The sequence below is a fragment of the Symphalangus syndactylus genome, chromosome 12, assembly GCF_028878055.3.
Source record: "Symphalangus syndactylus isolate Jambi chromosome 12, NHGRI_mSymSyn1-v2.1_pri, whole genome shotgun sequence".
NCBI classification, from domain to species: domain Eukaryota; kingdom Metazoa; phylum Chordata; class Mammalia; order Primates; family Hylobatidae; genus Symphalangus; species Symphalangus syndactylus.
The window spans coordinates 40,373,831-40,445,919 of NC_072441.2; the positions used below are offsets into that span (position 1 = coordinate 40,373,831).

General features: G+C 38.7%; 1 protein-coding gene and 2 pseudogenes across 1 annotated transcript; 2 read left to right on the plus strand and 1 right to left on the minus strand.

Moving 5' to 3' along the window:
* Positions 1–426: 426 nt before the first annotated feature.
* CLCA4 (chloride channel accessory 4) lies at positions 427–34,700 on the plus strand. Its single transcript, XM_063624310.1, has 14 exons — positions 427–585; positions 14,010–14,150; positions 14,289–14,436; positions 17,751–17,859; positions 19,365–19,542; positions 19,895–20,113; positions 21,520–21,747; positions 25,183–25,360; positions 26,717–26,823; positions 28,664–28,879; positions 29,458–29,725; positions 32,026–32,196; positions 33,488–33,721; positions 34,078–34,700. Exons 1-14 carry the CDS (start codon positions 427–429, stop codon positions 34,515–34,517), a joined length of 2,796 nt encoding a protein of 931 aa, XP_063480380.1. The 3' UTR covers positions 34,518–34,700.
* LOC134734621 (cell division cycle-associated protein 4-like) lies at positions 5,934–6,808 on the minus strand (annotated as a pseudogene).
* Positions 7,305–8,028, plus strand: LOC134733714 (large ribosomal subunit protein uL1-like; annotated as a pseudogene).
* Positions 34,701–72,089: the final 37,389 nt, after the last annotated feature.

The window sequence follows — 72,089 nt, forward strand, 5'->3', positions numbered from 1 at the left end:
TGGGTACAGTATACACTGCTCGGGTGGTTAGGTGCACCAAAATCTCAGAAATTATAATTAAAGAATTTATTCATGTAACCAAACCCCACCTGTTACCCAAAAACCTATTTAAAAAAAAAAATCCCTGTTGTCAAGGAGCCCTTAGATTATCAACAATGACAACAATAAAGAAAACGTGTTCCAACAGGAAAATGTGCAATGCATTTTATAAACTGATCTGATTTTGACTCTTAGTCACTTTTACGTAACATATAATTAAACAATCAGATGAATTAGTCATGTATTTCCCCCACGTAATGTACCTTTACAGTCAACATCCCATAATCAGCCACTACTGGTAAGTTTTAGGAACGTATATAAAGAGAAAGAAAAGAAAAGCCTCTTGAACAAACCAACATTTGGGACAGGAATAACTAGAGAGGAACAATGGGGTTTTTCAGAGGTTTTATTTTCCTCTTAGCTCTGTGCCTGCTGCACCAGTCAAATACTTCCTTCATTAGGCTGAATAATAATGGCTTTGAAGATATTATCATTGTTATAGATCCTAGTGTGCCAGAAGATGAAAAAATAATTGAACAAATAGAGGTAAGAACAAAATGGAATATCTTTCATTAATTTTTACTTTTTTTACTATTATTTTTAATTGACATATAATTGTACATATTTATGGCATACAAAGTAATATTTCTATACATGTATACAATTTGTAAAGATCAAATCAGGGTAATTAGCATATTCAGCAACTCAAACATTTATCTTTGCATTGTGTTGGGAACATTATAATTATTCTTTTCTAGCTATTTTGAAATACACAAAAGATTATCAGTAACTTTAATTTTCCTATTGTACTATCAAATACTAGGACTTATTCTGTCTACATAACTGTGCTTTTGTACACATTAACAAACTTCTCTTCATTTCCCTTCTCTCCCCTATCCTTTGCAGCCTCTGATAAGTATCATTCTACTCTCTATCTCCATAAGATACCCTGGTTTAGTTCCTACATATGCATAAGAACATGTGGTATTTATCTCTCTGTGCCTGGCTTATTTCACTTAACATAATGTCCTCCACGCTCATCCATGCCGCCACAAATGAAGCAATTTCATTTTTTTCAGTGACTAAATAGTATTCATTTGTGTTTATATACCACACTTTATCCATTCATCTGTTGATGGACACTTGGGTTGACTTCACGTCTTGGCCATCATGAATAGTGCTACAGTAAACATGGAAGTGCAGACTGATGTCTTTTCCCTTGGGTATATACCCAGTAGTGGAATTGCTGAATCATGTGGTCATTCTATTTTTAGATTTTTAAAGAACCTCCATACTGTTTTCCATAATGGCTGTATTAATTTACATTTCCACCAATGGTATATAATAGGTCTCTTTCTGCACATCCTTGTCAGCACTTTGTTTTGTCTTTTTGATAATAACCATTCCCACTGGGCTGAGATGGTGTCTCATTCTGGTTTTGATTTGCATTTCCCTGATGATTAGTGATGTTGACCACTTTTTCATATACTTGTTGGACATTTGTTTGTCTTCTTTTGAGAAATGTCTATTCAGATCATATGCCCATTTTAAAATATTATTATTATGATTACTTTGTCTTTGAGGTTTTTGAGTTTCTTGTATATTCTGGGTAATAATCCATTGTTGGATGAATAGTTTGCAAATATTTTTCCCAAGAATTGGGATGTCGGCTAGGCACGGTGGCTCTCATGCCTTTAATCTCAACACTTTGGGAGGTCGAGGAGGGCAGATTATGAGGTCAGGATTTCGAGACCAGGCTGGCCAACATGTTGAAACTCCGTCTTTACTAAAAATACAAAAAATTAGCTGGGTGTAGTGGCACATGCCTGTAATCCCAGCTGCTCAGGAGGCTGAGGCAGGAGAATTGCTTGAACCTGGGAGGCAGAGGTTGCAGTGAGCCGAGATCACGCCATTGCACTCCAGCCTGGGCAACAGAGCAAGACTCCCTCTCTGAAAAAAAAAAAAAAAAAAAAAAAAGAATTGGGATGTCTTCTGTTTGAATTATGGAGAAGAAAACAAAGTTAATAGTTAATAATTATTATGGAAACTTCTGAGTCCTTCAGGAAGTTAAAAGCAGTGTGGTGCAGTGAGGACAATACGGTAATAGGAAGAGGGAGATGAAGGTTTTAGACAGGGTTCTACACTGTCTCACCACAAGACAGAAGACAACGCACAGGGCTCCCTGACACTGAGTTCCTTGATCTGTAAGTTAGCAGTTGGACTCATTTGTTTTTTAAAGAATTCTTTATTGAATGTTTATGACATGCTGAAGAGCAGTAAAATTTTTTTAAAGCCTCTGGCACCATGCAGTTTATCTTCTTTTCAGTGATACAGTTAATAAGTAAATGGATCACAGGTCAGATGGTAGTAGGTTGCTGTGGAGTAAAACAAATCAGGAAGGGGGAAATGGAGTGTTAGGTGGGACTGGATTGGGGGAGAATGTGGGTTGCTATTTCATGTAGGGAACTCAGAGAAGGCCTCACTGATGATGTGTCAGCAGAGACGTGAGATGAGCGAGAAAAGAGCCCATTGAAAACTAGGGGAGAAAAACAGCATGGAGGTGAGAATTCGTTTGATGTAACCAAGGAAACAGCTATGAATGAGCAGGAGGAAGCATAGAGTGAGCTGAAGTTAGAGAGGGAGCAGGGCCTAGACCACTGGAAAGACTTTGACTTTGACTCTGTGATGAAAATCCATAGGAGGATTCTGAGCAGAGATGGGTGTGTTCTCATGCATGTTCAAGAATCACTCTGACTGCAAGATTGAGGACTGTAAAGAATTTCCACTTGTCACCTATCCTCTATAAACTCTGTGGCAGCTTACTGGGGTAGAAGGACCCCAGGTAGGAAACTCTTGCAGGTGGGCAGTGATGGTGACTAGGAACAGGGAGGTTGTGGTAAAGATTGTTAAAGTCATATGATGGTTAAGATGTATAGGGGATAGGTGAGGGTAGGAAGGAAATATAATAAGAGTGAAGGAAGAATTCAAGAGTTTTGCTTGAACACTTGGATGAAACTATCATCAACTGAGAAGGGGAAGACTGTAAGTGGAGAAAATTTGGCATTTGGAAAATCAAGAGTTAGTTGGTTGGGGCTTTTGGAATTTATGTTACTTCTGAAAACATCCATGTAGATGGAGGCAGGAATCTGAATTCATGATGAAGAATGAAAATTTGGGTGTAGATAACTAGGCAAGTACAGATGGAGGAGAGAAAGGCTCCAGGACTAAATCAAGGACCCTGATTTCTGTTTCTTTCAAATATAACATTCTATGTAATATAGAGTTTGGTGGTGTAGCCACGTAAATTATTTTCCCTCTCCCTGATATCAACATATACTAATTCCTTATATTTAATTTCTCCACTACTGTGTTCTGCTGCTCATGGTTGGACCCTTCTGCATGTTTTAATTACCCAGCAGAAGGTGATAGGCATGAACTAAGTTGTAATCAAGTGATTTTGTGGCTGCCATTTGTCATTCACTCTCTATAAACTCTGTTACATCACAGAGATATTTGCTTAAAGGTACGTTTTAAATTTCATGAGAAGATAAAAACTCATTTTACTAAAGATGTTTAAAGACCAGTTAATGCAGCTAATTCTGAATGATAGGTTTTTAGTGTCCAGAGGACAGTAAATCAGTATCAAACTATTCTTCACTCAGAATTCACTATTTGAAAAAATTACTTGGATGGGCAAAAATTTTGTAAACATGGTCCTCTGTAAGTACAAGCAGAAATTCAATTGTTTACAGACATGCCCAGATTTTACAATGTTTCCTGACATTTCTCCCAGCCCTTCACAAAATCTTCACATTTAATATCTTCAAGAAACCCTGTGAAATACTATAATCCACATTTTACAGAAGAAAAAACTAAGGGTCTGAAAAAATAAATGATTTTTCTAAGATCATATTAAGTATCACAGTCAGAGGTAAGAATCGCTTCAACCGAGGAGGCAGAGGTTGCAGTGAGCCAAGATCATGCCACTGCATTCCAGCCTGGGTGACAGAGCAAGACTCTGTCTCAAAAAAATTAAAATAAAATAAAATAAAGTGCCTTTCATCCTTATATTTCCTCATGAGATAATAAGGTCTAGGGAGGGACTATTTCTTTTTTTTTTTTTTTTTTTTGAGACAGAGTCTCGCTCTGTCCCCCAGGCTGGAGTGCAGTGGTGCGATCTTGGCTCACTGCAAGCTCAGCCTCCCGGGTTCACGTCATTCTCCTGCCTCAGCCTCCCGAGTAGCTGGGATTACAGGTGCCTACCACCACACCCGGATAATTTTTTTGTATTTTTAGTAGAGACGGGGTTTCACCATGTTAGCCAGGATGGTCTCAATCTCCTGACCTCGTGATCCGCCCGCCTCAGCCTCCCAAAGTGCTGGGATTACAGTCGTGAGCCACCACACCCGGCCTTTTTTTTTTAATGTTTAAGAAAATGCAGTTTTTATCCAAAATGAGTTTGTGTACCAAATATTAATAGTTTAGCTAATCATTGTTATATTCGTTCATTATGTTATTTTTATTTCAATTCTTGCTTTTAAAAAACCCAAAAGTTTAAAAATCCTTATGAAAATCCTTATGCCTTGTCTCTTTACCTTTTTTTGTTTTGTTTTGTTTTGCTGGATAATTTTTTAATAAAGTGAGGTTTACATCACTGATATTTAAGAATGGCTATATCCACAAAAGAAAACAAACCTTTTTGGCTAAGGGGTGAGGAAGTTAGAAAAAGCATGCGAAACAGGAAACACAAGTGGGGTGAGGCGGGGCAGGAGAGGAAGGTTGCAGGCACCCCAGCTCACTCCCTGCGGCAGCACCTATGACCCTACAGATTGGGGGCCATGAATGACAGGGATTCAGATTTCTTTCGTTCTAGACTTCAGCCTAACCTTAACCTTTTGTTCCAGCACCAATCTAACAGAGCAGCACAGGCATTTCTAATCCAGTAGCAGCGCTATTTCCTCACCCAGGGCACGTGCCTGGGCTGATGGGAGACCTTCAGGAACACCACCTGTCAGAAGGCAACACGGAGGGTCTCTGAGGTCCCTGAAGACCAACTGGTGCCCGTGATCTCCAAACAGACAAATATTTGACCTTTGCCCTCAATGACATTTACATATAAATATACATAAATAAAATCCTCCATAATTTATCAAGTCTAGGAAGATGTGGCTCCCACAGTAGATTTTCTAATGACAAAAAAAAGTGTAGTAGCTGTGTGCGGTTCTTGATTTTCACCCAGGTCTCACGGTAGCACAGAACATAATGCAGAAGTATTGCACGCACATTTAAAGTAAAACGTGACACATTCACACTGTTGACAAGGACCGTAGTGATGCTCACTGCAAAAAAAAACTCTTATTTAAACCTGAAAAAAATGAAACACACCAACTACAATTGTTTAGGCTATAAAAGTTCTAATGTCGCAGCAAAGGATATTTATAGAAAAAATATACTTTTAAGAAAATAGCTGAAAAAATCTAAACACATAAGGTATTAAAAGTTTAAAAATATATATCTTAAGAAAAAATATTGCCCAAAACACTTAAAACTGAATTGTAAAAAAATTACCTGTCTAAATGTAAAGGAAGTTGATGCAGCTGCGGCTCGCCGTCCTCTACAGTGGGGGACACAAAGAGACAGGAGGGGCCCAGGGCTGTAAGGACGTCAGGACCGGCCCAGAGAGGAGAAGTCTTCCATGAGAACAGCCATCTCTGCCTGGCCCCCCACAGCGGGGAAAGTGAGTGGGACGGGCCTGGGGTTGCAGATCCCGCTGGTGATGGTCTGTTCCGGGATTTCTCAGAATCAGCAGACAGAGCAGCAAGGCTGGGCTGCTGGCGGCAGGCGCGCCCTCTACGGGAGCCAGTGCTCACGCGTCAGACACAGCTGCCACGCGTCAGACACAGCTGCGAGCGCTCAGGGCTCCGGCTCAGGTCTCCACCAGGATCTCCACAATGTGGTCCAGCTCGCCCAGATCGGACTTGCAGCTGGAGCTGGGGCCCGGGGTGACCGGAGCCAAGCCCTCGAGCCCTTCACAGGGGCCCGGCCCGGCACCCCCATCATGCCTGTCAGTACTGTGTCCAGGTTGTAGTAGGGGCTGTCCACGCCTGAAAACAGCTCTTCCATGTAGCGGGGGATTTTACTCTCCAGCGTTTCATATATCTGATCGAGTGATTTGCGAAAGCTTCCTCTGTTTTCTTGAGGGCCATCCATCTCCCAGACGCTCCTCCCTCTGCGGGTGCCTCGGCATCTGTGCTGAGGTGACTGGGCAAAGTTCAGAAACTGGGCCCTGTGCGTGGCCGTCTCCCAAGCCAGAGGCAGGACGTGCCCCCTCCTGCTCCCACGCCGCGCGGCACAGAATCTCCATGAAGACCAAGCGGTCCAGCGGCGCCCACCCTGCAGCCTGGGGTGTGCGCCATGTCCCATCCTGCGTCATCTCCTCTTGGATCTGCTGGACCATGTTGGCAATGAGGATTGAGCGGCACAGGTTGGGCTCCACAAGCATGTGGCAAAGCTGCAGCTTCACCAGGGACGTGTCCAGGAGGGACTGCCGCTGCAGGCTGTACGAGGACACCGGTCTTCAAGCCTGCCAGGGCTCCCTCCACGTCTTCCTGGTGGCCAAGACATTTCCCCTTCAGTCCTCGTGCAAACATTGTGTCTTTGAGAGAACTGTTATCTGGGTCCTGCCGTCTCGTGCATCCCACACGAAGGCCACAGAAGAGGAGAGGCAGTAGAGATCCTCTATTCCAGCAAGCTGTCGAAGCCTTTGTCACGACGATCCTTTCTGACCCGCGAGGCCGCCCGCCGGGTCCTCTGCTCAGCCGACGCCACTGCCACTGCCGCTGCCGCCCGCTTCCCACCGCTGAGGAGGAGCGCCCGCCAGCGCGGGGCCTTTACCCTTTTAAAACAATCAACTCTGCTTAGGAAACTAGTCATAGTTTCACTTCCCATAAAAAGTTTGTGTGTCGGCCGGGCGTGGTGACTCACGTCTGTAATCCCAGCACTTTGGGGGGCTGAGGCGGGTGGATCACCTGAGGTCAGGAGTTCGAGACCAGCCTGGCCAACATGGCGAAACCCTGCCTCTACTAAAAAATGCAAAAATTAGCTGGGCCCAGTGGCAGGCGCCTGTAATTCCAGCTACTCGAGAGGTCGAGGCAGGAGAATCGCTTGAACCAGGGAGGCGGAGGTTGCAGTAGGCCAAGATTGAGCCATTGAACTCCAGCCTGTGAGAGACAGAGCAAGACTCTCAAAAAAAAAAAAAAAGTTGCTCTTTTCCGGTTAGTGTGGAGGGAGAAGCCATGAGCAGCAAAGTCTCTCGCGACACCCTGTACGAGGCGGTGCCGGAAGGCCTGCACGGGAACCAGCGCAAGCGCCGCAAGTTCCTGGAGACGGTGGAGTTGCAGATCAGCTTGAAGAACTACGACCCCCAGAAGGACAAGCGCTTCTAGGGCACCGTCAGGCTTAAGTCCACTCCCCGCCCCAAGTTCTCTGTGTGTGTCCTGGGGGACCAGCAGCACTGTGACGAGGCTAAGGCCGTGGATATCCCCCACATGGACATCGAGGCGCTGAAAAAACTCAACAAGAATAAAAAACTGGTCAAGAAGATGGCCAAGAAGTATGATGCGTTTTTGGCCTCAGAGTCTCTGATCAAGCAGATTCCACGAATCCTCGGCCCAGGTCTAAATAAGGCAGGAAAGTTCCCTTCCCTGCTCACACACAACGAAAACATGGTGGCCAAAGTGGATGAGGTGAAGTCCACAATCAAGTTCCAAATGAAGGTGTTATGTCTGGCTGTAGCTGTTGTTCACGTGAAGATGACAGACGATGAGCTTGTGTATAACATTCACCTGGCTGTCAACTTCTTGGTGTCATTGCTCAAGAAAAACTGGCAGAGTGTCCGGGCCTTATATATCAAGAGCGCCATGGGCAAGCCCCAGCGCCTATATTAAGGCACATTTGAATAAATTCTATTAACAGTTAAAAAAAAAAAAAGTTTGTGTCTATGTATGACCCATAGTGTCTTCTTTTCTTTTCTTTTTTAACTTTTATTTTGGGTTCAGGGGTACATGTGAAGGTTTGTTGCATAGGTAAACTCATGCCATGGGGGTTTGTTGTACAGATTACTTCATCACCCAGGTATTAAGCCTAGTACCCAATATTGTCCTTCTGTTCCTCTCCTTCCTCCCAACCTCCACCCCCATTCTCAAGTAGACCCCAGTGTCTGTTGTTCTCTTCTTTGTGTTCATGAGTTCTCATCATTTACCTCCCATTATAAGTGAGAACATGTAGTATTTGGGTTTCTATTCCCGTGTTAGTTTGCTAAGGATAATAGCCTACAGCTCCACCCATGTTCCCGCAAAAGACATGATCTCATTCTTTTTTATGGCTGTGTAGTATTCCATGGTGTATATGTACCACTGTTTTTGTTCGTTTGTTTGTTTGTTTTGAGACAGAGTCTCTGTCTGTCACCATGCCCAGCTAATTTTTGTATTTTTAGTAGAGATGGGGTTTCACCATGTTGCACAGGCTGGTCTCGAACTCCTGATCCGAAGTGATCTGCCCACCTTGGCCTTCCAAGGTGCTGGGATTACAGGTGTGAGCCACCATGCCTGGCCCTGTACCACACTTTTTAATCCAATCTGTTATTGATGGGCATTTAGGTTGATTCCATGTCTTTGCTATTGTGAATAGTGCTGCAACAAACATTCAAGTGCATGTGTGTCTTTCTGGTAGAATGATTTATATTCCTCTGAGTGTATATCCAGTAATGGGATTGCTGGGTTGCATGGTAGTTCTGCTTTTAGCTCTTTGAGGAATCACCATACTGCTTTCCACAGTGGTTGAACTAATTTACAGTCCCATCAACAATGTATAAGTGTTCCCTTTTCTCCTCAACCTCGCAAGCATCTGTTTTTTTTATTTTTTTTATTATTTTTACTTTTTAATAATAGCCATTCTAACTGGTATGAGATGATATCTCATGGTGGACTTTTTTTGTGTTTCTTTAATGATCAGTGATACTGAGCTTTTTTCCACATGCTTGTTGGCCACATGTCTATCTTCTTTTGAAATGCATCTGTTCATGTCCTTTGCCCACTTTTTAATGCAGTTGTTTGTTTTTCTCTTGTAAATTCATTTACATTCCTTATAAATGCTGGATATTAGACCTGTGTCAGACTCATCATTTGCAAATATTTTCTTCTATTCTGTAGGTTGTCTGTTTACTCTGTTGATAGTTTCTTTTGCTGTGCACAAGCTCTTAAGTTTAATTAGATTCCACTTGTCAATTTTTGCTTTTGTTGCAATTGTTTTAGGCATCTTTGTTATAAAATCTTTGCCTATGTCCAGGATGTATTGCCTAGGCTGTCTTCTAGAGTTTTTATAGTTTTCAGTTTTACATTTAAGTCTTTAATCTTAATCTTGAGTTGATTTTTATATATGGTGTAAGGAAGGGATCCAGCTTCAATCTTCTGCATATGGCTAGCCAGTTATCCCAGCACCATTGATTTAATAGGGAATCTTTTCCCCATTGCTTGTTTTTGTCAGCTTTGTTGAAGATTAGATGGTGGTGGATGTGCAGCCTTATTTCTGGGCTCTCTATTGTGTTCTGTTGGTCTAGGCCTGTTTTTATACTAGTACCACGCTCTTTGGGTTACTGCATCCCTGTAGTATAGTTTGAATTCAGGTAACATGATGCCTCCAGTTTTGTTCTTTTTGCTTAAGATTGCCTTGTCTGTTCAGGCTCTTTTTTGTTCCATATGAATTTTAAAATAGTTTTTTTCTAGTGCTGTGAAAAATGTTGTTGGTAGTTTGATAGGAATAGCAATGAATCTATAAATTGCTTTGGGCAATACGACCATTTTAGTGATATTGATTCTTCCTATCGATGAGCATGGGATGTTTTCCATTAGTTTGTGTCTTCTCTGACACAATTTCTTTGAGCAGTGTTTTGTAATTCTCATTATAGGAATATTTCACCTCTCTGGTTAGCTGTATTCCTAGGTATTTTATTCTTTTAGTGGCAATTGTGAATGGTATTGCCTATTTGATTCAGCTTTGGACTTGGCTGTCATTGGTGTATAGGAAGGCTAGTGATTTTTGTACATTGATTTTGTACCCTGAAACTTTGCTGAAGCTATTTATCAGCTGAGGGAGCTTTTGGGCTGAGAGTGTGGGGTTTTCTAGATACAGAATTATGTCATAATCAAACAGGGATAGTTTGACTCCCTCTCTTCCTATTTGGATGCCCTTTATTTATTTCTCTTTCCTGATTGCTCTGGCCAGGACTTCCAATATTAAGTTGAATAGGAGTGGTGAGAGACAGCATCCTTGTCTTGTGCCAGTTTTCAAAGAGAATGCTTCCAGCTTTTGCCCATTCAGTATAATGTTGGCTGTGGGTTTGTTATAGATGGCTCTCATTATTTTGAGGTATTTTTCTTCAATACCTATTTTATTGCGGTGTTGAATTATATTGAAAACCTTTTCTCTACCTCCTGAGATAATCATGTGGTTTTTGTCTTTAGTCCTGTTTATGTGATGAATCACTTTTATTGATTTGTGTATGTTGAACCAATCTTGCGTCCTGGGGATGATGCTTACTTGATCACGGTGGATTTGCTTTTTGATGGGCTGCTGGATTCGGTTTGCCAGTATTTTGTTGAGAATTTTTGCATCAATGTTCATAAAGGATATTGGCCTGAAGTTTTCTTTTTTTGTTGGGTCTCTGTCAGGTTTTCATATCAGGTTGATACTGGCCTCACAGAATGAGTTGGAGAGGATCCCTCCTCCTCAAATTTTTGGAATAGTTTCAGTAGGAATGGTACGAGCTCTTCTTTGTACATCTGGTAGAATTTGGCTGTGAATCCATAAGATCCTGGGCTTTGTTTGTTTTTTGTTTGTAGGCTGTTTATTACTAATTCAATTTAGGAACTTGTTATTGGTCTGTTCAGGGAATCAATTTCTTCCTGGTTCAGTCTTGGGAGATGTATGGGTCCAGGAATTTATCCATCTCTTCTAGGTTTTCTAGTTTGTGTGCTTAGAGGTGTTCATAGCAGTTTCTGATAGTTATTTTTATTTCTGAGGGGTCATCATTAACATTCCCTTCATTATTTCCAATTCTGTTTATTTGGACCTTCTCTCTTTTCTTATTAGTCTAGCTGGTAGCTGGTGGCATATATAGCTTATAAATTTTTTCAAAAAATTAGATCCTGGATTTGTTGATCTTTTGAATGGTTTTTTGTGTCTCAATTTCCTTCAGTTCAGCTCTGATTTTGATTATTTCTTGTCTTCTGCTAGCTTTGGGGTTGATTTGTTGTTGCTCCTCTAAGTCCTTCAGTTGTAATGTTAGGTTGTTAATTTCAGATCTTTCTAACTTTTTGATGTGGGTATTTAATGCTATAAATTTCCCTCTTAAAACTGTCTTAGCTGTGTCCCAGGGATTCTGATATGTTGTATGTTTGTTCTCATTAGTTTCGAAGAACATCTTGATTTCTGCTTTAATTTTATTATTTACCAAAACAAAAGTCATTCAGGAGCATGTTGTTTAATTTCCATGTAATTGCATGGTTTTTAGTGATGTTCTTATTCTTGAATTCTATTTTTATTGTGCTGTGGTTTGTGAATGTGTTCAGTATGATTTCGGTTCTTTTGCATTTGCTGAGAATTGTTTTATGTCCAATTATGTGGTTGAGTTTAGAGTATGTGCCATGTGGTGATGAAAAGAATGTGTATTCTGTTGTTATGGGGTGGAGAGTTCTGTATAGGTCTATTGGATCCATTTGGTCCAATGTTGAGTTCAGGTCCTGAATATCTTTGTTAATTTTCTGCCTCAGTGAAGTTTCCCACTATTATTGAGTGGGAGTCTATGTCTCTTTTTACATCTCTAAGAACTTGCTTTATGAATTTGGGTGCTCCTTTGTTGGGCATATATATATTTAGAATAGTTAGAGCTTCTTGTTAAAATGAACCCTTTACCATTATGTAATGCCTTTCTTTGTCTTTTTTTTATCTTTGTTGGTTGAAGTCTGTTTTGTCTGAAATTAGGATTACAACCCCTGCTTTTTTCTATTTTGCATTTGCTTGGTAGGTTTTCTCCATCTTTTTATTTTGAGCCTATGGGTGTCATTATGCCTTTATGAGATGATTCTCTTAAAGATAACATACCATTGGGTCTTGCTTTTTTATTCAGCTTGCCACTCTGTGCCTTTTAAGTGGGGCATTTAGCCCATTTATATTGAAAGTTAATATAGATATGTGTGGATTTGATCTTGTCATTGTTTTGTTGGCTAGATATTATGTTGACTTGTTTGAGTGACACTGGTCTGTGTGTCTGGCTTTATAGTGACACTTGTCTGTGCGTCTAAGTCTGTTTTTGTATTAGCTGGTAGCAGTCTTTCCCTTCTATAGTTAGTGCTTCTTTCAAGATCTCTTGTAAGGCAGGTCTGGTGGTAATGAATTTCCTTTGACAAGGAAACTTAGTTTGGCTGGATATGAAATTCTTGGTTGAAGATTATTTTATTTAAGAATGCTGAATAAAGGCCCCAGTATTAGTCCATTCTTATGCTGCTAATAAAGACATGCCTGAGACTGGGTAATTTATAAAGGAAAAGGTTTAATTAACTCACAATTCAGCATGGCAGGGAGGCCTCAGGAAACTTACAATCATGGCAGAAGAGGAAGCAAACATGTCCTTCACATGGCAGCAGGAAGGAGAAGTATGAGAGCTGAGCTAAGGGGGAAGCCCCTTATGAAACCATCAGATCGTGTGAGAACTTACATCATGAGAACAGGATGGGGAAAACCACCCCCATGATTCAATTATCTCCACCTTGTCCCTTCCACAACACGTGGGGATTATGGGAACTACAATTCAAGATGAGATTTGGATGGGGACACAGCCAAACCATATCAGCTTCCAATGTCTTCTGGCTTGTAGGGTTTCAGCTCAGAGGTCCACTGTTAGCCTGACGGGGTTCCCTTTGCAGGTGATCTGCCCTTTTCTCTCTAGCTGCCTTTAGCACTCTTTTTTCTTTTTCATTTCAACCTTGGAAAATCTGATGATTGTGTCTTGGGGATGATCTTCTTGTGTAAAGTCTTGCAGGAATTCTCTATATTTCCTAAATTTGACTGTTGCCCTCCTAGCAAGGTTGGGGAAGTTTTCATAGATGATATGCTGAAATACGCTTTCCAAGTAGTTTGCTTTCTCCTGGGAGGAACTATTTTTCTTATTTGTCCTTGTATGTGAGTTTATAGTTCTGAATATAAGGTGATATTATTTTCATGTAGGTGGTAGAGCAACAGCTGTGTAATCAAAGTTTTGCCTCTACTATGGATTTTTTTTCATCACACCTCCCACCCACACAGGCTCCCAACCTAGCTGCTTCTGCTAAGGTTGGGATGAGAAACCTCTTCAATGACCCATTTCTATAGAGTGTCCTCCTCAGTTTGCATCAACTAAGCCTGTTTTCTACTAAGATTTCTTATAAATAGTAATGATATCAAACAGTTTTAAGATTGCCTGTTTGTAGAGGACTTTATATCTGATTCCATCTCTATGCCAACCATACTGATAGATAGTAATAGTCCATTGAAGGATGAGGAAACTGAGATTTGGAGCATTGCATAAATCAACCAAGATCTGTCACCCAGAAGATACTAACATTAGTATTAGAATCACGTAAATGACTCCAAAGTCCGTGTACATATTCCTATTAATCAGTTCCTCTTAATGCCAAATACAAGCATTTGCCTTTTAAGGCAGGATTATAGAAGACTGAGGAGGCTTTCAACGTGCAGGATTAAGTGACGGTTTGGGGATGACAGGTGGCAGAGTTAGAATAATGAGGCAGAGACCCTGCTCATCAGTCTGTTGCTTTTCTGTCCACTCTCAAGTTGGGAAATGCCTGTCACAAAACCCTGCTAATTTAGTTCACTCTAACTTCACCATCCTCACACAGTTTTTCCTTCAATGACAGGATATGGTGACTACAGCTTCTACGTACCTCTTTGAAGCCACAGAAAAAAGATTTTTTTTCAAAAATGTATCTATATTAATTCCTGAGAATTGGAAGGAAAATCCTCAGTACAAAAGGCCAAAACATGAAAACTATAAACATGTAAGTGTCAAAATATTCTCTTAAAAAATTATATTTTCTGATATTACCCATTTTTGCCACAAATTATTTAAGGGTCTTTCTAACTGAATATTATCTTTTTTATTTTTGATGTTTAACAATCTTTTTCAACATTCTCAGGCTGATGTTATAGTTGCACCACCTACGCTCCCAGGTAGAGATGAACCATACACCAAGCAGTTCACAGAATGTGGAGAGAAAGGCGAATACATTCACTTCACCCCTGACCTTCTACTTGGAAAAAAACAAAATGAATATGGACCACCAGGTAGAAATTTTGGTTAAAAAATAATTTTGCAGTGATTTCAGCATACAACTTTTTATGCAGGTTAAGTGTGCAGGCCATGGGGCCAAAGTCCCTAGAATCAAATCCTGGCTCCCCTACTTACTAGCTGTATGTGACCTTAAACAAGTGACCTACTGTCTCTGTGGTTATTCCCTACAAAATGGCAAAAAGAGGAGTTTCTACCTTGTAAAATATTTGTTCTACATTAAACTAGAGAATCCAGATAAATGTACTCAGTACAGTGTCTACAAAAATATAAACAGAAAAACAATAATAAATGTTTTTCTTAAGGCATGCTTTTCAGATTTTAATTTTTCCACTTCTCCATAGCTGGATATTAACAAATAACCGGTAAGCTACATGAAAGCCAGATGTATAGTAAGTTGGAAAGAGTCATGTTGCCAGTTACTGGTCAAGAGAAAACACTCCTAGGCTATCAGTTGCTGATAATATCAATCTATTTCATTGAAACAGATGACATTGTCAGTAATTGATCATTTTGACCTATAAAAATGGCAATGTCATCTAGTTCAATCTAAATGTTAAAATAATTTGTCAAAACAACAAAAGTGCACTTTACAGAGAAAAATGCAAATCATTGTTAAAGGAGGGCTCTACACATGTGTCACTATTAAATGGGAACCTTCCTGAATCCCCATGCCCCAGAATCACCCCCTTCTATTCCTGTTCATTGAACACTCGTTAAGTCTCTTGTCTGCCAAACATTCAGCTAGATCTGGTCCTATTCATTATCTGGACCAGTTCCCCTCTCCAGTCTTGAAAGTTCCATCATCTCCTCATGTCCCAATCTTACCTCTTCCCCGTCATTATCTTGACCACGTTTGTTTTCCTTGGCACCTCTAATCCTTTGTGCCCTTTTAGTTATACTTTCTTTTCACCTGGCATGTCCAGCAAAGTCAGTCATTTCAACTACAAGTATAAATAGCTCAATTCTCTCACCACTCTTATCCTTATGTTTCATTCAATTTACTAAATCTTCTGAATTTTCCATCTTCTTTGTTCTTAGCTCTTGTTACGTTTTGAAGAATGTTGAAGAAAATTATAAAACTAAGTGACATGATTATAAAAACACACTTTCCAAGCTCAGTGAAGCACTCAAACCTACTCAACAATATTTTTACTCAGCTCTTCTCAACTCTCTTTCTCAATTCCTATAGCAGCTGTTCTAAAACTTCTACCATTTTTCTCAAGATCTCCAGGCACTCTTCTCAATCCCATCAATTAATGTCCTGATTGATAAAACAGAGGTCTCTACATTCTTCCTCTCTATTTCTAAACTTATTACCACCTACACCTTCTCTACCTGCACCTTTCTTAGAACAGAAAGGCCTCTCCAATTTCTAAGCTCAATGTCCCCATTATCTGTTATTGATTTTTCCCATATCCCACACCTCAACACTATTCTATTACTGACAGGTCACCCCTTCTTCTTAGACAGATCTTTCTTCCTTTTCACAAATGCATAATGTGATATACACGTTTGTGTAAAAAACTCACATTCCTCAATATCCTAAAAAACAATAAGGTTTTAGGATAAATAAGATTAGTAAGAGAGCTCTCAAAATCTATGCAATTTTGTAATAATCATGATAACAGCACCAACAAACAATAGATCATTTAGATCACCCAGGCAAGCAATGCAGTATGGCTAGAGGCTCCCATAGCACATATTAAAAGTACACACACACACACAACACACACACACATGGTGCAAGGAGGGGGAGAGAGAAATGTTACTAGAAATAGAAACAGAGATAGCTGGAAATAAGACAATGATGTAGACAGGAATGGAATTCTAAGTCAAAAGGGCTGCTTTTAAGGTGGGCATGGGAGGCAGGGAAACATGAGAAGGAATCAAGTCTGAGTGGACTCTGAGAAGGCAGCCAGGTACAAGGAGTTTTAAATTTTTCTTAACACGCACCAAATTCCTACTGCAATAGCTGATATGAGGGCTTTTTCCTTTCCTACTGAAGGTTCTAATTCTGCTCCCACAAACCTGGTTCCATTTGCCTAGGAAACCTGAAACCAGTGTTTTTAAAGTGCATTATGTAGAAGAGTAACTTAGGGACCTTGTTAATATGCAGCTTCTGATTCTGTAAGCAAAGGGTGGCCTGAAGATTCTGCATTTGTAACTAGCTCCCAGGTGATGCTGATAGATATGGTCCAGAACCACAGTTTGAATAGCAAAGACTTTAAAAAGAAACATGACGGCTGGGCACGGTGGCTGACGTCTGTAATCCCAGCACTTTAGGACATTGAGGTGGGCGGATCACAAGGTCGGGAGTTCGACACCAGCCTGGCCAACGTGGTGAAACCCCATGTCTACTAAAAATACAAAAAAATAGCCGAGCGTGGTGGCAGGTGCCTGTAATCTCAGCCACTCGGGAGGCTGAGGCAAGAGAATCACTTGAACCCAGGAGGCGGAGGTTACAGTGAGCTGAGATCGTGCCATTGCACACTCCAGCCCAGGCGACAGTGCAAGACTCCATCTTAAAAGAAAAAAAAGAAACATGACTTCTTCCTACTGTGGTGTATTTTCCTCCCATTTTCAGATTCATATGAGGTCGTTTGAGCTACAGAAACACGCCTTACAGCAGAAGAGACTTTATTTCCAATCTTTCCTTCTCCATCTCTGTTTCCTCTGAAGTTTTTCCCAACATTGCTAAAATGAAAGTTCTACTTTCCTTCTTTCAGCATCTCAAGCTGTGGATTTACTTTTATTCTTCCATTTATTGTGAAATTCTTATTAAAAAAATTTTTTATTTGAACTCCCGCTCTCAAAATTTCCCCAAGTGAAGGACTAAATCTCACACATCTTTATACTTTTTAATACCTAGTATTGCATTGAATATACATATAATTAATAATTGTTTCATATAATTAATGCTTATGTGTCTAAGTACCATAAATGAATTCCTTCATTTTAACATCCTCATGGCTATAATTTGGAGAACCATAAACCATTGTACTAAGACTTTTTACCACCAAGAACCAAAACACAAATCCCAGTCCACTCGGCCCATAGCATATCTTCCCTTATTGTTTCATTGATTTAACATGTTGTGGAATAAGAAGATAATATATTACATAATATTGTATAATATAATGTAATTTAATGCAATAGGCTTTTTTATACACCGAAATATAAATGTTGGTAGTTGTTGAAAACCGAAATCTAAATGTATTTTATAATTGAAAGAGAAGCTTCTTAAAATATTATGATAGAAAATGTGTCACTTGGATTATGATCATGTATTTGAAATGCTTTCCCACAGGCAAACTGTTTGTCCATGAGTGGGCTCATCTCCGGTGGGGCGTGTTTGATGAGTACAATGAAGATCAGCCTTTCTACAGTGCTAAGTCAAAAAAAATCGAAGCAACAAGGCATGGCTATTTAAATTTTCTAAACTGACTTCAGGCTTTTATCCGTTCTTATTTTCCTACTTTGATTTCTTCCAAAATCATTCTTAATGCAGACAATATGTCACAAAACAATGCTTTTATTTTTTTTAGAAAGTGTATCTTTAAGTAGTTAATTGCTATTTAAAACATACATAATTTCAATGGCAAGCATTCAGTTGACAATTTAACATATTTTATACCTCTCTACCATAGCTTCCAGAACTCACTTGCATTGAAGTTGGGCGTGTAAATGGATACACAATATGCTGGGATAAGATCAAAGTTATTTACATTACACGAGAATGCACAAACATGGTTAAGTAGTGCTAAATGTGGACTGAGTAAGAAATCAAGCAGCTCCAAGGAGCAAAGCAGGAACTTCTTGGAGATTTATAAAGGTTATTTTATAATGCCATCTAGCATCACAGTTAATAATAGACTCTCCTTTTGATTCTGTGATCAAAAGAGCAAAATAGTTGGGAAGAATCAGTTTAAAATTAAAATTGGTGCTATCACCTCATCAATGTAGATGTCCTCCTGGGGCTTGTGACTTGACACTAATGTGAGAACTGAAAGGTATATGATTTCAATCACGGTCCTTCCTCTGCCCCATTGCACCAATTTTCAGGCACATCTTTTAGAGAGTATTACATTTATTGCATTTGTTTATGTCGTATTCCCCTTAGATGTATAACTGCTGCTGCAGAATATTCATCATGATTTTCCACATAGATAGTTTCATCATGTCCACCTAGTTTGGGAGCAATAGAAGCATCGACATATTTATGAGACTCTCTAAATAGCTGAATAAAAGCTATTCATCATTTCCTGAATTTCAACTGAAAGCCTATTGAAAAGACAAAATATGTTCACATCTCAGCATATTTGTTGTAATCACTGCCACTTGTGGTCAATAACATGCCATAAAACATATGTCTGAAATGTCTCCATCATTTTTTATTCTACCATGGGATTCTTGGCAGCACCTCATCTTTGCTTCCAATCACATTTCCCTTTGGATAAAAATGCTGTTTGAGTAATAAGAACATTTGTGTCTATCCCATGTACTGTTTTTTGGGAATATTTTCTTTGGGAGAAAATCTACAAAGAACTTCAAGCTAAAGTGGTACTCAGAGTAAATTGTCTCAAAAGTTCTCTTATCCAGGTCCCTATAGCATATTTACCACCAAAAGTCCAGCGGGAGAGATGTCTAAGCTTTAATACAAGGAGAGAACTCATCAGAGGAGAGAACTCAACCATTATGTTTATCTGGAGGCCCCACTTAAAATTTCCCTCTAGAATTTCTTAAAAAATAGATAATTACTTTGACTGGAACCCTTAAACTCTACAGCCAGGATAGGAAGTACATGGTACCATAGAAGAATAAACATCTCGATATAAAGGTCATCATGAATAGAACCACTTAATGTTTCTGTTAAGTGTTAATGATTCAGTTGCCTCAAAGATTAACTGTCATATATTTTCAGGTGTTCTGCAGGTATCTCTGGTAGAAATAGAGTTTATAAGTGTCAAGGAGGCAGCTGTCTTAGTAGAGCATGCAGAATTGATTCTACAACAAAACTGTATGAAAAAGATTGTCAATTCTTTCCTGATAAAGTGCAAACAGAAAAAGCATCCATAATGTTTATGCAAAGTATTGATTCTGTAAGTATGCTGATAATTGCTTCCAGAATTTATAATCAAATGACATATTGTCATGTTTTTAAAGTATCTGTTCAGGTGACCTGAGGATTACATATATTGATATAGAGTTCTTTGAACACTGGCTAACACATAGTATGTGCTGAACTAGTGCTATCTAGTGTTATCTATTATTACTGTTACCATTATTCTTATTATGGTAAATCTACCTTATTGTAATATTGATGCTCAGTAAATGATATTTCATTCAACAAACAACATATCTGCAGAAGACATTTTAAATTTTTCAGGTTTGTACTTTGATTTTTAAATGCATGGCATATTAAAATTATTTTTTATTTTATTAACCTTTTAGGTTGTTGAATTTTGTAATGAAAAAACCCATAATCAAGAAGCTCCAAGCCTACAAAACATAAAGTGCAATTTTAGAAGTACATGGGAGGTGATTAGCAATTCTGAGGATTTTAAAAACACCATACCCATGGTGACACCACCTCCTCCACCTGTCTTCTCATTGCTGAAGATCAGTCAAAGAATTGTGTGCTTAGTTCTTGATAAGTCTGGAAGCATGGCGGTAGGTTCAGTTTTTCTGGATATAGGGATGTGGGATATTTGAAGATCCAAGAACACGCTGAACTCTGTCTGCACCTAGACTGTTCTAAATTGCACGGTGGCATAAAGTACCATCACTGCCCATGATCATGACTTCAAGATACTGGAGCAAAATACCATAGTAAAAGAAAGATGCCAATATAATTAAAAATACCTAGTCCAAGGGTCACTTCCTCCTTGGATTCCTCCAGAAAATGGACTGGGCTTCTAGGCTGGTTAAAGCCCTTCTACTGTTTCCCAACAATGTCCTGCGCATACCTCTGTTAACTGTATATTATATTTATGTTACACATTTCTCTTCCACTAGCCTAGGAGATCATCTAGGACTTGGAACCATGTCTTATTCATCTTTATCCCCATTTCCTAGAATAAAGTTAATCATATGGGGTAATCAATAAATAATTGTTGAAATGAATGGACAGCAAACAAGTGGGTGCAATGTGATAAGAAACCAGAAGGATGGCACATTTAAGGCATAGCAAAGCATGCTGAAGAACAGGAATAAGGTCTTCAGCAAATGAGGGAGGTATTAAAAAGGGCAGAGAATGATAGAGCGAAGGAATTGAGCCACAACAATGCAGGTAGTGGAGACACCATGTAAAATGAAGATGTAGAAGTTTCTCATTGTGATTTGGTTCAGAGAGTTCAGAAGGAAATTTGGGCATAAATTGGCGGGGAGTAAAACAGATCACTATGGTGATAAGGACTGGAGAAGACAGATGCATGAAGAAGCCTACACCTTAGACAATCCCCTCCGAAAGAGGGCTGGGTCCTCAGGGTTACCAAAGAGCCAATTCAATTAACCCATTGGTGGAAAGGGGGCAGGGAGAGGTTAGGAACAGAAGGAGAAAGTGGGAAGATAGGGCCTTGGCCTCTCCAAACTTAAAATGAAGCTTGGGTAAGTATTACCTTTTGGGCAGTCTAGTTTCCAGTGGATGGAGTGATTCCAGTCTCTGGTTGGAGTCTGCAATAGTCTGATTTGATTTATAGGCTTGGGGGTATGGTTTTATCTGAAGACAACAAGCACAGGAGCTCCCAAGAGTAATTAGACAGTCTCTAAGATGTGTATCCTCACCCCAATTTCAATGCAATCCCCACCCTACCTTCCACCTCTTACTTGGATACTTAGCAGTCAAGAATCAATTGTAAATAAAAACCTGTGCTCCTTACTATACAATATGTGTCCCATAATACACACCACCATTTTTTAAATTTTATCAATTAAAAATTTGATAATTGCTTTCTTTAACAACATCAACTGCCGTTCATAGAAAATGTTACCAATAAATTCTGTCCATTCATTTTATGTTATCTTCTATTATTTTCCATCAAAATCACTTACTTGTTTTTCTTGTCTTTTTGATCTAGGGTTATGACCGCCTAAATCGAATGAATCAAGCAGCAAAACATTTCCTGCTGCAGACTGTTGAAAATGGATCCTGGGTGGGGATGGTTCACTTTGATAGTACTGCCACTATTGTAAATAAGCTAATCCAAATAAAAAGCAGTGATGAAAGAAACACACTCATGGCAGGATTACCTACATACGCTCTGGGAGGAACTTCCATCTGCTCTGGAATTAGATATGCATTTCAGGTGAAAATCGTACTGCAAATATATTTTGGTTTTTGTCTCTTTTCAGGACATTTTCATGTTAAGTGCTACTGCACATACTTGCTGCCTAATTGTAACATAATTAATCCTAAGAAGCACAGGACTAAGCATATAGAAAAAAGTTCTCTTGATGTTCTAATGGATCAGTGAATCAATGAACAACCCATGGGTGAATAAATGACTATCAATTTGCCACTCACTTACAAGCCCAAGGAAGTCATGGACTTTGCTGTCTTGTTAGCGTGCAGTAGTCAGTCCTCGATAAATGTTAGTTAAATAAGTGTGCTTGGATGCAAAAGCCATCAACTTTGGGGGCAATGACACAGGTGATATAGTATGATTCTACTTTAAGCTAGTTCTCATCTGAGTTTCTGTAACATTTAGCTAGGGCAAACTATTTATTATACCTCTTAAAGCAGATGTAGCAAGACTGTGAGTCATATTTAGGGTAAGACATAAGAGTTAGAGCCTGAACTTTGACATCAGAGTACTGTATGTGCTACTTACTAACCATGTAATCTTAGGCTAACCTTTCAGTCTCTTTGGACTCTCAGTGCCTTACCTATACAATATAGGAAATAGGAATGCCTACCTCATAGAGTAATTATGAGGACTACATGAAATGATACATTTACATACTTAGAACAATATTTACTATATTACATAGTAAAAATCTACTTCATATACTATATATACTAGGTATATAATAATTTATTATAAGTATATATTTATAATAATTAGTAAATATATGTATAGATATTATGAACATTATTTTTACCCAAATGTTCATCTTGAGCTCACAATTTATATAAATTATGTCATTTTACTGTTTAGAAATCTTCACTGTCTCTTCACAGTCTACAAAATTGTCTCAATTTCTCTGTCTGATATTACTAAAAAGTCTCCCCCACCCAGTAAAATTGCCCTCGCTTATCTTTCCTGCCTTATTTACCCCATTCTCCCCTCTTGATGCTCTATCCTCCAACCAACTTACTACACACATTGTTCTCCAAGTCCACTGTGTACTAACAGCCTCCAAACCTTTGCACATGCAAGTTCCTCTACTTAAAATGCTTCCTTTTCTCCCATCTCTGCATGTTAAAATTCTACCAATCCTTCAAAATCCTTTCTCCTTCATGTAGCTTCCCTTTTACTCCCAACCCAATTGAACCTGTCTCTTCCATGGACTGCATGACATTTTAGTTTAGGTTTGTAACATGAAGTCCTGCATTCAAATCACGATTGTCACTTATCAGCTTTGTGACCCTAAACATGATTCTTATCCTCTCTAGTCCTCAATTACCTCATCAGTAAAATAGGATAATTAAAGCTAGCACATAGGGTTGCTCATGTTTTAATTTATTCAAAATATGAACACGTTTTAATTTATTCACCAAGCAAAGCTTTTTCACTCTTATGGTACATGTATATAAGTGGGGAACAGATAATAAATAGATAGATAAGTACGAGAATTGCAGATTATGTAGGTAGTGTTGTGAATAAACGGAACAGGGCTATGTGACAGAGTAACAGGGAAAGGAGAATTCCTTTGGGTAGAGAGGCCAATGAGCCTTCTCTAAAAAGTAACATTTAAGCTCGGATTTGAAGGATGAGAAGAAGCCAGTGGTTCAGACAGAAAAGAAATGCAAAAGTTCCTTAAGGAAAAAGGTGAGAAAAAACTAGATTATTCTAAGAAATTATAGAAGCTAGTGGCAGTGGAGTTTGGCAAATGAGGGGGTATGAAATGTGGTTGGAGAGGTAGACAATGACTAGATCTTAAAAAACTTCAAAAACTTTTGTTTCAAGCACAACAAAAAGCTCTTGAAGGGTTTAAAGTATCGGAGTTTGATAATCAATTTATGTTCCAGGAAGTTGATTCCAATTGCCCTGAATAAAATAAATTGTAGGCAGTAAAAGTGGTAATAGGAAGACATTTTGGGAGCTTGGAGTTGGATTAAATTATACAATGTATAAAAGACAGTTAATACATAGCTAATGTTCAGTAAACTGTAACACTACACTGTTATTTCTCCTGAACTACAGAATATTCTGTAGTAAATACATATTAGTTTTGTCTTCGTTGTTTATCTCTAGATCTCCTCAGTCTCTGACACAAAGCTCCATAAACATTGTTAAATTGAACCCAATTATTTATTAAGATATGAATGTAGGAATGTAGTTCCTACTGAATCCCCAGCACAGTGACTGGCACATTGTAAATGCTTTGTAAATAAACTCATGCCACAAAAGGAGAGGTGAAAGAGAGAACTCTGCTTCATCTTCGGATCTTCATTTTGTACTTAAATGTGTGGGAGAAGTGTGATGGAGATGCTACAAATGCCATAAATGTATAAAAGCATTTTCCTATCTTTCCATTTGGTTTCAAGGCATGTCGGAGAATATTTCCCATATATTGCAATACATATATTAGTCACTCTTTGCTTCAAAACATGCAAAAATTGTAATAAGGGTGGTCAATTTGTTCCCTGATACCAGCTTTCTTAGGGATTTCTACATTCCAAACCCTCTTCTGCAAATCTACACACACACCTTCACTCCAAGCCAAAGAAAGCCACTGACAATCTGTCATTTTTCACCTCTTGGCCTGGAATCAAGGTCTCAAAATGGTGCTCCAAGATGCCACCACCAATTAAAACTGTCAAAGAAAACGAAATACAGTTGTCATCCTGGGCTAAGTTCTCTTTATCCTCTTTTACAGGCACCTAGATTCAAAACTTTGAGTTTCAAACTGTTTGGCATTTAGGAAAAGGATTCAAGCTACAAATTGAACTTGATAAATATAATTTTAATGTATTCTTTGAGCATCCCCAATATGCTTACTTCTGTGCCAGTTATTATTAGAAGTAAATGAAAGTTGCATAACAAGGTCCCTAACCACATGCTTAGAACTTTCCATATTTTTTCTTTATAAGCATACTGAGGGTTTACTAATTTGTAATCACTGACTTTTTAAAATGTTGAAGTGGATTCTTAATGCATCTAGCTTTAAATGCAAGAGACTTTATAAACTGAAGGCTTGTCTGTCAGAAGGCAGTCCAGTCAAAGAAAACAGAACACTATTTAATGTCACATACTGTGATTATACTTTTGGTATCTGGTTGATCTGAGTTTCCCAGGTTGAGATGTTATTGTCATTTAGTCTAGACAGGATTTTCCAAAGCCTGGTCCCACCGAATTCCTTTAAATAAATACTCCCTGCAGCTGGGAGTTAAAAAAATTCATGTTTAACTTCCCCCAAGGATTGTTGATTGAAAATTCTTTATTTTAAAATAGAGGCTATCTCTTCTATTCTGCATAACTTGTGTTTATTTTCTCTGTAAATTTTTTCTCATTTCCCATTTGTCTATTTGATCTAGGAATGCCTGTTGGTAACTGTGCTCTGAATTGTGTTTGCAGGTGATTGGAGAGCTATATTCCCAACTCGATGGATCTGAAGTAGTGCTGCTGACTGATGGGGAGGATAACACTGCAAGTTCTTGTATTGATGAAGTGAAACAAAGTGGGGCCATTGTTCATTTTATTGCTTTGGGAAGTGCTGCTGATGAAGCAGTAATAGAGATGAGCAATATAACAGGTAAAACGTGATCCATTTATTCCAGGCCTTCAATAGCAATGCATAAATGTATAGGCTGCCAGTTCAACGTCTCTTGAGTTTCTGCCCTGGAGGCACTGAAGCTGGGGACCAGACCCAATCTCTGTTCTCATGGCACTTGGAGTCCATTTGGTTGGAGAGACAAATAAAACTGTTAATGAAATAACATAATCAGATAGCATTCCTTCATAACAGGAGGAATATAGAAAAATAAAGTTCTATGTGAGCAGAGGAAGCCATTAGTTTTACTAGAGTTGTATAGAGCCAGGGAAAGGAGGCATTCGAAACTAGCTGAATTCTGAGCTGGGCTTTGAACGGGTGGTGAATTTCTCTGGGAAGGAAAAGGGGGTAAGAAAAGCTGATCAAGTCGTGAGCAAAAAACATCATGTTGGGGTGACAGTGCAAGGCACATGGAGGGAATGGTGAAAACTCCATGACACCAGAGCACAAGCTGTGGGGTGGGTGTATGTGATTAACAGAAGCTCCAACTGAAAAGATCTAAATAACAATGAAGTTTTTATATAAACATTAACTATGGTAGCTGTTATTTCAGACACACAGATGTGATGAAAATGGATTATGTGTTTCCAATACCTTCTTAAACATAGTAGAGAATATATAATTTATGACATGAGTATAAATTATGTTGAATTGGCTTCTAATGGTACTAAATATATGCTTGCTTTTTAATGTTTAGTTATACAAAATCGCATCATTTCAAAGTCCTTTCATGGCCATTGTAAAATTTATTTCTATTCCAAGTAGCTCCTTAAAAGTAGTACTTTTTTGGATTTATCTCTCTTGCTTTCCAATTTTCTATCTGCTCATTGCCAGTTATTGTGAGGATACCTAAATATAGCAGCTCTTTCATCTTTCTAATTTTCTGATTTTGGTCTACGCTGGCTGAAATATCTGAAAGTCAACTTTGTTAGAACTAAAATAAAAGATTAACAATCTTTTAACAAAAGATTTCACAAATCTACACTGGCTGAAATATCTGAATGTCAATTTTGTTAGAAATAAAAGATTCTCTAAAAGGGCTGTGTAAAGTTTGTGAGCTTTAATACATGGAATTGTAACATCTTTCATATTCTATAATTATCATGCATTTTAGCTAGCTAAGATTTTGATAATGAGTTATTATGGTAGCTTTCATGCCCTAGTTACGACATTTTAAAATGAGCATCTCAGAATTAACCTGTACAACTATGTGCTTTTGGTCTATTTTAATAACACATACTGAAACTATGATTTTGTTTTAACTATTACCTTAATAATCACTAAAATATAGGTACTTATTTTCTAGAAAGCAGTCTAATTAATGCATTTACATTTTAGGAGGAAGTCATTTTTATGCTTCAGATGAAGCCCAGAACAATGGCCTCATTGATGCTTTTGGGGCTCTTACATCAGGAAATACTGATCTCTCCCAGAAGTCCCTTCAGGTCAGATTTCTCATTCCTTGGGTTTTCATGTTCACTTTTGCCGTAACAAAGAAAAAACAATTTGGTGGTTATAAGTTTTGAGTTCCATATTTTTCTCAAAGTAAATTTTTAATTAAAATCTAAACTTTAATCTTAAATAGAAATTACCCTTTAGCTATAGCCAAATTAATTGGTGAAATAAAAGTAAAATAAATGGTGAAACAGCAGACATACTGTTTCTTTTCCTATTGCCACAGGTTTGGTTAAGAAATGATATTACAATGTTATAATGTCAAATTTTTCACCAAAAATGGACCTTTTCCAAAATAAAGCACTCATTTTTCAATGAATGCATTTTAAAAGCTCATGCTTCCAAGCTTTCCCCATGCTTAACTTCTATAAAATAGATTTAGACACATGAACTCAAGAACCTGGTTGGGAAATGGAAGGAGTGTATCTTGGAAATAAATTAAGCAGGAGAAAGAAGGGGTGAATAATCATTGTCTATCTACAAACATAGGGCTTCTATCAACTCTTCAACCACTTTTTTCAGTGGCTTTTTGTTTTATTCACCTGTCTTCTGAACTTAACACTTTTGCTCATCTGGGTCTTGATAGCACCACCATTTTCTGTTACTTAGATTCAAAAGCTTTGAGTAAACTTTGATTCTTCTTTCTTCATGTCCCATGTGAACATAGCCAGTTTCTCTCAAAATATATTTTACAAAAATATTTCTCTTCTTTTCGTTCCTACATGTCTATGTCATGTCACTTTATGACAAGATTTCTGTCTTGTGTTTTCCCGCTCATCAGCTCACTGCCTATATTAAAACTTGCTCTGATCCCTAAACAAACCTATTTTCCTCTACTTCTCAACAATGAAAACAACAGAAGTTATAGGATGTGAGCTTAGAGTATGTGCAGATTGGTTTGCACATCTGGTCTGCAGATATACCCTGCAAACAAGTTAAAAATTAGTGTGAGATATAGCCTGCTAGTGTTTGGAGAATAAGCTGAAGGATAATAAAGGTTATTTCTGAGGTTGCCATCATCGTTGACTGAGAAAATGATGATTATAGTGACTGAAATTGAGAAGTAAGGAGAGAGAACTGATTCTGAAGATACTATTTTGTGTTCTGTTTATTTTAAATGGATGGTAGGAACACCAAGAAACCCGCTATACAATATAGCAACTGTAGTTAACAACAATGTATTGTATATTTGAAAATCACTAAGTGGATTTTATGCATTCTCACCACAAAAATAAGTATATGAGGCAATGCCTATGTTAATCCACTTGATTTAGCCATTCCACAATATGTGCATATTTCTTTGTCACTTTAAAAAATGAGTAACTAAACAAAAATGGTTGGCTCTTCTGGACTAACAGCTATCAACAAAAAGTTGAAATACTTTCTTTAAAGCTCTTCTCAAAGAAAGGTTCTATCTTCAATTTCCTCTCTTCTCAGAATTCCAACCTTTATGTATCAGTTTGCCCTCTTGTTGAATATATTTACTGTCCAGTGCTACTCCCTCTATCTGTGTGAAAAAATTATTTCAAAATTCCATATCAGGAAAACATCCATGAATGCTTGCCAAGACAACTGGGAAAAAAACAGTAAGGTCATACTCATGACTGTAAAACCCATGCTTCTGCTCTACATGCTTCTGCTCTAAGTCTCTTACTTCCTCACTTTTTAATTGATAACTGTCATATCATCACCAGCTTGCAGAGAGATCACAAGTCTAAGGTGGTTTGCCATTTATAAGCTTGTTCTCAGGCCAGAAACTAAAAACCATCTTGAAAAAAGAATAAAATTACTGTCTTCTGCAGTTATTAATTTTGAAATCTACTTAAACAGCTCGAAAGTAAGGGATTAACACTGAATAGTAATCTCTGGATGAACGACACTGTCATAATTGATAGTACAGTGGGAAAGGACACGTTCTTTCTCATCACATGGAACAGTCGGCCTCCCAGTATTTCTCTCTGGGATCCCAGTGGAACAATAATGGAAAATTTCACAGTGGATGCAACTTCCAAAATGGCCTATCTCAGTATTCCAGGAACTGCAAAGGTAAGCAATCAGCTTTTAGACTTCCTGTCAACATTTTTAAAAAACTGAACATAAACTGTTTAATGTCATAAATGTCAGTACCAAAGGCTGTATCAACTTTAAAATTAAGATAAAATAGTATGTACTTTCTATGCCTGTGTCCTTAAAATTATGGTGGTAGGAAAAAAGAACTTATGTATGAAGAAGAAGGAAGAAAAGGTAGTCAAGACTGTCTGAGAAGAACTTTAAGAAGGAAATGTAGGAGGAGTCTCTGCAAATTGCTGGGTAGAGAGCTACAGGGTCCTTCCTTATTCACCCTACCAGGATTGATGAATCTGTGGACTCTAAGGCCAAAACCAAGGCAAACCTTCTAAAACTTATTTTTTCCAATTGAGTTGTAGCAAACTGTACACATCACGAATGGTACCACTTGGCATGCCCTGTCTGAACTACCTCAGCCCTTACCCATTTACCCTCAACATCCTTAAAAACCTCTTTATTCTCTCCCCATTATATAATTTATTTTAGAATTACATAATGGAAATATAGAAAGTAGCTTGACTTTGGATACTTAACTATATTTCTGTTGAAACTTTTAGGTGGGCACTTGGGCATACAATCTTCAAGCCAAAGCAAACCCAGAAACATTAACTATTACAGTAACTTCTCGAGCAGCAAATTCTTCTGTTCCTCCAATCACAGTGAATGCTAAAATGAATAAGGACGTAAACAGTTTCCCCAGCCCAATGATTGTTTACGCAGAAATTCTACAAGGATATGTACCTGTTCTTGGAGCCAATGTGACTGCTTTCATTGAATCACAGAATGGACATACAGAAGTTTTGGAACTTTTGGATAATGGTGCAGGTAATTCATAGGTTTTTATGAATAAGCCAATATTTTCCTAATTCAGCATGTTATGAGTCCCTGTGACATTGTGGGGCAGTAAGATAGGCAACAGAATTGATGCAGATTAAGGAGGAACAGCAGGAACAGCAGGAAATTTTATCCAGGTAAAACCTACAGAGTGCTTAGCAAATGTCTTGCATGTGGTAAGCACTCAATCAATGTTTTTGGGCTGGGCGCTGTGGCTCACTTATGTAATCCTGCACTTTGGGCGGCCAAGGTGGGCAGATCACTTGAGGTCAGGAGTTCAAGACCAGCCTGGCAAACATGGTGAAACCCCTTTTCTACTAAAAGTACAAAAAATTAGCCAGACGTGGTGGAACACACTTGTAATCCCAGCTACTTGGGAGGATGAGGCCAGGGGATAGCTTGAACCTGGGAGGTGGAGGTTGCAGTGAGCCAAGATCATAACACCACATTCCAGCCTGGGCAACAGAGAAAGACTCCATCTCAACAACAACAAAAATACCCAATAAATAAATAAAAATAAAAACGTTTTTGGTTGTTGAATTTTTTTGTTTGTTTTTTGTTTTTTTGAGATGAGGTCTCACTCTGTCGCACGGGCTGGATGGAGTTCAGTAGCACCATTTCAGCTCACTGAAGCCTCTGCCTCCCAGGCTCAAGCAGTCCTCCTATCTCAGCATCCCAAGTAGCTGGGATACAGGTGTGTGCCACCATGCTCAGCTAATCTTTAAATTTTTTGTAGAGAAAAGGTCAACAAAAGAGAAAAGGTCTCACTATATTGCCCCAGCTGGTCTCAAACTCTAGGCTTAAGCCACCCTCCCAACCCAGCCTCCCAAAGTGCTGGGATTACAGGAGTGAGCCACCATGACTGGCCATACATGTAATTTTTTGTCATCATTATTGTTTATCATCCAGGCAACCAATGTCTGTCACCAATTAGAAAGGTCTCATTCAGGAGGCTGAGGACAGCATCAAGAAAGTCTGGCTAGAGAGAGGGTGAAGCACAAGCAAACTAAACGTGATTAAGTGATAGAACTTGGGTCTCTGGCAGGAAAAGAAAGCAGGAGTAATCCTCAACAGCTGGAACAAAGTATAAATATAGCCCTGAGAACTGGGGCCCAGGGGCAGCTAGCACTGCCACAAAAGAGGAAGATTCATCACTGGCGCATTGGATACCAGGTCTGGCTGGTAGGAATCAAGATGTAATGTTGGCCATTCTCTGTCTCCCTGGTCTGCACAGATGGGTGATGCCTAAAGACCGTTTCCCTAGATTCTGGATTGTTCTAGGAACAGAAGCTTCTGTTAAGAGGTTAATGAGCAAGGAAATAACTACATTTATAGGCATCCGAATTAACAAAATTTTCTATCAGTATATTTTGCAATGTAACTTATTCAATCATTTTATAATCATATCTTCAACTAGAGTTGCCCCTGAGAAAAACTGAGAAGGTGAAATTGTTCTTTTGTGTACCTCAATGTCTTCTTCAGATATATCAATATTTCCACAACTACCCCTTGCCTCTTTTTCCCCTTTCTGCAAATCTATACTACATTAAAACTTATATGCACCATGTTTCCCTTCTCAACATTTTGCTAGATGACCATTTAGGTAATTGGGGAAATTTGCCAATTTGGAATGCCTTTACCTGAGATGGTATTGGTGATTAACAATGACATAGAGCAGACATTCTTTTGTCTGCAAATGTCTTTAGTCTGCAGACAAACTTTAGTGTGCAAAGGAATCATCTCGAAGGCTTGTAAGAACACAGAATGTTGGGACCTTTCCCTAGGAAGTCTGGGAAATGTATATCTCTAAAAATCTCCAAATTTAGTAATTTTAGTTGACTGTTGTGAGAATTAAATCCTACACAAAGAAAGGATTTTTCCTTAGTAGGGACCCTTTTGATTTAAACAGAGAGATGATATAATTAGTGTGTTTAGAGAAAGCAAGCTGAAAGCAACCAAGTGGTGGAGAAATTGTAAGAGTACTATGTGTAATATTCTGTATATGAATTGATAAGGACAGAAAGGTGAAGTATTTAGGCATTTATTATGCATACATAAATATCAATGTGTATGTATGTATGTTATATAGAAATAATAGATGTCAAAATAGCTCAAGGGTGTCAATTCTACAATATATTGTTTTGGCAGAATATAATGGAAATATTCTCCAAAGGATCAATATAAAAATATTAAGCCTAATCTAGAGGATATGCTTGTAGAGGCCAATTGTCTGTCTTAGAAAATGCAAATTTTCTCTTTACAATACTTTATTCCTTCATTTCTATAACAAGGCGCTGATTCTTTCAAGAATGATGGAGTCTACTCCAGGTATTTTACAGCATATACAGAAAACGGCAGATACAGCTTAAAAGTACGGGCTCATGGAGGAGCAAACACTGCCAGCCTAAGATTACAGCCTCCACTGAATAGAGCCGTGTACATACCAGGCTGGGTAGTGAACGGTGAGTAACTCATGATATTTATAATCCAGTGTTAGTTTGAATAACACTGGTGATTTGATATAATTAAGGCTTCAAACAGGTTGATCAAAACTCAAAATACAGCTTTTCCCATTTATGGAATAAAGTTCTCAGTCATACTAGGATTTGCCTCTAAATTAATCCAAGCTTTGGTACAATGTCTGGCACCTAGTAAGCATTCAAGCACTCAAAAAAGGTCAATTACTATTTTTTTTTTAAACTTTCAGTTTAGGTTTGAGGGTACATGTGCAGGTTTGTTATATAAGTAAACTCGTGTCATGGCGGTTTGTTGTACAGATTATTTCGTTACGCAGGTACTAAACCTAGTATCCAATAGTTACTTTTTCTGCTCCTCTCCCTCCTCCCAACCTCCACCCTCAAGTAGGCCCTAGTGCCTGTTGTTGCCCTCTTTGTGTCCATGAATTCTCATCATTTAGCTCCCACTTATAAGTGAGAACACGCAGTATTTTGGTTTTCTGTTCCTGCATTAGTTTGCTGAGGATAATGGCCTCCAGCTCCATCCATGTTCCTGCAAAAGACATGATCTCACTCAAAAACATCAGTTATTATTATGTTAGTTTGAACATCTTATGTATATCAGCAATAATATGCCCAACTTTCAGCTCAAGATGAAGGAAACAGGCCAATTTATGAACCTAAGCACAAGCCAGTGCAGAATTTATCTTTCAGATTACATATGCTGTAAGAGTAAACATTTATTTGGAATTTTAATAAGTCAAAAAGAAAAACAAACAGTGTGTGCAGTAAAGTGATGTAAGAATTAAGAATGCATTCTTTGCTAGCTTTCTTTCATCTGGTCCCTCGTGACTTTTAGGGGCTTTCTACTAGCAATTGGAATACAATCAGAAGAATTATTCCTTAGCGCTTGCAGCATGGAGGGAGGGACCTAGCACAAGTGGGTGGAGGAGAACTGGCAATGATTTCCCCAGGTATATTCCCAAAGTGCAGATATTCAAGAGGTAAAGCAATTCCTTTTTTAAAAAGGCACATATTGAATTATATAATATTTCTCTCATCCAGTGTAGGCTTAATTCTAAAGCAATTTGTTTTCTGATTCTGTCCTACAATATCCTACCAAAGAAAGAATTCTCTAACCAGTTGGGCGCTTATGATTGTCACAAAACTTAGTAAAAATGTGACTGTATATATTTTTTTAAAAGGAAAAGACAAGTGGAGTGAAGAAGGTGATTCACTGAATTATAAAAAATACCAGTAGTTTTGCCCATTATAAACCAGGAAATGTTTAATGCAGGGGAAATTGAAGCAAACCCGCCAAGACCTGAAATTGATGAGGATACTCAGACCACCTTGGAGGATTTCAGCCGAACAGCGTCCGGAGGTGCATTTGTGGTATCACAAGTCCCAAGCCTTCCCTTGCCTGACCTATACCCACCAAGTCAAATCACAGACCTTGATGCCACAGTTCTTGAGGATGAGATTATTCTTACATGGACAGCACCAGGAGATAATTTTGATGCTGGAAAAGGTAAGGACGAAGTGTCATGTGATTTTGACTTACGTGAAAGGTGCTAATTGCAAAAACAGGGGTGTAAGGGTGGGTGAGGGGAGAATGGTTTTATATTGACAGCCTAGCAAAGTGTTAATTTTATAATCTGATATTTTTTAATCAATCAAATGACACATTTTAACATGGTTGTACTTTTCATACAAAGAAGGTAGCAATTTGCACAGCTTAAGATCAGAATTCAGCTTTTATTAAAAAATGAGTAAGGCTTTTGATCTGAGTATCTGCTTTGCATAACTAGACATTTTTGAGGATAAATAAAAAGGAATGAATATGCTATGCTCCAGTCTCTAAACTACGTAACTTTTTTTTCTCAGTTCAACATTATATCATAAGAATGAGTGGAAGTATTCTTGATCTAAGAGACAGTTTTAATGATGCTCTTCAAGTAAATACTACTGATCTGTCACCAAAGGAGGCCAACTCCAAGGAAATCTTTGCATTTAAACCAGAAAATATCTCAGAAGAAAATGCAACCCACATATTTATTGCCATTAAAAGTATAGATAAAAGCAATTTGACATCAAAAGTATCCAACATTGCACAAGTAACTTTGTTTATCCCTCAAGCAAATCCTGATGACATTGATCCTACTCCTACTCCTACTCCTAATCCTACTCCTACTCCTACTCCTACTCCTACTCCTACTCCTACTCCTGATAAAAGTCATAATTCTGGAGTTAATATTTCTACCCTGGTATTGTCTGTGATTGGGTCTGTTGTAATTGTTAACTTTATTTTAAGTACCACCATTTGAACCTTAATGAAGAAAAAAATCTTCAAGTAGACCTAGAAGAGAGTTTTAAAAAAAAAAAAATGTAAGTAAAGGATATTTCTGAATCTTAAAATTCATCCCATGTGTGATCATAAACTCATAAAAATAATTTTAAGATGTCTGAAAAGGATACTTTGATTAAATAAAAACACTCATGGATATGTAAAAAACTGTCAAGATTAAAATTTAATGGTTTTATTTATTTGTTATTTTATTTGTAAGAAATTGTGATGAACAAAAATCCTTTTTCATATTGATACTTGGTTGTATATTATTTGATGCAACAGTTTTCTGAAATGATACTTCAAATTTCATCAAGAAATTAAAATCATCTATTTGAGTAGTCAAAATACAAGTAAAGGAGAGCAAATAAACAATATTTGGAAAAAATGAATTTGGTGTTGGTATTATTAAGTATAAATTGATGATCTCATATTTATCCAAAGCCTCCAAATGTACCCTACAATTGCCAAGGTTATGTTTACTACAGTTCATGGATATGGAGCATACTAGAAAAAAAATCAAAATCAATTACCACCTGTCAAACTATAATTTTTCCTGATTTTAATTCGATATAAACATATATCTATCTCTTTTCATTTAAAAAGCCATACCTATCTGCATACTTTTTGTTTTATCATAGGAAAGAATTACTGAAACTACTATCTATTGCCCTTGTTTTCAGATAAAGAAAGCTAAATATTTTTAAAACATAATATTTTCATTCATCTCTCAAGGTCACAACCGTATTGACTAATGAGATCACCTAAGGAGAAAATGTGCTTTGAAAGGAGCAGTTTTATACGGCAGACCATAGCCAGGTCAGCCAGAGGCCCTAATGATGTAAACAAAATGGAACACAGAGCATGTAACAATGGTGTAAGATGGTGCAGAAAGAACTTCCCCTCATAGGAGTAGGTAGACTTTGAGTCCAAGTTTACAAGCACACAGTTTCCTTGTTCTTCCAACGGGTGGTTTTCTCATTTTGCACAAGAAGTTTTATTACTATAACTCAGGATCCTGAGGAACTAGAGAAGACCTGAAGAACAGCATCCACTCATTTGCATTCTTATCTCAGGTAGCATTGTCAGGAATTCTTTGCTCTTTGGAAGTAAATGAAAATGAAAGCCATATAAGCTGAGTCCAGGGGTTACTTTTAACAATCTTCAAACATAGATCTTGACCTGGCATAAAGAATTTGGTGTGATTAGAAGGGCTGACAAAAAAGGCCTTGTAGTTTAAGTTGGAAGTAGTAAAGGAGCAAAGGAAGAGGAAGTAAGTGGGAGACTCCTGACTCTAGGAGGGTTTGACTTCCTCTCAAAGCATGCAGAAGAAAATGTGCAGAGGAAAATGAGCTGCACACTAGGGCATTTGGAGACTAAGCTGTTGAGGCAAAAGGTCTATTGGCACTGTTAGCTCCTCTAGCAGACTGGCACCTGTTTGGCCAGTGCTAATGGCTAGGGATGTACAGGAGAAAATGCAGGAAAAGCATTAATTGTAGAGCACCTGGCCTTTACCAAGAGGGGAATGAAGGCCTGAAATTCTATGTTGACACCAGAAATATCATATAACAGTCAGATTTTCTTTATGTCCTTTCCTCCCATTCACCCCATTACTCTGGAGGCAAAGCCTCCCAGCCTGGTTACTTCCCTCTCTGAGGTTCTAGTGCAATAGCTAGGCTCAGTGGGTCCCAGTAGTGGGCTCTCCCCTCCCAGGTCAAGCTCTGATTTCATTCTATTCCCAGGTCTGCATCAAGTAGTTATTTGTGAATTCTTAAGAATCAGAAAGATAACTAAATCGTTACCATTGTTGTAGTCAATACAGGCTACATAAATTTATGCTGCTCACTGCAAAATGAAAATAAGAGGCCTTTGCTTTAAAATTAGTAAGAATTTCAAGACACCAACAGCTAAACATTAAACCAAGTTCAGGGCCCTTCTAAGCAGAGCTCCAAGCAACTGCACAGATGGTATGTCCACAAAACCAGCCCCGGCTGTAGTCCAGGATAAACTAGCGATTGTACCTACAGTATGAAGTCTCTGTGTGGGCTGTCCATTACAACCACCTAGCAGCATTCATGGTCTAGTAGTTGATTTATTTAATCATGAAAAAACTACCACATTTGGGAAGGTAAGTTTAGGCTCATCGCCCCTTGCAGGGAATCTGGCAACAGAAAATACATCTAAGATATTCCATTAAGGAAGAGAGGCAGCCCTGTATGGGAGAGGACGAACCCTCTATGGACCTCAGAGACTCGAATGTCTACAGGGTTCCTGAATAGAAAAAAAACCTGTATCACTAGCTATCCAAGTCAGTGTTAATCCTTGGGGTGGGAAGTCTACAGTGTCACAAGCTAGGTCTGCCCAAGCTCTAGCACAGAGAGATGGTATGCATTCACAGTCACAGCTGCTCAGCTAGGACTGAGAGAACTACCTTTCCATGCTTCTGTTCATGCCACTGAGATGGCTGCTGTCACAGGCCAGAGTGCCCCAATACAGCATGTGTAAGTGTGGGGACCCAAACCACAGTGCCTGATGAACATTCACACCAGCATAAAATAGGACTAAGAGGAGTTCAACTCAAAGCAACACTGAAGTGATCCAGGCCTATTGCAGCCAAACAGAAAAGTATGGTAGCTAATCCCCAAAAATGTTTCCAAAGATCCACAATTCCAAGTATTTGTAGCCTTATGTAGTTCTTTCTCACATTGAATCTCAGCTGGGTGAATGGTGTGCCTTAATTAACATAATATAGAAAAATGATAAATGTTTCCATTTTAGCGTTCTTGGGAACCCTGACCTACCATGTTAAAATACAGCTATGCTAATTGAGAGACCACTGGAGAGGTTCCAAGAATACATGAAGAATAAAGAGAGGACTAATTAACTCTCCCTGTTTCCCAGCCTCTAGATGATTCCATTTGCAGTGACCAGACTCTAAGCCTAACCAGCAAAAGAACCTCCCATTTAAGCCCAGACAACCAATAGAATCATAGAAAAAAGAAAATGATTCATGTTTTGAGCCACTACATTTTGGGATGGTTTGGTCCACAGTGCTAGATTACCAAAATAACCAATAACTGTACTGGTCAGTGTTCCATCAGGGAAACAGACCACCATGAGTATTACAGAGTAGGGAATTTATTTATTATAAGAATTAGGATGAGGAAGTAAAGCACTGAAAAAAGGAAATAGGAGATCAGAAAAAAATCTAACAAGCCTATCTGAAGTGCTGAAGTTTGTGTTGGGTGTTTAATGTTGGTATCCAGGCATGTCCAGGAACTGGAATGGGATCATGAAGGGGGCCACTGTAGAAGTCTGTGGAAGACTGTTACCTGTGCATAAAAAAACCTCTGTGGGTTTGTTGCCAAGAGTCTTGTGATGGACCTAGGATCACTGTCAGTCAGCAATGTCAGCATTCAGAAAGAAGAGTCAGAAATGGAGTAGAGGGGAGCAAGGATGCCGGCCCATCTGCACCTGTTTCCCACTGCCTCTTATCACTTCTCCTGCAGGCAGTTACGGCTGCTGTTTTACTTCTGCCTTCCACATTTTGTGCGAATTATTTTTGACCAACTCTAACCCAGAATCATATGGTTTCTGGGAGATGTAGTTCCTATTTATCCAACTTGCCTCAGCAAAGCCACTATTATATTAAGTGAAATAAGCCAGACACAAAAAGACAAATACCATATGTTCTCATTTATATGTGAAATCTAAAAACATTGTACACATAGAAGAAGAGAGTAGAATGGTGGTTACCAGAGGCTGGGGTGGGAGGAAAAAATAAGTTTGAGAGATCTACTGTACGTCATGGTGATTATAGTTAATAACAATATGCTCTATAATTGAAACTAACAAAAAGAATAGATTTTAACTGATCTAACCCAAAAAAAATTTTACGAGCTAATGCATTAATTAAATAGCTTGATTTATCCATTCCACAATGTATACATATACAGACATACCATGTTTTATTGGATTTCACTTTATTGTGCTTCACAGATACTGTGATTTTTACAAATTGACAATGACAATACTAATGGAATTGGGCTCTGATATTAGTAATTGCTACCCAGTGAAACAGAGGAACTCAATAGAACACAGTTTGTTGCAGTGACTCAAAAACTTGTTTTCTCATGTTTATATCCTAGTGAATTGAGACTGTTCAATAAACTGCTTTCACAGCAATTATACTCAATATCATCACTGCAAAAACTTCGTAAGTTTTTGAAAAACAACAAACAGTGACAAACCCACTGCTATACAGACCTACTCTCTAGGCACCAAATTCCTAATTTGTCTTTCCACTTCCTTCCCTCTTGTAGTGAACACTTTTGTTCACCTTACCTTCATTCATTCTCCCTCCTTCCAGCAAATGTCTAGTCATTTCCTATGCTGAACTTCTTGGCAAGTCCTTATCTTCCTCTCCAATCCTGTTCCTCTTACCATCACCCTCTACTTTTCTGGTGCCCAGCATTGCTTGATAAGCCTGATTTCCCTATAGTTCTGTCTTTTCCCTTCACATGACCATGAATATTATCTAGGGCTACCATATTACAGAACTCTAAAGGGATCCGTGCAAATCATACCTTCTATGAATGGTGTCCCTGGAGTTTCACAAAGCACAGTCTCTGCATCCTCATATCGTAGTCCTACTCTTAGAGCTGATAAATGAAAAAATAAGTATTCTTCGTAAGTGATTCTATATTGTTCCATGAAACAGGAAGTTATTTTAAAGCCTTAGCATCTGTAATAGCATTTTAGTAAATATACCTGTTCAGATCATATTTGTTGCTAATTAATTATTTGATTTATCATCCCAATGCCCTGTTTTCTTTAACAATCTATGTGATGGTCAGCAAATTAGTTCCTGATGCATTTGACCCCATGAGGAATGTAAGCAAAGTGCTACATATTTTATGTCCTGCTGTCTGTCATCATATGGTGTTTAGGAAATAGGAAGTTGTTTTAGAGGCATATGGAAAAGACTGAACAGTAGGAGTTTGATGACGTGAAAGTAGAACCATCACTTACTTTATCATTTGAAGTTCTATCTGGGCTTGGAACTAAAAATAATCAAAACCTTTTGCTTTTCTGCAAACATGCATCTATGCACAGCCTCTCAGATGTATTTAGAACCTTAATCAGGCTTCCTTCATAGAGCAAACCAGAACTCTCCAGATCCCAGAGAGCTCAGTGTCAGGAGATAATGCTATCTGAGGAGAGGAAGAAAGCCCACTGTTGACTATCTGTTGCTCCTTCAACTTCTGCTCCACCAGCATGAAACTTCTCTCTCTCTCTCTCTCTCTCTGTCTTTTTCTCTCTCTGTCTCTCTCTCTGTCTCTGTCTTTCTCTCTGTCTCTCTCTCTGTGTCTCTCTCTGTGTCTCTGTCTCTGTCTCTCTCTCTCTGTCTTTCTCTCTCACATACACACACACACACACACACACACACACACACACACACACACATACACACAGTTTGAGCCAAGCAGGGAAATGTAGGTGGTTCAGAGCACTGTTTGGGTATAGGTTTGTCAATTTGGGTCGGGAAACAGTATAATTCTATAAAACTAAATTCATTCTCTTCACCTATACTTTCTTCCAAAATGTCCTATCTCAGTGAAAGAAAAGTATCTTGCCATCCAGTTATTCAAACCAGAGATCAGGAGGCCATCTCTTGCTCTCCAATTTCTTCACCGTTTATGTCAAATCAGTGAATGAGTCTTGTTTGTGAAATCTGCATAACCCTTAACTCTTCCCCACTCCTGTTCAGTGACTGCCTCAGTCAGTCTCTATCATCTTCTTCTGAAAAAGGTGGTCCCTAATAGGTCTCTCTTTTCCATCAATCCTTCCCAACCCATGTTCCCCACAGATTAATTTGAACAAAACCACAATAGTTCCCACACATTTATAATGCCACAAAGACAGATACTTTGCCTACTTTATTCATCACTTCTTGCCAGGCACCTTGCATGATGGCAAATATTTGTCAAATGAATGACTGCAAGGCTCATGATCATTTGGCACTAGCTTCCACTTCCACATCTCTTAGTACACCATCCCCACTGATCTCCCAGCTGTAATCAGTAAAAGACTTTCAGTTTCCCCAGAAGTGCACACAGTTTTATATTTCTGGGCCTTTGTCAGAAATGCCATACTTTACCATTCCTTCTTTACTTCTTTACACCTTCTTCAGCCTCCCTTTCTGCCCCCTAACCACATTCCCCTTTTTCAAAATCCCATTTCCACTGCCTCTTCTGGTTTCCTCCCTCACACTCAGACAGAATAGAACACTCCCCCATTTGTGTCCCATTCTTCATACAGAATTCTGACACCCAAATGCAGTTATTTGTTTACTATCTGACATGAGCCCTAACTCCTAATCCCTCTCAATTATACAGTGAACACTTTGGAAAATGGGACTACATTCTGGGGAGACAGAGTAAAAAAGAGAGAAGAGGAAGGATGGAGTGCTGAATATTCTAATACACACATACACATACAAATACAGAGACATCCCTATTCTTGCTTCTTTACTCTCTATATCCAGTCACCAAGTCTTGTCATTTCTTAATATCTCAAAAAACCTTCCACCTGTCTCTATCCCTAGTTCATGCCCCCAGCATCTCTTACCTATATTTCCTACAAAACCCTTTTCCAAACAGCCATTATGAACCATTGAGAAGGTTGAGCCCTGCCTGAAGACACTCAGCCATGGAGGGCAGGAGCGAGTGAGGCCTGAAATATAGTCCAAACTCAGCTCCCAGAATCAGGGCTGCAGGGGCACTACCGGATCATTAGTCTGCCCAGAGGTGGCACGTTTTTCTAATTTAAAGTTGTTTTCCTAATTCACAAGTTGTTTTTCTAATTCACACAAGACATATATGCTAGTAATGCAAGCCTGTTTCCAACCACTATTCACTTTGCAGCCGAAGTCTTTCTAAAGTGCAAATATGATCCTGTCACACTCCTATTTAAAACCTTCTAATGACTTTCCTTTGCACTCAAGGTGATGTAATCACAGACTCAATTCAGTGTGGTTTAACTTTGTTAGTAACAAAAGGACGATTTGCTGGGCAGTGCAATGGACCCCCAGGTTGCATATCATGTAACATGAACAGGTCCAGATGAACCAAGTATGTCTGATTCAAGATGCCAGAGCCAGCAGAATAAAAAAGCCAACCACAGGTGGAACCTAAGTACCATTTTCCTACCCTTCCCATTGTTAGTCTCATGCTATAAAACCTGCCCCCAGACCCCCACTTAGGGAGATGGATTTGAACTTGCCTCCTGTCTCCTTACCAGTTGATTCTCAATAAGACTTTTTTTTTACTTTTCTCAAAAGCCAGTGCCACAGTATTAGCTTCTATGAGCATCAGGCAACAAAACCATTGCTTGATTCCAGTGAGGTCCAAACCCTGTGGTATGATTAATGATGCTTTTCATCTTCCACATTCAGCTTACTTCTCCAGTTTCATGTCTCACAACTTCTCACATTACATACTGGGCTCCATCCACCGTGGACCACTTCCAGTTCTTTGAATACATTACAGGATCTGTCATTCCAAGGCTGTGAGGTGCTTTTCCTTCTCTAAAAATGCCCTCTTCTCCACTATCCCTCCACTTCCACATCCTGCAGTCACTGAATAACTCATGCTCATTCTCAGGGCTTTGGAATCACTCCTTCTGGGAAGCATCCCCTAATTCCTCCAACCTCTTGCCCCAGAGGGTTAAGCTCGTCTTACCTTCCTTAATTCTCACCCTTGAGTTTCACATTAACTCTCTGTGTCACGTAACTGCCCATTTACTTGACCTTTTTTCCCTCCACAGGGTGAGATGCTTGAGGGCGGGAGACAAGCTCTTACTCATCATTATCTCCCCAATGCCCATCACCAAGCTCAACAAATGCTTATTAAATTAAAAAATGGAATCTTGTTTTCCCAAGCATCAGTTTTAATGAATCAATCACAGACCTGACAAAAGGACCACAAAAAGGAACCACTAACAACTTTACTGTATGAGCTTAAGCAGAAAACATTATACCTATAGACAGGAATGCTGGGTCATTCCACTTAAATTAAGGCAAAAGTATCTTGAACTATATCCTCGTTGTTACTGCAATAACTAACTTTGGTTTCACATTTCCTCTTAATCTCCCAATCAGCCTTTAGCCTCTATTTAGGTCAATTCAAATTTTACATGAATTTTCTTCTGCCTAATAGGTTCCTTCAGTACCAATTCCTCCAATGACCCTGATTATATCTGTCAAGGACATTAGTCTTTCAAATCAGTTTCAAAGATATCAAGGTCAGACTCATCCAAATGCACCTAAAAACTTAGTTCACACTTGAGAAATGCAGCCTTTTCCTATCCGACTATATCAGCCAGTCACCCTTCCTATACTCCTACCTAAACATCAGCACTGATCTACCAGGTGCCTGCATTCAAACCCAGAAGTCATCTTTTCTTTGAAATTGATGCTCCCTCCACTTAATTATTAATTGCTGACTCTTTTTTTTCAGATATTCATTTATCTCTTCAGAGAGACCTTCTCTGTCAACCTAATCTTAAGCAACAACTCAGTCACCACCATATTTTTAAAAATCAAATTCTCTGTACAGCATTTAACGCTAGCTGATATTTTAAGTTTTAACGGAATGTTAGAATGTTTACTGTTTATCTTTCCCACTGGAATATGGGTTCCATAAGAGCAGTGACCTGTTAGTTTTGCTCACTTCATGAACTAGAACTAGACCAGGCTATAATAAATTTGCAGTTAACAACTGTTGAATGAATGAAAAGACAATGGAAGAATGAACTGAAGATTTTATCCATGCTGTCTTATATGGAGACATACAATCAGGCCAAGGAGAGTTATTTAAATTATTTGTTATATATTAGCTTGTTTATATCATTTTCTACCTTTTCTCTAGAGCTTCATACATGCAAACCTTGGCTTCTGTCATTTGCTAGATGAATTTCCACAAACCAAACACAACCATGTAACCAAACTTGATCTCAAGAAAAGAACATTACCAGTATCCCAGATGCTCCCTTTCTGCTGTCTTCCAGTTATCACCTCCCATAAGAGATAATCGCAAGTTAAAGTCAAGTTATCTTGGCTTCTAACGGCAGAGATTGTTTTTGCCTGTGTACACACTTTAGAGAGGTGGAATCATATGTGCATATTCATTGGTGATTGGCTTTGTTTACTCAAATATGTATGTGAGATTCATCCACATTGCTGTGTGTAGTGGCATTTTGTTGATTCTCATTACAGCAGTTTACAACTTTTAAAGTTCAACACTCATTAACATATTAAAACAAATTAATTTTTAATACTCACATATATAACAAAATTTATATAAGGAAATTTAGATTCACTTCAATTCTTTACTCTTTTAAAATAATGTTCTCTATGATGAACATTCTTACAGCAAAACACTTTTTTCAAGTTTTTTAATTCATATTGACAGCTTATTAACATGAAAGTATTAACAATTCATTATCAACTGTATGTGCCAGTATTTGCCTCCTAAATTTCTTCAGCAAATGTGGATATTACTGTCCTTTTAAAATTTGTGTCACTTGATAATTTAAAATATGATATTTTATTGATCTTTTTATTTTAACTTCTTTACTTACTAATGAATGTGTGGTCTTCCATATGTTTATTGGCTGTCTTTGTCTATTTTATGAATAACCATTTACGTCTGATTCATCTTTTAAGTGGAGTATTCATCTTTTTTATTGATTGGTTGAGCAAAAGTTAATCCTTGATCTATTCAGGTTTCCAATGACTGGTTCCATTTTGATAATTTGTGTTTGCCTAGAGAATTGTCCATTTTACTGAAGTTTCTTAATGAATGTGTAGCGGCATCTTGTGATTCTAATTTGCATTCTGCTAATGACTAATCCATTCAGACTTTAAAATGGATTAGCAATGTTTTAAAATTCTGTTCTGAATCTGACGTTAATTCTTGAGATTAAATTAGATCTTGTATACATAATTATTAGAAAAGCTTCAAGTGTTTACATATATACAGAATACATTCTGTGATCAAAAACTTTATTATTCATTTTCTTTAACTTAGAAAATAAAGTACGGATTAGAGAGCAATCTGACTCAAATGTGTCACTTTGCCATTTTGATTTAGCTCATCCAAAGGACGATGCAAGCATTTTTGTGCCCACATTTTCTAATACTGTGAAAAGGAAGACCTTCTAACAGAGAACTGTGAAAAAAAAGACCTCTAATAGAAGTAGGAAAAGGAAGGCTGTGTCAGGAAACATCAGTGAAGGACACAGACTGGTGGGACAAATAAAAAATGAGGAAGGCTTTGGAGCTTGAGACCAGGAAATGAGACTGTGGAATTATTAGAATGTTTTCCTAGAACATGAAACAAACAAAAAAAGTTTACAAATAGTATTGTTGCTATTAAAATAAGTTTTTTAAAGTCCAGTTTTCTTTACAAAATGGCATTGAACATAGAGGCAAGATTCTATTTTGCAAAATAAAGAATAAGATTTTTAAAATATATTATCATTGCATGTATTCTCAAGAGAGAAAATGGGTTTTAATGAGGATATATGTATGAAAATGAAGCCTCTTAAATACTGGAATGTATTACTTAGAGATCATGTGAAAAATTTTCTGAGGTTGTGATTGAAAAATTAAATCTGCCGGATGCAGTGGCTCACGCCTGTAATCCCAGCACTTTGGAAGGCCGAGGCAGGTGGATCATGAGGTCAGGAGATTGAGACCATCCTGGCTAACACGGTTAAACCCTGTCTCTACTAAAAATACAAAAAAAATTAGCCGGGTGTGGTGGCGGGCGCCTGTAGTCTCAGCTATTCGGAAGGTAGAGGCAGAAGAATGGCGTGACCCCAGGAGACGGAGCTTGCAGTGAGCCAAGATCGCACCACTGTACTCCAGCCTGGGCGATGGAGCGAGACTCTGTCTCAAAAAAAAAAAAAAAGAAGAAGAAGAAAAATTAAATCTGAGATGATTTAAAAGTAATTCAAGTTATAAGTGGTGGCTAAAATGAGGGTGTTTTTAATTTTTCAAGTATAAATTTTAATTTTTCAGGTGAAGATGTTAAAGTTGTTTGGATAAGTGCTACTGGCAAAGTCGTTTTTTGTAATAGTTTTATAGAAAAATAAATATGTATCAATAAACAAATTAATAATCATTGATCCATGAATTCATTCAGTGAAAATTTCATTATTTGCATTCAGTATGTAATCAGAAAGCATGTATTTAAAAGTCACAAGTCCAAGTCCAAAGTCTCATCTGGAAATGAGTTCCTTCCATCTATGAGCCTGTAAACTCAAAACAAGTTATTTACTTCCATGATACAATGGTGATACAAGTATTGGAGAAACATTCCTGTTCCTAAAGCGACTAACTGGCCAAACAAAAGGGGCTACAGGCCTCACACAAGTGTGAAACCCAGCAGGGCAGTCATTAAATCTTAAAGTTCCAAAATAATCTCCTTTGACTCCATGCCCGATATGCAAGACACACTGCTGGTAGAGGTGGGCTATCAAGGCTTTGGGCAGCTCTGCTTTGTGGCTTTTCCAGGCTCAGGATGTAAGTTGCTGGTGGCTCTACCATTCTAGGGTCTACAGTGCAGTTGCCCCCTTTCCACAGCACTACTAGGCAATGCTTTGATTGAAACTGCCTTTGCAAAATTATGACTGACACAGTGAAAGAGATCTAACTTAATCAACTCCATCTTGCTTCTACCTCCAAGCTGTTCTTGTTCATTCTTGGGTGTAGGCTGAACTAACTTTGGGAGAAAATTGGTTTACAGTTTATAGGTTAAAACAAACACAATAACAGTCCTTTCACAAAGCAGACCTCCATCCTGCCTGGGGACTAGATTGCCTTTGTAGGACCAACATTAGCCACAAGATTAGAAATTACAGTTTAGTAGTCATGCTGCTGGAGCATACAATATTCTGACCCTTGCTAAACTGCTCCTGAGATCACGCGCTTGAGGTATTTTGCAGACCCTGCATTTGATGGATCAGCTGGCACCACCCAGATTGACACTGGCTCATCTGATCTTCTGGACCCCACCCAGGAACTGATTCAGTGCAAGAAGATAGCTCAAACTCCGTATGATTTCATCTGTGACCAATCAGCATTGCTGGCTCACCAGCTTTCACCCACCCACCAAGTTGTCCTAAAAAACTCTGCTCCCCAAATGCTTGAGGAGACTGATTTAAGTAATAATAAAACTCCAGACTCCTGCACAGCCAGCTCTGCGTGAATTACACTTTCTCTATTGCAATTCACTTGCCTTGATGAATTGGCTCCGTCTAGGCAGCAGGCAAGGTGAACCCATTGGGCAGTTACAGAGTGGGAACACTATGTGGAGCCTTCAACCCCACATTTCCCCTCTGCACGGCCCTAGTATAGCTTCGCTGTGAGGACCTCTCAGAGAAAATTGTCACAGAAAATTTCCTCTGACCTCTCATAGAAAATGACAGGTCATAGAAAATGTCTCTCGGGCTTATGCAGCAGATTTCTGGCTGAGCACCCAGGCTTTCTCATACATCCTTTGAAATCTAGGTGGAAGCCTCCAAGCTTCCTTCACTCTTGCATTCTGCGCACCTACAGGCTTAAAACCACATGGAAGCTGTGAAGGATTATGGCTTGCACTCCTTGTAGTGGTAGCCAAAGCTGTACCTGGGTGCCTTTGAGCCATGGCTCCAGCTGGACCAGCCATGATGTGAGGAACAGCCTCCTGGAGTAGCACAGGGCAGTGGCATCCCTGGTCTGTCCCCTGAAACCATTCAGTTCTTTTGGACTCCTGGGCCTGTGATGGGAGGGGCTGCCTCAGAGATCTCTGAAATGTCTTCCAGGCCTTTTTCCCATTGTCTTGGCTATTAGCACTTGGCTCCTTTTTAGTTATGCAAATTCCTGTAGCAAGTGGATGCTTCACAGCCTGCTTGAATTCCTCCCCTGAAAATGGGCTTCTCTTTTCTACCAAATGGCTAGGCTGCAAATTTTCCAAACTTATATGCTCTGCATCCCTCTTAAACATGAGTTTTGGCCAGGCACGGTGGCTCACACCTGTCTGTGATCCTAGCACTTTGGGAGGGTGAGGCGAGCAGATTGCCTGAGCTCAGGAGTTTGAGACCAGCATGGGCAACATGATGAGACCCCGTCTCTACTAAACTACAAAAAAAAAATAGCTGGGCATGTTGGGTGGCACCTGTAGTCCCAGCTACTCAGGAGGCTAAGGCAGGAGAATTGCTTGAACCCGGGAGGTAGAAGTTGCAGTGAGCCAAGATCAAGCCACTGCACTACAGCCTTGGGCAACAAAGCAAGACTCTGTCTCAAAAAAAAAAAAAAAAAAGTAGGTTTCAACTTTAAGTCATTTCTTTGCTCTCCCATCTAACCATAGGCTGTTAGAAGCAGCCAGGCCACGCCCTGAATGTTTTGCTGCCTAGAAATTTCTTCCACTAGGATACCCTAAGTCATCACAATTAAGTTTAAACTTCCACACATCCCCACGGCATGAACACAATGCAGCCAAGTTCTGTGCTAAGGCATCACATGGGTGACCTTTGCTCCAGTTCCCAATAAGTTTCTCATTTTCATCTGAGACCTCATCAGCCTGGACTTCCCTGACTCTGTCACCATCATCGTTTTGGTCACAACCATTTAACTAGTCTCTAAGAAGTTTCAAGGATTCCCTCATCTTCCTGTCTTCATCTGAGCACTCCAAACTCTTCCACCCTCTGCCTGTTACCCCAGTCCAAAATCCCTTTAACATTTTCAGGTATCTTTATAGCAAGGCCCACCTCCTTGGGACCAATTTGCTATATTAAGCCATTCTTATGTTGCTACAAAGAAATATCTGAGACTAGGTCATTTATGAGAAGAGAGGTTTAACTGGCTCTCAGTTCTGCAGGCCTTACAGGATGCATAGCACTGGCATCTGCTTCTAGGGAAGCCTCAGGAAGCTTACAATCATGGCAGAAAGTGAAGTGGGAGCAGGCATGTCACATGGCAGGAGTGGAAGCAAGGGGGCAAGGAGGTGCCACTTATGTTTAACAACCAGATCTCATGAGAACTCGGCTTTGTGAGGACAGCATCAAGCCATGGGGGATCCACCCACATGACCCAATCACCTCCCACCAGGCACCCTCAACAACAACATTGGGGATTACAATTCATGGCCTATGAGATTTGGCAGGGCCATATATCCAAACTATACCTGTTAATAAGTCCTTCAACTGGCTACTGTCATAGAAAATGTCTCTCAGGCTTATGTAGGTGTAAAGCAGCCATTTACTTGCAGGCATTTTTTGAACACTGTTTTCAGGCTTACCTGCTTGTGTAAACTTCCTTCTGGCTTACCTTAGACTTCTGCTTTCCTTCTAACATGTGTACTTCCCATCAGTAAAGTCATTTCTTCAGGTTTAATTCAATAAGGCAAATATTTATTGAGCACCTATTATATGCATGTCCTCAGAAATAATGTTTTAAATGTTCCTTGCATGGGAACAAAGTTCTTAGCCATCTCATATTTGTCTATGAGAACAGGCTTAATGTAATGTATTGGAGTATTCTCCTTGGATGAGCTATATCTGATTGGTAAAAACTCAGGACCCCAATTCACTCTGCCAAAAGGAAAAAAATTAAGCTGAAAGCTGAGTCATGCAAGAAACTGCCTTTCCATTTGTTACTAAGCAGATGGCTACAGATAAAATGTTAAATACCGCCACAGGCAGCTGCTCTTATCTGAGGGTAAGTGCTGTTTTCTTATGTTACATAAACTGCTGATTTACAGCGTGTGAGATGAATACATAATTGACTATTCCTGTACCTCCCTGTTTTCCCTTGTATCGTGTAGATTACCGGACCCTCCCTCATTCCCCTTCAGCCAGCTTTTTCCTTCTGAATATTGAAGCCCTCAAAATTATCTTTGGAGAAAGGCACAGACCACAGATTGTTTCCTTAATTCCGTGCTTTCTTCTTCCAGCCATGTCCTTAACCTTGGCCAAATAAACCTTTGAATTGATTGAGATCTGTCTTAGATACCTTTGGTTTACCACAAGCTTTAATGACTAAGGAAAGAAAATGATCAGTCCACATCTGTGTGATGTGGTCAGCTGGGAAGGGCAGGCAGACAGCAGTCATGGGAGGGTTTTCCCTGAAGTAATGGAAGCCTATAAAAGATGCCAAAAGCAGGAACCTCAGTAGAGCCTTGCAGAATCACTGCACTAGGGCAATGAGTGTGGGTTAAGAAAATGAGACAGGCCCTGTGAAGAGGTGGGCGTGGCTGAGTCCCAAGGAATATGGCAGTGCTCAGCAGAATAATGCTTCTTTTGATCTTGACTTCATATCTTTAAATCAAGAGCTAGAAAAATATTATGAAAGAGTCTCTGCATAAGAGAACAGCACCAATTGTTAGGCTAGGCTGGGAAGCAGCAAGTTTTTGTGTGAGTATAAAGCTGTAGAAAACACAACCCAGGGAAATTCCTGAGCTTCCAGTAATTCACCCCTTTGCCACCTCCCACCTTTCTTGTGGGTCACAATTGCTCCCCTTGCTTCATTTCCAACTCTAACATGCAGCTTTTTGTTGTTATTGTTGTTTTGAGAGAGTGTAACTCTGTTGCCTAGGCTGGAGTGCAGCGGAATGATCTTAGCTCTGCAACCTCCGCTCCTGTGTTCAAGCAATTCTCATGCCTCTGCCTCCCGAATAGCTGGGACTACAGGGGCACACCACCACGCCTGGCTAATTTTTATATTTTTAGTAGGGACAGGCTTTGCCATGTTGGCCAGATTGATCTTGAACTCCTAGCCTTAGGAAATCCACCCACCTTGGTCTCCCAAACTGCTGGGATTACAGTTGGGAGCCACCATGCCTGGGCTAACATGCAGCATTAATTGGTGCTTTAGGACCTTGACTCCCTTGCTAGAGTAAACAACTATCTCTGGACATGCCAGTCATGGAACTCTAACACCTTGGCCATAGAGATTGGTTCAGAGGGCAAGCACGTGGCCTAAGCCGATGTAACCATAGACCCTCACCAGATGTTTTTAAATGAAATGGGAGACATATGCTCTTTTTCTCAGGCTTGGAATATGTGAGTCTGGAAACATCAGTAGTCAAGGTTCCTGCCTTATGGAGAAAGTCAGTCTGAGAGATCAACACTGACATGATGAGAAAAACAAAAGCAGAAATGGAGAGTGATTCCTGCTCATGTGGTTCCCCAAGTCAAATATTACCCTTCTTTCTAAAATGGTATAATAAGCATGGTATATTCAAGGAACCGAAGCCAAGTGTGTAAGAAGAGAGTGAAAGTAGATGAGGTTGGAGATCTCAGAAATAATCAAATTTTTTGTAAGTTAATAGATCTCAATACCGGCTGAAGATTAAAAATCACCTGGAAGGTTTCTAAAAACATCACTATAGACTTTCACTTACAGCAATGGTAGATTTCACAACTCAAAACAAACTTCACCCTTCTATTCAACATTCTACTAGAGATTCTAGAAGTGTAATAAAATAAAAAATTAAAAAGCCCTCCGGATTGGAAAGAAATGTTAAACAGTCTTTGTTTGCAGATTACATGATAATCTTTGTAAAAAAAAAAAAAAAAAAAAACCCAACTGATTCCAAAAAAGCTACTAAAACTAACATGTGAGTTTACCAAGGTTGAATATATAACAGCAATCTACAAAAATTACTCAATTGTATTTCTATCCCCAAGCATAGAACTGGAAACTGATTTCTTTTTAAAAATAACATTTATAATAACATCAAAAATATGAAATGTTTTGGGATAATATGACACGTGTTTAAAAATTACACACTAAAGAGGACAAAACACTGCTGAGATTAATTAAATATGTAAATTAATGGAAAAATATATCATGTTTATGAACAAGAAGACTTAATGATTTTTTTTCTGGACAATCCTACCACAGAATCAATAATGTTAAGATAGTAATTGTGCCAAAATTGATCTGTAAATTTGGCAAAATCCCAATAAAAACTCCAGCAGGGTTTTTGATAGAATGTCAGAGGAAAATTCTGACTTACACAGAAATTCAAAAGTCCTAGAATGACAACAACAACAAAAAACCTGAAAAAGAAGAACAGAGTTGAAGGACTTAACACTAGCTGACTTCAAGGCTTCCTATAAAACTACAATAGTCAAGACAATGTGGTATTGGCAAAAGAATAGACACAAAGATCACGAAACACAATAGTGTTCAGAAACATGCCCACAGGAATAGAGTTAACTGATTTTCGATGAAAGTGCAAAAGGAATTCAGAGGAAAAATTATCACTTCAACAAATAGTGCTGGAAAAATTTGACATCCTTATGCAAAAAAAGAAACAATAACATTCTTGACACATACATAACACCTCATACAAAAACTAACTCAAAATAGGGGAAGACCTAAATACAAAAGATTAAACTATGTTTCTAAGAGAAAAAAGTATAAGAAAATCTCTATATATTTTCCATTTAAGTATGAGTTTTGAGAAATGACATCAAAAGCATGACTGTAAAACAAAAATCTGAAACTTAACTTTATCAAAAATTTAAAACTTTGTTCTATGAAAGACATTGTTAAGAAAAATGTGAAAAGACAAGCTCGAAAGAAAATATTTGCAAATCATATATCCAACAAAGAACCTGTAACTCTAACAAAAATAGAAACAACCCAGTGGAAAAAAATTAGCCAAAAGTCTGAACAGATCTTCAGCAAAGAAGATACACAGGTAACAAAAATAAGCATATGAAAAGATGGGTTTCACCTGCAACAATTATTATCGTGGTGGATTTTTTGTTTATTGTTATTGTCTGAGACAAGGTCTCACTCTGTCACCCAGACTGGAGTGCAGTGGTGCCATCATGGCTGCTGCAACTTCAACCTCCTGGTCTCAAGCCATCCTCCCACCACAGCCCCTGGGTAGCTGGGACTAAAGGTATGCACAACTATGGATGGCTAATTTTTTGCATTTTTAGCAGAGATGGGGTTTCCTCATGCTGCCCAGGCTGGTCTTGAACTCCTGGGCTCAAGAAATTCACCCTCCTCAGCTTCCCAAAGTGCTGAGATTATAGGTGTTAGTCATCACGCACAGCTTACCATGGTGTGTTAGCGATGATTTCTATGTTCTCATTTCTTCTTCATTTATTAATTGCAATGCTTTTAGTAGGACTTCTCCTTTATATCTTTTGTATCGTATCACATAGACCCAGAGATATTTATTTTATTCTTTTAGTTATAATCCAATATCACCATCATTTATTTTACTAAATAAGGTAAAATTCACCACATAACATAAAATTTATCCATTTTAACCATTTTAAAGTACAAGCCCTTAACCTTATGTGGGAAATGCAGCCATGTGGTAAGATTTGAGATTAGAAAAACCCTGTTGCCAGAGTTAATTTAAAGTAATACGGTGTCAGCCAGATACAGTGGCTCAAGCCTGTAATCCCAGCACTTTGAGAGGCCGAGGCAGACAGGTCACAGGGTCAGGAGTCCAAGACCAGCCTGGCCAAGATAGAGAAACCCCGTCTCTACTAAAAATACAGAAAAATTAGCCAGGCATAGTGGCAGGTGTCTGTAATCCCAAGTACTCAGGAAGCTGAGACAGAGAATTGCTTGAACCCGGGAGGTGGAGGTAGCAGTGAGCCAAGATGGCACCACTGCACTCCAGCCTGGGTGACAAAGCGAGACTCCAACTCAAAAAATAAATAAAATAAATAAATAAATAAAGTAATATGGTGTCTTAAAAAGCTACCATGAAAGATATATTATTTTCTGCTTTTAAAAATAATATTCTAGCTGGGTGCCGTGGCTCACGCCTACAACCCTAGCACTTTGGAAGGCCACAGCAGGTGGATCATCTGAGGTCAGAAGCTCAAGACAGCCTGGCCAACATGGTGAAAACCCGTCTCTACAAAAAATACAAAAATTAGCCAGGCGTGGTGATGTGTGCCTGTAATGCCAGCTACTTGGGAGGTTGAGGAATGAGAATTGCTTGAACCTGGGAGATGAATGTCACAGTGAGCACAGATCACACCCCTGCACTCCAGCTTGGGTGACAGAGCAAGACTCCATCTCAGAATAATAATATAATAATAGTAAAAATAATATTCTAGAATGTAAATAATGCTATACACTGGCTTTTGGTACATCTATAATGTTGTAGAATCATCGCTGCTATCTAATTCTAGAACATTTTCATCACTCCAGAAAAAATTTTCATACCCTTTATGCAGTTGCTTCCCATTTCCTCTCCCCTCACCACAGCCCCTGGTAAGTACTATCTGATTTCTGTCACCATGTATTTGCCTATCTTGACATTTCATATAAAAGTAACCATACAATATGTGGGACATTTCATCTAGTATATTTCATGTGGCATAATGTTTTCAAAGTTCATCTTCATTGTGGCATGTATCAGTACTTCATTCCTTTTTAAGGCTGAATAATGTTCCACTGTATGGATATACCTCATTTGTTAAATCCATTCATCAGTTTACGGACACTGGGCTGTTTCTACTTCTTCCGTTTCTTCAGGAGTATAGAATTTTTGGTTGACAGTTTTTTTCTTTCATAACTTTGAATATGTCATTCCACTGCCTTTGGGTCACAACGGTTTCTGATAAGAAATTAGCCATTAATTTTATTGAGAATCCCTTTGCATGACAAGTCACAGCTCTCTTGCTCCTTTTTGTTCCTTTCTTTGTATTTAGCTTTCAACACCTTGACTACAATATGTCTCCACAAAGATATCTTTGAAGTTACCCTACTTGTGGTATGTTAAAGTTGTTTTCTTCTTTAATTTTTTTATTATTAATTTTTATGAATAAAGAGTAGGTGTATATAATTATAGGCTAAATGTGATGTTTTGATACAGAAATGAATATGAAACAATGACATCATGGAGAATGGGGTATCCATCCCCTGAAGCATTTGTCCTTTGTGTTACAAACAATCCAACCATACTACTTTAGCTATTTTAAAATGTACAATTAAATTACTATTGACTATAGTCACCCTGGTGTGCAATCAAATAGTATGTCTTATTTATGTTTGTAATTATCTTTGGTACCCTTTAACCATCCCCACTCCCCACTGCCCAGCGAACATTTCCAGTCTCTGGTAACCAGAGACTGGTTACTCCATATCTCCATGAGTTCCAAGGTTTTTATGTTGAAATCTCACAAATTAGTGATACATGAGATGTTTGTCTTTCTGTGCCTGGCTTATTTCCAGTAACACAATAATCGGCAGTTCCAACGATGTTGTTGAAAATGACGGAATCTCATTTTTTTATGCCTGAGTAGTACTCCATTGTGTATATGTACGACATTTTCTTTATCCATTCATCTGTTGATGAACAATTCAGTTGCTTCCAAATCTTAGCTATTGTGAACACTGCTACAATAAACATGAGAATGCAGATATCATTTTGAAATACTGATGTCCTTTCTTTAGGGAATATACCCAGCAAGGGGACTGCTGGATCATATGATATCTCTATTTTTAATTTTCTTGAGGAATCTCCAAATTGTTCTCCATAGTGGCTGTACTAATTTACATTTCCACCAACAGTATATGAGGGTTCTCCTTTCTCCACATGCTCACCAGCATTGGCATTGCTTGTCTTTTGGATATAAGCCATTTTAACTGGGGTGAGAAGATAACTCATTATAGTTTTGACTTGCATTTCTCTGATGATCAGTGAGGCTGAACACCTATTCATATGCCTGTTGCCATTTGTATGTTAGACAAGGTGAACCCATCGGGCAGTTACACAATGATGGCTCTGTGTGGAGCCTTCAAGCCCACATTTTCCCTCTGCACTTCCCTAGTAGAGGGTCCCTGTGACAACCTCTCAGAGAAAATTGTCATGGAAAATGTCTCTCAGGCTTATGCAGCAGATTTCTGGCTGAGCACCCAGGCTTTCTCATACATCCTTTGAAATCTAGGTGGAAGCCTCCAAGCTTCCTTCACTCTTGCATTCTGTGCACCTACAGGCTTAAAACCACATGGAAGCTGTGAAGGATTATGGTTTGCACTCTTTGTAGTGGTAGCCAAAGCTGTACCTGGGTGCCTTTGAGCCATGGCTCCAGCTGGACCAGCCACGATGTGAGGAACAGCCTCCTAGAGTGGCACAGGGCAGTGGCATCCCTGGTCTGTCCCCTGAAACCATTCAGTTCTTTTGGACTCCTGGGCCTGTGATGGGAGGGGCTGCCTCAAAGATCTCTGAAATGTCTTCCAGGCCTTTTTCCCATTGTCTTGGCTATTAGCACTTGGCTCCTTTTTAGTTATGCAAATTTCTCTAGCAAGTGGATGCTTCACAGCCTGCTCGAATTCCTTCCCTGAAAATGGGCTTCTCTTTTCTATCACGTCTAGGCTGCGAATTTTCCAAACTTATATGCTCTGTATCCCTCTTAAACATAAGTTTTGACCAGGCAAGTTGGCCCACGCCTGTAATCCTAGCACTTTAGGAGGCCAAGGCGGGCAGATTGCCTGAGCTCAGGAGTTTGAGACCAGCCTAGGCAACATGGTGAGACCCTGTCACTACTAAAATACAAAAAAAAAAATTAGCTGGGCATGTTGGTTGGCACCTGTAGTCCCAGCTACTCAGGAGGTTGACGCAGGAGAATTGTTTGAACCCGGGAGGCAGAAGTTGCAGTGAGCCAAGATCAAGCTACGGCACTACAGCCTTGGGCAACAAAGCAAGACTCTTTCTCAAAAAAAAAAAATAATAATAATTTAGGTTTCAACTTTAAGTCATTTCTTTGCTCTCCCATCTAACAATAGGTTGTTGGAAGCAGCCAGACTACTCCCTGAATGTTTTGCTGCCTAGAAATTTCTTCCACTAGGATACCCTAAGTCATCACAATTAAGCTTAAACTTCCACACATTCCCAGGGCATGAATACAATGCAGCCAAGTTCTGTGCTAAGGCATCACATGGGTGACCTTTGCTCCAGTTCCCAATAAGTTTCTCATTTTCATCTGAGACCTCATCAGCCTGGACTTCCCTGACTCTGTCACCATCATCGTTTTGGTCACAACCATTTAACTAGTCTCTAAGAAGTTTCAAGGATTCCCTCATCTTCCTGTCTTCATCTGAGCACTCCAAACTCTTCCACCCTCTGCCTGTTACCCCAGTCCAAAATCCCTTTAACATTTTCAGGTATCTTTATAGCAAGGCCCACCTCCTTGGGACCAATTTGCTATATTAAGCCATTCTTATGTTGCTACAAAGAAATATCTGAGACTAGGTCATTTATGAGAAGAGAGGTTTAACTGGCTCTCAGTTCTGCAGGCCTTACAGGATGCATAGCACTGGCATCTGCTTCTAGGGAAGCCTCAGGAAGCTTACAATCATGGCAGAAAGTGAAGTGGGAGCAGGCATGTCACATGGCAGGAGTGGAAGCAAGGGGGCAAGGAGGTGCCACTTATGTTTAACAACCAGATCTCATGAGAACTCGGCTTTGTGAGGACAGCATCAAGCCATGGGGGATCCACCCACATGACCCAATCACCTCCCACCAGGCACCCTCAACAACAACATTGGGGATTACAATTCATGGCCTATGAGATTTGGCAGGGCCATATATCCAAACTATACCTGTTAATAAGTCCTTCAACTGGCTACTGTCATAGAAAATGTCTCTCAGGCTTATGTAGGTATAAAGCAGCCATTTACTTGCAGGCATTTTTTGAACACTGTTTTCAGGCTTACCTGCTTGTGTAAACTTCCTTCTGGCTTAACTTAGACTTCTGCTTTCCTTCTAACATGTGTACTTCCCATCAGTAAAGTCATTTCTTCAGGTTTAATTCAATAAGGCAAATATTTATTGAGCACCTATTGTATGCATGTCCTCAGAAATAATGTTTTAAATGTTCCTTGCATGGGAACAAAGTTCCTAGCCATCTCATATTTGTCTATGAGAACAGGCTTAATGTAATGTATTGGAGTATTCTCCTTGGATGAGCTATATCTGATTGGTAAAAACTCAGGACTCCAATTCACTCTGCCAAAAGGAAAAAAATTAAGCTGAAAGCTGAGTCATGCAAGAAACTGCCTTTCCATTTGTTACTAAGCAGATGGCTACAGATAAAATGTTAAATACCGCCACAGGCAGCTGCTCTTATCTGAGGGTAAGTGCTGTTTTCTTATGTTACATAAACTGTTGATTTACAGCATATGAGATAAATACATAATTGACTATTCCTGTACCTCCCTGTTTTCCCTTGTATCATGTAGATTACCAGACCCTCCCTCATTCCCCTTCAGCCAGCTTTATCCCTCTGAATATTGAAGCCCTCAAAATTATCTTTGGAGAAAGGCACAGACCACAGATTGTTTCCTTGATTCGGTGCTTTCTTCTTCCAGCCATGTCCTTAACCTTGGCCAAATAAACCTTTAAACTGATTGAGATCTGTCTTAGATACCTTTTGGTTTACCACAAGCTTTAATGACTAAGGAAAGAAAATGATCAGTCCACATCTGTGTGATGTGGTCGGCTGGGAAAGGCAAGCAGACAGCTGTCATGGGAGAGTTTTCCCTGAAGTAATGGAAGCCTATAAAAGATGCCAAAAGCAGTAACCTCAGTAGAGCCTTGCAGAATCACTGCACTAGGGCAATGAGTGTGGGTTAAGAAAATGAGAAAGGCCCTGTGAAGAGGTGGGCGTGGCTGAGTCCCAAGGAATATGGCAGTGCTCAGCAGAATAATGCTTCTTTTGATCTTGACTTCATATCTTTATATCAAGAGTTAGAAACATATCATGAAAGAGTCTCTGCATAAGAGAACAGCACCAATTGTTAGGCTAGGCTGGGAAGCAGCAAGTTTTTGTGTGGGTATAAAGCTGTTGAAGACACAACCCAGGGAAATTCCTGAGCTTCCAGTAATTCACTGCTTTGCCACCTCCCACCTTTCTTGTGGGTCACAATTGCTCCCCTTGCTTCATTTCCAACTCTAACATGCAGCTTTTTGTTGTTATTGTTATTTTGAGAGAGTGTAACTCTGTTGCCTAGGCTGGAGTGCAGCAGAATGATCTTAGCTCTGCAACCTCCGCTCCTGTGTTCAAGCAATTCTCATGCCTCTGCCTCCCGAATAGCTGGGACTACAGGGGCACACCACCACGCCTGGCTAATTTTTGTATTTTTAGTAGGGACAGGCTTTGCCATGTTGGCCAGATTGATCTTGAACTCCTAGCCTCAGGAAATCCACCCACCTTGGTCTCCCAAACTGCTGGGATTACAGGTGGGAGCCACCATGCCCGGGCTAACATGCAGCATTAATTGGTGCTTTAGGACCTTGACTCCCTTGCTAGAGTAAACAACTATCTCTGGACATTCCAGTCATGGAACTCTAACACCTTGGCCATAGAGATTGGTTCAGAGAGCAAGCACGTGGCCTAAGCCGATGTAACCATAGACCCTCACCAGATGTTTTTAAACTGAAATGGGAGACATATGCTCTTTTTCTCAGGCTTGGAATATGTGAGTCTGGAAACATCAGTAGTCAAGGTTCCTGCCTTATGGAGAAAGTCAGTCTGAGAGATCAACACTGACATGATGAGAAAAACAAAAGCAGAAACGGAGAGTGATTCCTGCTCATGTGGTTCCCCAAGTCAAACATTACCCTTCTTTCTAAAATGGTATAAGTGTGGTGTATTCAAGGAACTGAAGCCAAGTGTGTAAGAAGAGAGTGAAAGTAGATGAGGTTGGAGATCTCAGAAATAATCAAATTTTTTGTAAGTTAATAGATCTCAATAATGGCTGAAGATAAAAGTCACCTGGAAGATTTCTAAAACATCACTATAGACTTTCATTTATACTAATGGTAGATTTTGTAACTGAAAACAAACTTCGCCCTTCTATTCAACATTCTACTAGAGATTCTAGTAGTGTAATAAAATAAGAAAAAATAAAAAGCCATCCAGATTGGAAAGAAGTGTTACTTTGTCTTTGTTTGCAGATGACATGATCATCTATGTAAAAAAATAAAATAAAATAAATCCAACAGATTTCACAAAACAGCTACTAAAACTAACATGTGAGTTTACCAAGGTTGAATATATAACAGCATTCTGCAGAAGTTACTCAATTGTATTTCTATACCCAAGCATAGAACTGGAAACGGAATTCTTTTTAAACATAACATTTATAGTAACGTCAAAAATATGAAATGTTTTGGGATAATATGACAAGTGTTTAAAAATTACACACTAAAAAGTACAAAACACTGCTAACTTAAATATGTAAATTAATGGAGAGATATATCATGTTTATGAACCAGAAGACTTAATAATTTTTTTTGGACAATCCTGCCACAGAATCAATAATGTGAAGATAGTAATTGTGCCAAAATGGATCTGTAAATTTGACAAAATCCCAATCAAAACTCCAGCAGGTTTTTTGATAGAATGTGAGAGGACAATTATGAACTTACAGGAAATTCAAAAGACCTAGAATGACAACAACAACAACAAATCTGAAAAAGAAGAACAGAGTTGAAGGACTTAAACTAGCTGACTTCAAGGTTTCTTATAAAACTACAGTAGTCAAGATAATATGGTATTTGCAAGAGAATAGACACATAAATCAGTGAAACAGAATAGAGCCCAGAAATAGACCCACAGAAATAGAGTTAACTGATTTTTGATGAAAGTTCAAAGAGAATTCAAAGGAAAAAGTATCACTTCATTGAACAGTGCTGGAAAAATTGGACATCCTTATCCAAAAAAAGAAACAATAACATTCTTGACACATATATAACACCTCATACAAAAATTAACTCAAAATAAGGAAAGACCTAAATACAAAATATAGATCTAAATACAAAATATTAAACTATGTTTCTAGGAGAAAAAAGTATAAGAAAATCTCTATATGTTTTCCATTTAAATATGAGTTTTGAGAAATGACACCAAAAGCATGACCATAAAAGAAAAATCTGAAACTTAACTTATCAAAAATTTAAAACTTTGTTCTGTGAAAGACGTTAAAAAAACATGAAAAGACAAGCTTTGAAGAAAATATTTGCAAACCACATATCCAATTAAAAACTTGTAACTCTGGCTGGGTGAGGTGGCTCATGCCTGTAATCCCAGCACTTTGGGAGGTCGAGGCAGGCGGATCACAAGGTCAACATGGTGAAACCCCATCTCAACTAAAAAAATACAAAAATTAGCTGGGCGTGGTGGCCCGCTCCTGTAGTCCCAGCTGCTTGGGAGGCTGAGGCAGTAGAATTGCTTGAACTCGGAAGATGGGAGTTGCAGTGAGCCGAGTTCGTGCCACTGTACTCCGGCCTGGCGACAGAGCGAAACTCCATCTCAGAAAAAAACAAAACAAAACAAAACAAAACAAAACTTGTAACTCTAATAAAAATATAAACAACCCAGTGAGAAAAAAAATAAACAAAAAGTCCAAACAGATCTTCAGCAAAGATACACAGCTAACAAAAATAAGCATATGAAAAGATGGGCTTCACCTGTAACAATTATTATTATGGTGGGTTTTTTGTTTGTATATTGTTGTTGTTTGAGACAAGGTCTCATTCTGTCACCCAGACTGGGGTGCAGTGGTGCCATCATGGCTCACGGCAACCTTAACCTCCCAGGCTCAAGCGATCCTCCCACCTCAGCCTCCTGGGTAGCTAAGACTAAAGGTGTGCACCACCACAGATGGCTAATTTTTTGCATTTTTAATAGAGATGGGGTTTCGTCATGTTGCCCAGGCTGGTCTCGAACTCCTGGGCTCAAGAAATGCACCTACCTCAGCCTCCCAAAGTGCTGGGATTACAGGTGTAAGTCATTACGCACAGTGTACTATGGTGTGTTAATGGTGATTTCTATGTTCTAATTTCTTCTTCATTTATTAATTGCAATGCTTTTAGTAGGATTTCTCCTTTATAGACCCACAGATATTTATTTTATTGTTTTAGTTATAATCCAATATTTTCATTATTTATTTTACTGAATAAGGTAAAATTCAACACAAAACATAAAATTTACCATTTTAACCATTTTAAAGTACAAGCCCTTAACTTTATATGGGAAAGGCAGCCATGTGGTAAGATTTGAGATTAGAAAAACCCTGTTGCCAGAGTTAATTCAAAGTAATACAGTGTCTTTAAAAGCTACCATGAAAGATATATTATTTTCTGCTTTTAAAACTAATATTCTAGCTGGGTGCAGTGGCTCAAGCCTACAGTCCCAGAACTTTGGAAGGCCAAGGCAGATGGATCATGTAAAGTCAGGAGCTCAAGACAGCCTGGCCAACTAGGTAAAAACCCGTCTCTATAAAAAATACAAAAAGTAGCCTTGCATGGTGGTGTGTGTCTGTAATGCCAGCTACTTGGGAGGTTGAGGAATGAGAATTGATTGAACCCGGGAGGCAAAGGTTGCAGTGAGCAAAGATCAGGCCTCTGCACTCCGGCTTGGGTGACAGAGCAAGACTCCATCTCAGAATAATAATATAGTAATAGTAATAATAATATTCTAGAATGTAAATAATGCTCTTCACTGGCTTTTGGTACATTCACAATGTTGTAGAATCATCACTGCTATCTAATTCTGGAACATTTTCATCACTCCAGAAAAAATTTTCATACCCTTTATGCAGTTGCTTCCCATTTCCTCTCCCCTCACCGTAGCCCTTGATAAGTACTATCTGATTTCTGTCACTATGTATTTGCCTATCTTGATATTCCATATAAATGTAATCATACAATATATGGGACTTTTCATCTAGTATATTTCATTTGGCATAATGTTTTCAAAGTTCATCTTCATTGTGGCATGTATCAGTACTTCATTCCTTTTTAAGGCTGAATAATGTTCCACTGTATGGATATCCCTCATTTGTTAAATCCATTCATTAGTTTACGGACACTGGGCTGTTTCTACTTCTTGCATTTCTTCAGGATTATAGAATTTTTAGTTGACAGTTTTTTCTTTCATAACTTTGAATATGTCATTCTACTGCCTTTGGGTCACCATGGTTTCTGATAAGAAATTAGCCATTAATCTTATTGAGAATCCCTTTGCATGACAAATCACTTCTCTCTTGCTGCTTTTTTTTCTTTGTATTTAGCTTTCAACACCTTAACTATAATGTGTCTCCCCAAAGATATATTTGAAGTTACCCTACTTGTGGTATGCTGAAGTTGTTTTCTTCTATAATTTTTTTATTTTTAATTTTGTGACTACAGAGTGGGTGTATATATTTATAGGGTACATGCAATGTTTCCACACAGGAATGAATGTGAAATAATCACATCATGGAGAATAGGGTATCCATCCCCTGAAGCATTTGTCCTTTGTGTTACAAACAATCCAACCATACTAATTTATTTTAAAATGTACAATTAAATTATTATTGACTATAGATACACTGGTGTGCAACCAAATAGTATGTCTTATTTATTTTTGTAATTATTTTTTGTACCCATTAACCATCCCCACTGCCCCCTGCCCAACTACCCTTCCCAGCCTCTGGTAACCATTATTTTACTCTGTATCTCCATGAGTTCAACAGTTTTTATTTTGAGATCTCACAAATTAGTGATACATGAGATGTTTGTCTTTCTATGCCTGGCTTATTTCACATAACACAATAATCTCCAGTTCATCCATGTTGTTGCAAATGACAGAATCTCATTGTTTTATGGCTGAGTAGTACTCTATTGTGTATATACACCACATTTTCTTTATCCATTCATCTGTTGATGAACAATTAGGTTTCTTCCAAATCTTAGCTATTGTGAACACTGCTACAATAAACATGGGAGTGCAGATATCATTTTGAAATACTGATTTTCTCATGCTTGTAATCCCAGCACTTTGGGAGGCTGAGGTGGGCAGATCACAAGGTCAGGAGATCAAGACCATCCTGGATAACAAGGTGAAACTCTGTCTCTACTAAAAATAAAAAAAATTAGTCAGGCGTGGTGGTGGGTGCCTGTAGTCCTAGCTACTCGGGAGGCTGAGGCAGGAGAATGGTGTGAACCCAGGAGGTGGAGCTTGTAGTGAGCCAAGATTGTGCCACTGCACTCCAGCCTGGGCAACAGAGCAAGACTCAGTCTCAAAAAAAAAAAAAAAATGCTGATTTCCTTTCTTTGGGGTCTATACCCAGCAGTGGGACTGCTGGATCATATGATACCTCTATTTTTAAGTTTCTTGAGGAATCTCCAAATTGTTCTCCTTAATGGCTGTACTAATTTACATTCCCACCAACAGTATGTGAGGGTTCTCCTTTCTCCACCTCGTCACTGGCATTGGTATTGCTTGTCTTTTGGATATAAGCCATTTTAACTGGGGTGAGAAGATAACTTATTGTAGTTTTGATTTGCATTTCTCTGATGATCAATGATGTTGAGCACCTATTCGTGTGCCTGTTTGCCATTTGTAGGTCTTCTTTTGAGAAATGTCTATTCAAATATTTTGCCCATTTTTTGATTGGGTTATTAGATTTTTTTTTCCATAGACTTGTTTGAGCTCCTTATACATTCTGGGTAGTCATCCCTTGTCAGATGCATAGTTAGCAAATATTTTCTTCCGTTTTGTGGGTTGTCTCTTCACTTTGTTGATTGTTTCCATTGTTAGGCAGTAGCTTTTTAATGTGAGTAAACCTATTTGTTTATTTTTACTTTGGTTGCCTGTGCTTATGTGGTATTAATAAATTTTTGCCCAGACCAATGTCCTGGAGAATTTCACCAAGTTTTTTTGTAGCAGTTTCATAGTTTGAGGTCTTAGATTTAAGTCTTTAATTCATCTTGGTTTGATTTTTGTATATGGCAATAGATAGAGGTCTGGTTTCATTATTCTGCATATGGATATCCAGTTTCCACAGTACCATTCATTGAAGAGACTGCCTTTTTCCAAGTGTATGTTCTTGGCACCTTTGTCAAAAATGAGTTAGTGAACTCATCTCATTAACTGTAAGTGTATGGATTTGTTTCTGGGTTCTCTATTTTATCCTATTGGTCTAGGTGTCTGTTTTTATGTCAGTACAATGCTGTTTTGGTTATTATAGCTCTTTAGTATAATCTGAAGTCATGTAATGTGATTCCTCCTGTTCTGTGCTTTTTGCTTAGGATAGCTTTGGCTATTCTGGGTCTTTTGTGGTTCCACATAAATTTTAGGATGGCTTTTTCTATTTCTGTGATGAATATTGTATTAGTCCATTCTCATGCTGCTAATAATGACATACCTGAGACTGGGTAATTTATAAAATAAAGAGGTTTAACTGACTCACAGTTCAGTATGACCTCAAAAAACTTACAATGATGGTGGAAGGGGAAGCAAACACATCTTTCTTCGTGAGGCCTCAGGAAACTTACTATCATAGTGGAAGGGGAAGCAAACATGTCCTTCTTCACATGGTGGCAGGAAGAAGTACTGAGCAAAAGGGGGAAAAAGCCCTTTATAAAACCATCAGATCTTGTGAGAACTCACTCACTATCACAAGAACAGCAGCATAAGGGCAAGTGCCCCCACGATTCAATTACCTCCCACTGGGTCCCTCTCATGACATGTAGGGATTATGGAAACAATTCAAGATGTGATTTGGTTAGGGACACAGCCAAGCCATATCAAAGGTCATTTTGATAGGGATTGCATTGAATTTGTAGATTGCTTTGATTAGTATGGACATTTTAGCAATATTGATTCTTCCAATTCATAAACATGGAATATCTTTCCATTTTTTGATGTCCTCTTCAATTTCTTTCATCAGTGTTTTATAGTTTTCACTATAGAGGTCTTTTGCTTTGGTTAAGTTGATTCCTAGGTATTCAATTTTATTTGTGGCTATTGTAAATGGAATTACTTTCTTGATTTCTTTTTCAGATTGTTTGCTGTTGGCAGATATAAATGTTACTAATTTTTGTATGTTGATTTTGTATTCTGCAACTTTACTGAATTTATTTATTGCTTCTAATAGTTTTCTGGTGGAGTCTTTAGGTTTTCCCAAATATAAGACCATATCATCTGCAAACAAGGATAATTTAAATTCTTCCTTTCCAAATTGGAAGTTCTTAATTTCGTTGTCTTGTCTGATTGCTCTAGCTAGGACTTCTAGTACTATATTGAATAACAGTGGTGAAAGTAGGCACCTTATTTTGCTCCAGATCTTAGGGGAAAGGCTTTTAGTTTATCCCCATTCAGTATGATATTAGCTGTGGGTCTCTCATTCATGGTCTTTTTATGCTGAGGTATGCTCCTTCTATATTCAGTTTTTTGAGAGTTTTTATCATGAAAGAAGGTTGAATTTTATCAAGTATTTTTAACATCCATTGAAATGATCATATAGTTTTTATCCTTCATTCATTGATATCATGTATCACATGGATTGATTTGCATATGTTGAAACATGTTTGCCTCCAAGGGACAAATTTCATTTAGTCATGATAAATGATCTTTCTAATGTATTGTTGAATCCAGTTTGCTAGTATTTTGTTGACAATTTTTGCATCAATATTTACCAGGGATATTGGCCTGTGCTTTTCTTTTTTGGATGCATCTTTGTCTGGCTTTGGTTCAAAGCCATAGAATAAGTTTGAAAGTATTCCCTCCTCCTCTATTTTTTGGGGAAAGTTCGAGTAGGATTGGTATTAGTTCTTCTTTAAATGTTTGGTAGAATTCAGTCGTGAAGCCATTGGGCCCCAGGCTTTACTTTACTGGGAAACTTTTGATTGCAGCTTCAGTCTCATTACTTGGTACTGGTCTGTTCAAGCTTTGGATTTCTTTCTGGTTCAGTCTTGGCAGATTGTCTAGGAATTTGTCCATTTCTTCTAGATTTTCCAATTTATTAGCATATAGTTGTTCAGAGTATTCACTAATGATGCTTTGAATTTCTGCAGTATCAGTTGTGATGTCTCCTTTTTCATTTATGATTTTATTTATTTGGATCTTCTCTCTTTTTTTCGTAGTCTGGCCTAAGGTTTTTCAATTTTGTTTAACTTTTCAAAAAACCAACTTTTGTTTCATTGATCTTTTGTATTGTTTTTGTCATTTCAAATTCATTTATCTCTGCTCTGATCTTCATAATTTTTTTATTCTACTAATTTTACATTTGGTTTGTTCTTGCTTTTCTAATTCTTTAGGATGTATCATTAGATTGTTTATTTGAAGTTTTTTCTCTTTTTTTGGTGTAGGCACTTAAAGCTATAATCTTCCCTCTTAGTACTGTTTTTGCTATAGTCAATAGGTTTTGGTATGTTGTGTTTTCATTACCATTTATTCCAGCAAATTTTTAAATTTTCTTCTTAATTTCTTCCTTGATCCACTGGTCATTCAGGAGCATATTGTTTGATTTTCTTGTATTTGTATAGTTTTCAAAATTCCTCTTGATATTAATTTGTAGTTTTATTCCATTGTGGTCAAAGAAGGTGCTTGATATTATTTCAATTTTTTAAAATGTTTTAAGACTTGTTTTGTGAAATAACACATGGTCTATTCTTGAGAATAATCCATGTGTTAATGAGAAGAATGTGTATTCTGCAGCCATTGGATGAAGTGTCCTGTAACTATCTATTAGATATATTTGGCTTATAATGCAGATTATGTCTGATGTTTCTTTGCTGATTTGCTGTCTGGAAGATCTGTCCAATGTTGAAAGTGGGGTGTTGAAATCTCCAGCTATTATTGTATCAGGGTCTGTCTCTCTCCAACTCTAATAATATTTGCCTTGTGTATCTGGATGCTTCAGTGTTGAGTGTTTATATATTTAAATTTTTATATTCTTTTGCTGAATTGATTCCTTTATTATTATACAGTTATCTTCTTTGTCTCTTGTTATAGTTTTTGTCTTGAAATCTATTTTGTCTGATAAAGTATAGCTACTCCTGCTCTTTTTTGGTTTCCATTGGCATAGAATATCTTTTTCCATCCCTTTATTTTTAGTCTATGTGTTTATTTATAGGTGAAGCGTGCTTCTTGTAAGCAACAGGTCAACAGTTCTGCTATAGGTTGGTGCAAAAGTAATTGCGGTTTTTGCCATTACTTTAATGGCAAAAACCGCAATTACTTTTGCACCAATCTAAATATTTTCATTTATTCAACCACTCTGTCATTTGATTGAAGTGTTTAGTCCATTTACATTTAGTGCTATATTGATAAGTAAAGACTTACTCCTGCCATTTTGTTATTGTTTTTTGGTTGTTTTTTGGTCTCTTCCTTCTCTCTTTCCTTCCCATCTTTTTTTAGTAAAGGCAATTTTCTCTGGTGATATGATTTAGTTTCGTGCTTTTATTTTTTGTGTATTCATTGTATGTTTTTTTGTTTGCGGTTACCATAAGGCTTGCAAATACTATATTATAATCTATTATTTTAAGCTGATAACAACTTAATACTTTGCATAAACAAACAAGCAAGCTAAAAGAAAACTAAAAATTCTGCACACTAACTTCATCCCCCCAGTTTTTAATTTTTTATTGTTTCTATTTATATGTTATTGTACTGTCTATGTCTTAAAAAGTTGTTTAGTTATCATTTTTAAGTGATTCTTTGTTTAGTCTTTCTACTTAGGATAAAGCAGTTCACACACCACAGTTACAGTGTTATAATATTCTGTGTTTTTCTGTGTACTTACTACTACCAGTGAGTTTTGAACCTTCAGGTGATTACTTATTACTCATTAATGTCCTTTTTTTTCTGATTGAAGTATTCCCTTAAGTTTTTCTTATAGGACAGGTCTGGTGTTGATCAAACCCCTCAGCTTTTGTCTGGGAAAATCTTTATTTCTCCTTCAAGTGTGAAGGATATTTTCACTGAATTTACTATTCTAGGATAAAAGTTTTTTCCCTCAGCACTTCAAGTACATTATGCCACTCTCTTCTGGCCTGTAACGTCTCCATTGAAAAGTCTGATGCCACATGTATTGGAGCTCCTTTGTACGTTACTTGTTTCTTTTCTCTTCTTCTTTTTAGAATCCTTTCTCTTTGATCATTGGGAGTTTAATTATTAAATGTCTTGAGGTAGTCTTCTTTGGTTTAAATCTGCTTGGTGTTCTATAACCTTCTAATTATATTTGTGTTTGGATATTGATATCTTTCTCTAGGTTTGGTAAGTTCTCTGTTATCTCTTTGAATAAACTTTCTACCCCTATCTCTTTCTCTACCTCCCTTTAAGGTCAGTAATTCTTAGGTTTGCCCTCTTGAGGCTGTTTCTTATATCCCAGAGGCATGCTTCCTTGTTTTGTCTCTTCTAACTGTGTATTTTCAAACAGTCTGTCTTCAAGCTCACTTATTCTTTCTTCTGCTTGATCAACTCTGCTATTAAAGCTCTCACACATTCTTTAGTATGCCAATTGCATTTTTCAACTCCAAAATTTTTCTTGATTCTTTTTAATTATTTCAATCTCTTTGTTAAATTTATCTAATAGAATTCTGAATTCCTTCTCTGTGTTGTCTTGAACTTCTTTGAGCTTCCTCAGCTATTTTGAATTCCCTGTCTGAAAGGTCACATATTTCTGTTTCTCCAGGATTGTTCCTTGGTGTTTTATTTAATTCATTTGATGAGGTCATGTTTTCCTGGATGGCCTTGATGTCTATGGATTTTCTTCAGTTTCTGGTCATTGAATAATTTGTTATTTATTGTACTGTCCTCTATCTGGACTTGTTTGTACCCATCCTTCTTGGAAAGGTTTTCCATACATTCTAAAGAACTTGGGTGTTGTGATCTAAGCTGTATCACTTTAGAGGCACCCCAAGCCCAGTTATGCTGTGGTTCTTGCAGACTCATAGTGGTACTGCCTTGATGGTCTTGGACAAGATCTGGGAGAATTCTCTGGATTACAAGGTGGAGACTCTTGTTCTCTTCCCTTACTTTCTCCCAAAGAAAGTCTCTCTCTCTGTTCTGAGCCACCTAAAACTTGGAGTGAGTGACAAGCACCCCGTGGCCACCACCACTATGACTGTACTGGGTCAGACCTGAAGCCAGCACAGCACTGAATTTCACCCAAGGCCTGCTATAACCACTCCTTGGCAATTGTCTGTGTTTGCTCAAGACCCTGGGGCTCTACAATCAGCAGATGGCAAAGCCACCCAGGTCTGTGTCTTTCCCTTCAAGGTGGTGAGTTCCCTCAGGCCCTGGGTGGGTCCAGAGGTGCCATCCGGATGTCAGGAACTACAGTCAAAAAACTTAGAAGTCTACCTGGTGTTCTATTGTACTGCAGCTGAGCTGGCACTCAAACCAAAAGATGCACTTACTTCTGCTTTCCAAAGGCAGAGGAGCCTCACTCCCGTAGCTACCACTACCACAGGCCACAGAGAGTTCTGCCAGACTACCACTAATGTTCCCTTAAGATCCAAGGGCTCTTAAGTTAGCTTATGGTGAATTCTGCTTGGCCTGGGACTCATCCTTCAGGAAAATGGGCTCTCTTCTGGCCCAGGGCAGGTCCAGATATGCTGGCCATGAGTCATGTACTAGAATTGGGGACTGCAAGAGCCCACTGATGCTCTACCCCACTGTGGCCATGCTGGTACCTAAGTGGCAGGATAAAGTCCCCTTTACTTTTCTCTCTGCTTTTCTCAAGCAGAAGGAGTTTTGCCCCATAGCCACCACAGCTGGAAATTGCTGAATTTCACCTGAAGCCACAAGTCTCAGAGTTTCACCAAAGGCCCACAGCATACTACCTCACTACTGGTTATTCAGGGCCCAAGGACTCTTAGAAGGTGATGGGTCCTGCCAGAACCAGATCCTTCCCTTCAAGGCAGCAAGTTTCCTCTGTCCCAGGGTGTGCCTAGAAATGTCTGGGAACTAGGGTCTGGAACAGGGGTATGACCAGTGCCTTATCTGCTGTGGCTGAGCTGGTATCCAAGATGCAAGACAAAGTACTCCCCATCCTTCCCTGTCCTCTCCTCAAGCAGAAGGAAGGGGTCTCATTTGGAGCTATGAGTGGTACAGCCTGGGGTTAGGGGAGGGGTGATGCCAGCACTCCCTTAGATGCCTAAGCTGATTTCTCAGTATGTCACATGCCCCCCCAGTTCACTGTCTCTGGGCCCAGTTCAGCACTAGAACTCACCTAAGAGTTGCAATTCTTATGGCCTAGACTGCCTTTCAAGTTTACTCAGGGACCCAGAGCACTCCAGCCCTCAGTGGTGAGGTTTGTGGGAACTTAAGTTCTGACCTCTGGGACCTACAATGCCCCCTGGCAAGGGCTGATTGTAATGCTCCTTTCATGGGTGGGTGTCAGCTGAGTTTGGTCCGGTTTTCCTTTATGCTCTATCAGGACAGAACTCAGTTCAATTCCTCACAATTGCTGTGCTCTCCCTCCCCCAGTGCCCAGAGACACTCTCTGCACCAAGCCACCACTGCTAGGGTTGGGATGGGGGTGTCATCAGTTATTCAAGATTGCTTTTTCTATCTCTTCAGTGCCTCTTTCAGGGATATCTAGTTAAAGCCAAGTACTGTGAGAGTTCACCTGATTTTTTGTCCTTATGAAGGTGTTTTTTCTGTGTACCTAATTGTTAAATTTGGCTGGGCATTGTGGCTCATGCCTGGAATCCCAGCACTTTGGAAGGCCAAGGCAGGCAGATCACCTGAGGTCAGGAGTTCGAGACCACCCTGGCCAACATGGCAAAACCTGTCTCTACTAAAAATACAAAAATTAGCGCACTTGTACTCACAGCTATTCAAAAGGCTGAGGCAGGAGAAACACTTGAACCTGGAAGGCAGAGGCTTCAGTGAGCTGAGATCATGCCACTGCACTCCAGCCTGGGCAACAAAGTGAGACTCTATCTCAAATTTAAAAAATAAATTGTTAAATTGGTGTCCTTGTGGCAGGGATGATGGGTGGAATCTTTTATTACACTAACTTGCTCCTGTTGAGTTTGTTGAGTGTGTAAATTCATGCCTTTCATCAAATTTGGGAACAAAACTTTGGAAAATCATTCAGGATTATCTACTGTAGTTGAACATATGCATACTCAACAACCCAGCAATTTCACTATTAACAGTATATCCAAAAATAATGTTTGCACATGCACTAAAATACTTATTTTAAAATGTGAATAGCTGTGGTACTCATAAGAGCAAAAAACTAAATAGTTCTAATATCATAAACAACATAATGGATAAATTCTGGTATAGCAATAACATTTACAGTAGCTTCAAAAACATGAAATACTTAGAAACAAATAAATCAAAAACATATGTGCAAGACCTGTACCTTGAACATTACAAAGCACTGCCAAAAGTAATTAAAGAATAAATGAAAATATATACCATGTTCATAGATAAAAAACTCAATTCATTTTCCCAAATTGATCTGTCTATTCAGTGCAAAGCCAAAATTGCAGTAGCCTTTCTTATAGAAATAAAGTTCATTTTAAAATTTGTATGAAAGAAACTTAGCTAGTTTCTGCATCTTAGGTCTTTTCTGCATCTATTGAGATAATCATATGGTTTTTGTCTTTGGTTCTGTTCATACGATGGATTACATTTATTGATTTGCATATGTTGAACCAGCCTTGCATCCCAGGGATGAAGCCAACTTGATCGTGGTGGATAAGCTTTTTGATATGCTGCTGGA

What these genes read in the sequence shown, in the direction of transcription:
- CLCA4 (XM_063624310.1), top strand. Translation starts at nt 427, where the DNA reads ATGGGGTTTTTCAGAGGTTTTATTTTCCTCTTAGCTCTGTGCCTGCTG. An exon ending in AACATGAAAACTATAAACAT is followed by an intron (nt 14,151 to 14,288) that starts GTAAGTGTCAAA and finishes CAACATTCTCAG; the next exon opens with GCTGATGTTATAGTTGCACC. An exon ending in GAATTAGATATGCATTTCAG is followed by an intron (nt 21,748 to 25,182) that starts GTGAAAATCGTA and finishes TTGTGTTTGCAG; the next exon opens with GTGATTGGAGAGCTATATTC.